The sequence below is a fragment of the Hypanus sabinus genome, chromosome 29, assembly GCF_030144855.1.
Source record: "Hypanus sabinus isolate sHypSab1 chromosome 29, sHypSab1.hap1, whole genome shotgun sequence".
Lineage (NCBI taxonomy): Eukaryota > Metazoa > Chordata > Chondrichthyes > Myliobatiformes > Dasyatidae > Hypanus > Hypanus sabinus.
In genome coordinates, this window is record NC_082734.1 from 3,657,161 (window position 1) to 3,728,786 (window position 71,626).

At 52.4% G+C, this 71,626-nt stretch overlaps 2 protein-coding genes and 1 pseudogene across 2 annotated transcripts in view; 1 reads left to right on the plus strand and 2 right to left on the minus strand.

Annotated features, from left to right (window-relative positions):
• Positions 1–2,506: 2,506 nt before the first annotated feature.
• Positions 2,507–23,773, minus strand: LOC132382729 (perforin-1-like). The gene is made up of 2 exons (XM_059953179.1): positions 23,749–23,773; positions 2,507–4,792 (listed from the first exon to the last, which is right to left on the minus strand). The coding sequence occupies exon 2, from the start codon at positions 4,745–4,747 to the stop codon at positions 3,404–3,406; it is 1,344 nt and encodes a 447-aa protein (XP_059809162.1). The 5' UTR covers positions 4,748–4,792; positions 23,749–23,773; the 3' UTR covers positions 2,507–3,403.
• Positions 23,774–25,381: 1,608 nt separating this feature from the next.
• Positions 25,382–35,997, plus strand: LOC132382730 (perforin-1-like; annotated as a pseudogene).
• A 13,172-nt stretch (positions 35,998–49,169) lies between these two features.
• LOC132382731 (guanine nucleotide-binding protein subunit alpha-12-like) overlaps positions 49,170–71,626 on the minus strand; it is a 26,887-nt gene continuing 4,430 nt past the window's right edge. Inside the window, exons 3-4 of the mRNA XM_059953181.1 lie at positions 54,994–55,044; positions 49,170–51,604 (exon numbers count right to left, since the gene is read on the minus strand). Of these exons, the coding sequence (XP_059809164.1) occupies positions 51,035–51,604; positions 54,994–55,044 (621 nt within the window). The 3' untranslated portion in view covers positions 49,170–51,034. The remainder of the gene's footprint in view (positions 51,605–54,993; positions 55,045–71,626) is intronic.

A 71,626-nucleotide genomic window follows, 5' to 3' on the forward strand; every position in this document is an offset into this window, starting at 1 on the left:
ACAAGAGCAAGGAAATCCTCTTGCATTTGTACAGGGCCCTGGTGAGACCACACCTGGAGTATTGTGTACAGTTTTGGTCTCCAGGGTTAAAGAAGGACATCTTGGCTGTAGAGGAAGTGCAGCATAGATTCACAAGGTTAATTCCTGGGATGTCAGGACTGTCTTACACAGAGAGGTTAGAGAGACTGGGCTTGTACACGCTGGAATTAAGGAGATTGAGAGGGGATCTGATTGCAACATATAAGATTATTAAGGGATTGTACAAGATATAGGCAGGAAATATGTTCCAGATGCTGGGAGAGCCCAGTACCAGAGGGCATGGTTTGAGAATAATGGGTAGGTCATTTAGGACAGAGTTAAGGAAAAAGTTCTTCTCCCAGAGAGTTGTGGGGGTCTGGAATGCACTGCCTCAGAAGGTAGTGGATGCCAATTCTCTGGATGCTTTCAAGAAGGAGCTAGATAGGTATCTTATGGATAGGGGAATCAAGGCAGGAACCGGGTATTGATAGTAGATGATCAGCCATGATCTCAGAATGGCGGTGCAGGCTTGAAGGGCCGAATGGTCTACTTCTGCACCTATTGTCTATTGTCTCAGTTCTATAAACTCTGTGTCCACCTGTTGAGTAAATACAGATGCAAAAATCCATTTAAAATCTCCCCTCAGTCTTTATTTTGTCCTTCCATGTTGCGGTTCCATCTGTTTCTCCCTCTGGCCTGAGGGCTTTTTCCCCAGCGGAAGGGAGTAGCTGAACTGGAGGCAACTCCATCTCACTCAGAGGGACCTGCCATTCAAGCACGTCACCACTGAGTGGCAGTGTTGCCTGCAAAATGAAACGGCCTGTCATTGTGGCAAAACCCCTCAGGGTGCAAGTGAAAAAGCTGGAAGAACTCAATGGGTCAGGCAGCATCTGTGGAAGGAATTGGACAGTAGACGTTTTAGGCAGAGAGCCTTCATCGGGACAGAAAGATAGGGAGAAGGTAGCTACAACAAATGGTGGAGGGAAGGAACGGAGCAAGAGTTTGTTGACCAATCATCAACTGGTCTAGGTTTGGCAATTCATGACACAACTCTCAATGAATTGAAGCTCACACTTTATCGTCCCTGCACAAACATTAACGGAACTATGTTGATCACAGGCCAACAACTTAAAACATGGATTCTACTGTTCCCTCGGGACCAAAAGTTACTCAGCCCACTTCTCCAATTTATAACACCAAAATAGGGGATCATAGGTTAATGTTGAAAGATGAAAAGTTTAAGGAAAACATGAGGGGAAACTTCTTCACTCAGAGGGTCGTGAGAGTGTGGAACGAGCTGACAGTGCAAGTGGTGCATGTGAGATTGATTTCAACGTTTAACGGAGGTTTGGATAGGTACGTGGATGGGAGGGGTTTGGAGGGCTCTGGTCCCGGTGTAGGTCAATGGGTGATGGCAGTTTAAATAATTTCGGAATGGACAAGATGGGCTGAAGGGCCTGATTCTGTGCTGCTCGTTTCTCTGACTCGATGCCTCTAATTTATTCTATAATCAGGACTTAGACACTTAGTCTTACTGTAGCCACCATTCTGTTATCAAAATGTAGTTTTTCAGGAGTGTAAAAGCCATACCAAATTCATGCTCAGTAGATGAGCTTTGTCTGGTCTCCTGGTGCACACCAGTTTTTGAATAAATCGCCCGTTATCTCAAACACCAACTCTGTGTGGCCTTTCAGTGTGGTTGTACAGGTGGTGACAGGAATGACAGGCCTGCATAGGAATTGTGACTTGTGTATCGTTATGGTCTGTTTGTGACCAGGGAGAGGGAGAGGGGGAGAGGGAGAGGGGGAGAGAGAGAGAGGGAGAAGAAAGGGGAGAGGGAGAGGAACAAGGGAGGGAGGAGGGAGAGGGGGAGAAGAAAGGGGAGAGTGAGAGGAACAAGGGAGGGGAAGAGGGAGAGGGAGATGGGGAGGGGGAGGGAGAGGGGAGAGGGAGATGGGGATAGGGAAATAGAGAGAGAGAAAAATGTGAACTTGTAAAGGTGGAGATCTGAAGTGAAGAGCAGGAATGGTTGGTGGAAAGTGACCGTCTCCCATCAGAGAGGGATTCTCTTTATCATCTCAGATCGCTTTTAAAGAGTAAATCTCTCCCACTCACAGACCCCTGGTAAAGATGGTGTCTCTCCTGGACGGTCTCTGTGGTGCGTGTTGTGATGCTGATCTCTGACCCTGCCGATTCCTGCTTCTCCAGTCTCCCGTGTTCCTGCCATCAACCCCACTGGGGACAATACCCTTCCTCACCTCCCCCTCCCTGTCCCACGTTCCTGTCCACACCACCCTGGAACTCCACATCCCATATCACCACGGTAACCATTCACACCCAAATGCTAAATGATGCTCAGTGATGTTTATTGCAAAATCACAAGTTGTACAAAGAAGGCAGGAGGCAATCAGACAATCTCTTCTGTCTCCCAAGCATCTCTTTGCAAAGCTTCTCGTGCACAGGGAGGTGTACGATGTTCCTGTGATGATGGTCCTGGTCCGATATGCCACCCGTCCTGGGACACAGGTCAGCCGGAGACTCTCCAGTTGGTCCCCTGTCAGCAACAGGATTATGGGAAATGGAGCCTGCTCTCAGTCACCTCCTGCACGGGTCTAGCGGATCTGTAAATGACGTTACGCTCAAGCCATTAAGCTGCCTGCGGTTTGACAAGCTGGTTGGGGCACCTTCCCTCCAGTACAGGTCTTTGTTGGGGTGAGGGGCTTCTACATTATTTCCTCATTCCTAACATGTCCACTCCCCTACTCCTCCCCTGCCAAAAAGCTCGGTGCATTCGGCAAGCCTGGATTGATGGCCGGTTGTCTGTCTGACTCCCACTGGGAACCCCTGGTGTCCATGTGATCCAAAGCACTGGCAAGGTTCTGAGGGCTGTGAGAGGTCTCTCTCTGAGGATGAGCCCAGGACATGGGTCGCAAAGATCAGGAGGACAGGCATGAGGGGCAAAGGGGCTTCCTGAGCTAGAGAGGCTGAGAGGGTAAAGACTAGGAGAATGAACATGAGGGAGCTGTCTGGGAGAAAGAGGTTCCTCTGGCCAGAGTGGGTGAAAGGGTAAAGTTCAGGGCCGTGGGTCTAACAAGTCAGAGGATAATGCGCACAGGATCAAGGGGATCAGAATCTTGATTGGGCAGGGCAGGAGGCCAGGAGACTGGGGCTGAGAGGAAAATTAGATCAGCTACAATCAAATGACGGAGGAGACTTGATGGGTTGAAAGGCCTAAACTGTCCCCTATATATTATGGTCTTTTGGTCTTAAAATCATTGGACAATGGGACTGATGATTAGAAGGAGACGGAAGTTATGGCACCAGGACCAGAGAGAATGGAAAGGCAAAGTTGGGCCTGGGAGTGAGGTTGGTGAGAGGACAACGCTCAGGGGTAGATAACTTTGAAGAGGGTATTCTCCGAAGGAGAGGAGGGGAAGGACTGATTGGTCCATTGAAGCTCATAGCCCCTCATAATGGGGTCCATCGGAGGTCCCATTCCCTCCTGCTTTCTGCAGCAGAGACGGTCCACCCAGTTGTTCTCCTGACAGAGACAGGAGCAGGGGTCAGAGCGGTTCTTGCGCTTGCCAACAGAGCAAGGAGTTTTGGAGCAATCCCGCTTCACGGCGTTGGCCATAATGTACTCTCTGAGGTAGCGCCTCAGATGTTTCCGGCGAATGTCGGTTCTGGGCAGCAGGAAATGGAGGGGGGCCAGCTGGTAGTGTATGATGCCTGGTGAGGCCGTCAGACTGTTCATCCAGCTGGAGAAGGCCCGAGGATTGGAGAAGAGGATGTCTGTGTGCCCAGTACTATGGCCTCCTGAGACTTCTGTCAGCCTCTCGCTGAAGGCCTGGTGGAAGCTGTGGGAATGGGTATGGGACGAGGCCCGCTTCTTGCAGTAGCCTGCTCGAGTTGATGCAACGTTATATCCGAACACGCTAACACTGGCCTCCACACTGAGGCAGTCCGTCACCTGAGTAGCAGTGAGGCCCTGAGAATAGGCCTTACAGGTGCGGATGGCCGTCACGTCCTTGTAGGAACCACCCAGCTCCACTGACCGGATGTAATGTGTCCCGAAAGTCTGCACTAGTTGGCGATACTGGTGTCGGGCTCCTGCATAGGAGCTGCTGGTGATTTGTTTGAGCTGGTTGGAGAACTCAGATGCCAGAGGGGGTGGGTTCCTCAGGCGGTAACGGTAAAGGCGACAATGGAACTTCTGGCTGGAAAAGCTGTAGTGGGCTGATCGGGCTTTACGGTCGGCAAAGTACATGGCCCGAGATTTGGAGCCAGCCACTGTGAAAGAAGCTGACAGGAAAAGGACAGATATCTTCAGACCAAAACTCCAGCTTTTATCCACCCTGGAGCTGACTGAACTGCTGAAATCAGAGGCTGAGTTGAAGAGCTGGCTGGACACAGACCGGCGGCATTTACGTTGGGGTCGCCAATCCACCACGGCCAGGGGGAGACGCTGCCATCTACCCCCCATCAGAGTATTCCTGCAGAGCTTGCAGGCCCCGTCTGGACGACTCCAGCTCTCCACGTCCACCACGTACGCCCCCTTGCGGTCCAACGTTACCACATCAAAACCCTTCCCAGCCAGACTGCTCCCTGGTACTGGGGATGCACGGTGGCATTCTCTGGCACTGCCCGTCTGGCAGATAGCCCCCACACCCCCCAGGAACAGGAGAGCCCAGAGCAATGTTCCCATTTTCCATCCCTTCCCAGCATCCATCGCAATGTTGACAGGTCTTCCCTCAATCAACGGAGGGCGGTCAATCTGTAATGAGAATGGGAGATGGGGGTCACCAATGGATGGCATCACACATTCACCCCTCCCCACCATCCGTGCCATCAGAAAGGGACCTTCCCATGAACAACCCCTTCATAGAGGGTCCCTCTGTTGGACCTGAAGGAATTAAAATAAGAAATGTATTTGAACTAGGATGAGTCAAGAACACTGCCTTTGCCCTTCCTATGTGATGGGAGGAATGGTGGCCACCATTTTGTGAATGTCCCACAATCGACATTTTGTGATCTGGTCTTGCTCAGGGATGGTGTTGGTCAAATCAGGTAAAAGAAGACACAATAAAGCCCCACGTGAGACCTTTCTATCGATGGGTCAACCTGTGTAGGATCTGCTTGTAGACTCCCTCAGCTCCTCCACTCTCTTCCTGTTGACTGGAGTGACTCAGGTACATCTCTCCTGGACCCTCTACAAAGCCCTCAAACCTCCGTCCTTGTCTGGTGGTCCAAGATTTCAGATCACTTTTCCACCATGTTGGGTGGAACTTTTGACCTGTACTCCCAGATCGCTCTGTCCTTGCTTCTCTTGTCCTTCTATTCTTTTGATTTCCTAATCTCATTCTTCCCACCATTCTTCACATTACTCAGCATTAAACAGTTTTATTTGCCTTGATATAGGTAAAATGTCATTAAAGTGGTAATAATACAGAGAAGAGCCTTAGGACTCACACCACCAGGTTCAAGAACAGTTGCTAACCCTCTTGAATAAAAGGGGATAACTTCATTCAACTTCACATGTCACAACTTTGAAATGTTCCCACAACGAACGATCTCACTTCCATGGGTTCTTCATCCAAAGGTTTGATTTAATATACAACCTGAAATTCTTACTCTGCACAGACACCCATGAAACAGAAGAAAAACCCCAAAGAATTAACGACAGGGAAATGTTAGAACCCCAAAGCCCCCGTTCCCCCTCCCATGAACAGCAGCAGCAAAAGGATCGACCCTCCAGCCTCCCACCTCCTCCCACTTGTTCCAGCAGAGAGGGCCTGCCCTCCATCGCCCACCATGCAAGCCCCCAAAGAGACCAAGATCGAGAGCTCATCAAAAACTACAGTCCATCCCATCAGTTCGACATCCCACAGGCTCGCTGTCTCTCGCTGCTCCTCTCAAATGTTCATTTATTATCAAAGCATGTACCCAAATACAACTCTGAAATTAGTATTCTCCAGATAGTCACGAAACAAAGAAAGGACATGTAGAAACAACAAGCGCCTCAGGACTCGCACCACCAGCTTTAAGAACAGTTACTACCCCTCAACCATCAGGCTCTTGAACAAAAGGGGATAGCTACACTCACTTGCCCATCCATTGAGATGTTCCCACAACCAATGATCTCACTTCACGGTCTCTTTAACTCATTATTTCATGTTCTCGTTATTTATTGCTATTTATTTATATTTGCATTTGCACAGTTTGTTGTCTTCTGCACTCTGGTTGATCTTTCATTGATCTTCTTAGAGTTACTATTCTATCGACCTGCTGAGTATGTCTACAAGAAAATGCGTCTCAGGGTTGTCTATGGTGACATAACTGTACTTTGATAATAAAATTTGGTTTGAACTTTGAGAAGATGAATGAGGAGGTTGCCTGGACTGGAGGGCCTGAGTTATAGGGACTGGTTCAGCCAGATAGGACTTTATTCCGGAGGGTTGTATGTATATGGCTGCCAGAGAACGTGGTTGAGGCAGGTACAATAATAGCACATAAAAGACATTTGGATAAGTATATGGATGTGGGTAGGAAAGGCAGAGAAAGATATGGATTAAATGTAGAATGGGACCATGGACAACTTTGGCCAAAGGACCCGTTTCTGTGCTGATTAGCAATGACTTTATTAACAAAGCACCGGACCAGATCCTGACCCAGGGAACTCCACTGCCCATCTGTTATCAAGTGATCTTAATGGACACTTCATAAATACTTGAGGTCTTATGTGAATTCTCTTGTCAGTGTTTACTGTGGGGATACTCCTGGAAGGCAGTGAGTTCAGGGAAGAGAACAGTGCTGGAACAATATTGATATTAGGAAGGGAGGGGGAGTTGTTGGGTGTCTTCAAACATATGAAAGTGAATCAATACCTGGGATCGGACCAAGTGCATCCTAAGACACTGTGGGAAGCAAGGGAGGAAATTGTATTTTCCTTTGTCCCAGTTGAGGGAAGGACAGACTGAAAGGGGCTAGTGTTGTGATTTTGTTTGAGAAGGTCTGCAGGTATAGGTGAGTGAGCCTGGCATCAGGGGTTGAGAGACAGGAGTCTACCTGCATTTGGAAAGGAAAGGACTGATTTGGGAAAGTCAGCATGGCTTTGCACAGGTCTCATCAATTAGTCTTAGTGTTTAAAAGAGATGCCCAAGAGAACTGATGACGACAGAGTGGTGGACGGGTCTACCAAGTCCTGCGCAATCCCAGTCAAGTCAAATTTATTGTCAGTTAACTATATACATGCATATAACATACGTAGCCATATAATGTATATAGAAATGAGATGTTTCCTTGAACCAGAAAGTGAAACACAGTAGTACACATAACACGGTAACTTATGAAGGTAAGAATAAAATCTACAGATGAATCACACATAATAACAAGCTGAAGTGCATTAATATCAAATATTGTAAGGTGTGAAACAGATTAACCAGTGACACTTCGAATACAATGCAACAGCTGTATTCTGTTCAGAATTCAGGAGTTCAGAAGCCTAATGGCCTGGGAGAAGAAACTGTTTCCCATCCCGACCGTTCTTGACTTTATGAATCAGAGTCTCCTGCCTGATGGTAGAAAGTCAAAGAGGATGCTGGATGGATGGGTGGGATTGTTGATAATACTAAGGGCCCTGCGTATACAGCTCTCCTGATAGATGTACCCGTTGAGTGTTAGGGAGACCTCTGTGATCCTCCTGGCCGTTGTCATAGCCCTTTGTAGGAACTTCCGGTCCGATGCTCTGCTGTTCCCATACCAGATGGAGAGGCAGCTTGTCAGGATGGTGCTCCTGTAAAATTCAGTTAAGATGGGGAGATGGGGGGGGGGGGGAGAGGGAGTCTTTCTTGCCTCAGTTTTCTTAGGAAGTGGAGGCGCTGGAGCCTTCTTGTTCAGGGAGGTGATATGAAGGAACCAGGTGAGGTCACCTGTGATGTGGACTCCCAGGAACTTAGTGCACTTAACTCTGTCTGCAGAGGAACCACATATTCGCAGAGGGCGATGGTTCATTGTCTGCTTGGGAAGGTGTGATCACATGGGAACTAGGGTGAGCGAGCGACTGGGATCTAAAATGGGAGATGGAAGGATCAGAGGCCTGTGGTCAGTGGTGTGCTCCGGGGGTCAGGGGTCAGGGGTCAGTATTGCTTGTCATTTGTACAATCAGCTTGGATGAGAATGGAGGTGCATGATTAATAAATTAGTGTGGTGGGCAGTAAAGAAGGTTGGTGTAAGGTTATAACAGGATGGAGCAAAGATGTAATGGCTCTACTGGTGTGTCTTTATTTCAGACGGTCTGACAAAGGAATGGCAGATGAAATTTAAGTCAGATAAGTTCGAGGTGAATTTGGAAAGTTAAATCACAGCAGGACAGAACAAGTGGTCGAGGCAGCAACAATTACGATGTTTAGGAGGGATTTAGACCGTGATGGGTAGATAGCGTTTACAGGGATACGGGAGCTAACGCAAGCAAACAGGATCAGCTCAACAAGGGAGATTGGTTGGTTTGGATGAGTTGTTTGGAAGGCCTTGTTTCAGTGTGGGACATCTCTGTGAATGCACAATTGCCTAATGGCAGTTTTCTCACTGACCCCATCACACAGAGGAAATGGTAAAGGCTGAAGGACGGATTGGAATGCAAATAATGAGGAAGGGAGAGAGAGGGGGGGGGAGGAGGATAGGGAGAGTGAGGGTGGGAGAGATAGAATGAGAGGGATGAGGAGAGGGAAGGAGAGGTTGGGAACTAGAGAGAAAGACATACAGAAATGAAGAGAGAGGGAGAAAATAAGATGGGGTGATAGTGCCAATGAGAGAGAATAGTTGAGAAGGGGGGAGAGTGAAAAGAAGAAAGATGAAAAACAGCACTGGAGAGATGGAGGGAGAGCACGAGATTGAGAAAGAAATGAATGGAAGGGTTGTGTCTGGGAGACAGAGAAAGCAAGTCAGAGAGTGTGAGCAATGGGGACAGAGAGAATAACAGAGAGAAAATGTATAATCAGATAGAGATGGACAAAGGGAGAATATGAGGGAAAGGTGCAGAGGGAGAGAGAAGGGAGGTATTGGTAGAGGGAGAGAGGGAGGGATACTTTGGTAGTGAGGGAAAGGGAGGCAGAGAGAGAAAGGGGAGGCAGAGAATGAGAGAAAGGGAGAGTGAGGGAGAGAATGAAAAACATGTTGATCACAAGAGAGGGAAATTTGGGTGAGAGTCAGTGAGGCAATAGAAATTTCTAGAACCTCACTCACCCGATGCCAGAATTTACAGCATGGACTCTGGGCAGAATTGAGGAAGATGTTGGAGGGAATTTATCAGAGAGTGGAGAGAGAGGTTGAGAGATGGAGAGAAGTGGAGAGAGAGGTTGGGAGATGGAGGAAAGGGAAGAGAGAGGGTGAGAGATGGAGGAAAGGGGAGAGAGGTTGGGAGATGGAGGAAAGGGGAGAGAGGTTGGGAGATGGAGGAAAGGGGAGAGAGGTTGGGAGATGGAGAGAAGGGGAGAGAGAGGTTGAGAGATGGAGAGAATGGGAGAGAGGTTGAGAGATGGAGAGAAGGGGAGAGATGTTGAGAGATGGAGAGGAGGGAAGAAAGAGGATTGGACCACACAAGGAGGGGTAGCATTGCTGAATGGACACCCTCCTACCCCTGAGACAGAGAAGTGAGCCTACCTGTCACTGTTCTTCCAGAAACTTTGAGCTTCTCCCAGATCTGCTCCAGCAGGGTCCTGTCTTCATGCCTCCCACTGCTCCTTTGTGGCTGAGCTCTGTCTCAGCCCTGACTCCAGGTTCTGAGCTACTGAGAGATTCACGGACCTTATTAAGGTTCAGAACATGTCGCCAGGAGGGGAGGGGCTGTCTCGAGGAACTCACACTCGTGGGCTGCCTCAGTCATGGAAACGAGAAGTAACAGTGGGAGGCTTAAAGATGAGGCCTGCCCCTATGGAGACTCTTCCCTCCCTCCTACTGTGGATAGGAAACGGTTTGGAGGGGAGGGAACCAGATAATGGGGGAGGTGAGATGAAGGAGTTTGTCGGATCAGAGTTGTTGGTTACAAACAGCCATTTTATCAAATGTATGGAATACGGGGTGGAAGAGATGGAAAGATAGATAGAGATAGTGAGAGAGAGGGAGGCTGAGTGATGAATAGACAAAGAAATGGAGTAGATTGAAAGAGCTAGAGAAAGAGGAGATAAGAGAGAACAGTCAGAGAGGAAGGAGTGAGAGAAATAGAGAGAGAGAGAGAGAGAGAGAGAGAGAGAGAGAGAGAGAGAGAGAGAGAGAGAGAGAGATCACATAATGAGGGAGGAGTGCCTAGATGTTGAGGGGCAGTCAGGGAGGGAGGAGGGAGAGAGAGACAGATCACATATGTGATGGGAGGGAGGAGTATCTGGATGTTGAGTAGGAAGGAGGGGGTGAAGATCAGGGGGTGACACAAGGAATGGATGGGGTTGGTGGTAAGTTGAGGAGTGTAGGGTGGTGGATGGAGAGGGAGGGGAGGGATAACAGACAGATTGCCTACACATCTGGGCCCAATACAGAGACCGATATTCCCCTGGATTCTGAGAGGGGAACGGTGCCTTAGTTTCTCACCAGACACCCATCACTCCATCACTCCAGGAACTGCACAAATCTTGAATGCTACGTCTCTACCTGGTGACAAACCTCTCTGACCCTCCCCTCCATCGTGTCACAAATCCAGAAACAGCTTGTATACGTGAGACACAAAAACCTGGGTTCAGAGAATTATCACCAACAAAAACCAACCTTGACACTCTCCCACTGAGAATCTCACACCCTGATTCACACCATCCTGGGGGACCGTGACCACTAAACCAGCTGAGCTTGGCCAGGAAACACTGTAGACATCCTGTTGAAAAGGCAAGAGTAGGCCGAGGCCTACCAAGGTAGGCTTGAGCTTCTCCAACCAGGACAGGAACTGCCTGATCTGCCCTGTTACCCAGGGGCCCCCAAGTCAATGTCAGTCACTCAGAGGGATACACAGTAAGTTCATCAACGTCTGGACAAATCACGGACAGATTCCACACTGGGGGTGAGATTGCTGGTGAGAGTCTGAACACAGTTCGATGAATCATGAGCCCCAGCATTTGCAAAGAGAGTTGAGCAGGAGAACATAAACAGAGTGTGCCGGCCACCAACACGTCAGTGCAAAGCAAGATCAAACGTCAACTGTACGGAAGTGAGGCGTGAGTGGAGTGAAAATCCCTGGATGTCAGTGATATCGAGGGCTGGACAGTAGGTTTGAAGAACTGAGAATCTGGAGATGCTCTAATGGAGCATGAAAATTGTCAAAGAGAAACTTACATGAATTTCTCTCTGTTCACTCAGAGAGTTTGTTGAAACAGTTTGTGAATGTTCGAGCTGGAGTTCAGACCAGACTCGATCTTAAGTTTTCAAAAAGTCACGAAAAAAGGAGAATTGACTGAGATTTTTGAGGTGGTTGCAATGATGATTGTTGAGTCTGGGACAGTGGATGTTGTTAAAATTGACCAGTATTTCTCAAGATCCCTCAAGACGGGCAGATCCATGAAATGAAGTTGTAAAGACTCCATAGTAAACTTGGTCATTTGGATTCAGCATTAGCTTGCCCCTAGAAGGTAAATGATACAATTGAAAAGTGTTTATTCTGGCTGTTGGTCTGTGATCGATGGTTTTCCACAGGGATATCTGCAGTTGTTTGAAATATATAGAGATGATTTCAAATAAAAGGGAGATGGGCTGGTGAGTTTACACTGTGTGAGGTTTTGCACTCTGATGAGTTAAACCAGAGCAGGACTCACACAGTAAACGGTAAGGCCCTACTGTGTTCTTGTGAATCTTTCCTTGCAGTAGTGTGGAGACTGGAACTACACTCAATTTTCCAAGAGCAACCGAATCAACGCCTTGTACAATTAGAACACCTTCTCAAATAGAGGCAGAATGTTTGCCCCCCGCCTGCCCTCCAGACCTCTCCCTAGTCATCCTCATGCTCTTGATGTTTGTATAGAATGCCTTCCGATTCACCTTAATCCTACTTGCCAAGAAATTTCCATGTTTCCTCCTGACTTTCCCAATTCCCTTCTCGAGTTCTTTTCTCAGAATTACATTTGTCACAGACAGGATTTATCTGGTAATAAAAATGAGCTAACTTATCCTTGGACATACGGACCCTATGAACCAAGTTCAATTGTATCAAAGTGTGTCTAGCACACATTGAAGTAGTGTTAAAGCTCATAATTCCCACACTCCGCACTGCTCGGTTTTCCCTCCTCCCGAAGATCCACAAGCCTGACTGTCCTGGACGACCTAAAGGTTCAGCCTGCTCCTGCCCCACCAAAGTTGTATCTGCCTACCTGGACTCCATTTTGTCACCCATAGTTCAGTCCCTCCTCACCTACATCCAGGATACATCCCATGCCCTCCACCTCTTCAATAACTTCCAGTTCCCTGGTCCTGACCACTTCATTTTCACCATGGATGTCCAATCCTTATACACTTCAACTCCCCATCAAGAAGGCCTCAACGCCCTCCGCCACCTTCCTGACTCGTGACCTCACCAGTTCCCCGACACCACCACACTCCTCCGGTTGGCGGAACTGGTACTCACACTTAATAACTACTCTTTTGGCTCTTCCCACTTTCTTCAGACCAAGGGTATAGCTACAGGCACTTGCATGGGCCCCAGCTATGCCTGCCTCTTCGTGGGTCTTGTGGAACAGTCTATGGTCCAAATCTATACTGGTTCTGCTTCCCAACTTTTCCTTCGATACATTGACGACTACATTGGTGCTGCTTCCTGCACCCATGCTGATCTCATCAATTTCATTGACTTTGCCTCTAACTTTCACCCAGCCCTCACATTCATTTGGTCCATCTCAGACACTTCTCTCCCCTTTCTCGATCACTCAGTCTCCATCTCTGGAGATAGACTGTCCACTGACATCTTCTATAAACCCACCGACTCCCATAACTAACTTGATTGTACCTCTTCCCACCCTGCCAAATGTAAAAATGCTATTCCTTATTCCCAGTTCCTCCGTCTCCCACATCTGCTCCCAGGATGAGACTTTCTGTTCCAGGACATCCCAAATGTCCTCTTTCTTTAAGAATCATGGTTTCCCTTTTGCCGTCATCAATGATGCCCTCACCCATATCTCCTCCATTTCCCGCACTTCGGCCCTCACCCCATCGTCCCATCACCAGATCAGGGACCATGTTCCTCTTGTCCTCACCTATCACCCCACCAGCCTCCGGATCCAGCATATTATCCTCTGCAACTTCTGCCACCTTCAACAGGACCCCACCACTAAGGCCATCTTTCCCTCCCTACCCCCCTCTGCTTTTCGCAAGGATCATCCCCTCCGCGACTGCCTGGTCCACACGTCCCTCCCCACGGATCTTCCACCTGGCACTTATCCCTGCAAGCGTAAGTGCTACACCTGTCCCTACACCTCATCTCTTACCACCATTCAGGGCCCCAAACAGTCCTTCCAGGTGAGGCAACACTTCACTTGTGAGTCTGTTGGGGTCATCTACTGCATCCGGTGCAGCCTACTCTACATCGGCGAGACCCGACGCAGATCGGGGGACCGCTTCGTCGAGCACCTCTGCTGCTAATGCCACAGCAGACCGGATCTCCCGGTTGCCACCCACTTCAACTCTGCTTCACATTCCCATTCGGCCATGTCCATACCTGGCCTCCTCTACTGCCATGATGAGGCCAAACTCAGGTTGGAGGAACAACACCTCATCTACCGTCTGGGTAGCCTCCAGCCCCTTGGCATGAACATCGAATTCTCCAACTTCCAGTATTTCCCTCCCTCTCTCTTCCCCCACCCCACTTTGCCTCCTTTTTGCCTATCACCTGATTTCTGAAGGCATGACTCTGCCTTCTACTGCCCATAGTGCTTTCCCCTTCCATTCCTCCTTCACCTCTCCAGCCTATCCCCTCCCTGCTTCCCCTCCCCCACCCCTTGATCTTTCCTCTGATTGGTTTCCCACCCTCCTCCCACCTTCTTTATAGGGCCCCTGCCCCCTCCTTCTTCAGTCCTGACAAAGGGTCTCAGCCCGAAACATTGACTGCACATTTCAACGGATGCTGCCCGACCTGCTGAGTTCATCCAGCTTGTTTGTACGTGTTGATCTAGCCCCAGCATCTGCTGTGTACTTTGTGTTTCAGAAGTGTTAACTAGTTGGAGAATTTTCTCCCATTTCTCTATAGGTAAAGATACCTGAAGTTCTCTTTCCCATTCATTCTTAATTTTATCAGACGGACCTAGACTTATTTTTGTAATCAGATCATAAATAATTGCTATTAAACTCTTCTGGTAGGGATTTAAACCTAAATTTTTTTCTGTAATTTCTGAAATTACGATGTGATATCAGAAAAATAGGTAAAATAACATTCAAAGTTTGTAATCTGTAAATATGTGAAAAATGTGATCTAGGCAAATTATGTTTATTAGACAACTGCTAAAAAAAGACATGATACAGTTATCCATGAATACGTCATGAAAACATGTTATTCCCTTCGTTTTCCATAAAAGAAAAGCTTGATCAAATCTGGGTGGTTGGAAAAAAAATTAGATATAATAGGACTTGATCAGATAAATTTATTCGATCCAAAAAATTTACAAAATTGAAACCATATTCCTTTTCTATGTTTAATTATTGGATTAGTCATTTGTTTATTCAGTTTAGTAAGTGCAAAGGGAAGCGAGGCCCCTAAGATAGGAGCCAATGAGAATCCCTGTACAGACTCGAGGTTCACCCATCGTGGATGTTGAATTTCATGCAGATCTTTTGTCCAGAACATTAAATAAAGCTTCCTTGACACATATGTTCTGGTCTTGTCCTTTTTCGGAAAAATATTGGAAAGACATTTTTGATATTATTTCAGTAGTTTTGTGTATTGATTTACAGCCTCATCCTATCACTGCAATTTCTGGATTACCAGTGATGGACTCTAGTCAATTCAGCTTGCCGTTTGGTTGCATTTGTTACATTAATAGCCAGAAGATCCATTTTATTTAAATGGAAAGATTCTAATCCCCCTACTACATTTCAAAAGTTTTCCCAAGCTATAACATGTTTGAACTTAGAAAAAATTAGGAGTGGCACTATCGACCCTTCCGTTAAATTTGAAGAAACTTGGAGGCCATTTATTCAGCATTTTCATGTGATGTAAGCTGACCTTTTCCGAATCCTTCTCAATAACTTTCTGTTCGTGTACAGAGGAGCGGAGTTAATGACAAATAATGAGTCTGGTCCAGTCTGGTTTTGGCATCTGTTCCTCACACCCATTCCCACCGGGAATTCTGTGAGTCCCCACATTACTCCAACAGGCAAGGGTGATGGAACTGAGAAGGTTCAAGGTCTGTGGGTTGTGGAGGGAGGGGAGGGGTGGAGAGAGAGAGAGAGAGAGAGAGAGAGAGAGAGAGAGAGAGAGAGAGAGAGAGAGAGAGAGAGAGAGAGAGAGAGAGAGAGAGAGAGAGAGAGAGAGAGAGAGAGAGAGAGAGAGAGAGAGAGAGAGAGAGTAGAGGGGGAGAGAGAGAGAGGGGGAAAGGGAGAGAGAGGCAAAATCAAGGTGGTGTGAGAAGTTCAAGATCCGGGAATTGTCTTGAGAGTGTGCGCAGGACAGAGAGAGAAATCGTCGGCCCACAGTGATATTAATTTAAAATGTACACCATTTCATCTAATTTGTATACAAGGCTGGTGGGGCATGAGGTTTCCTCCCAGAGACTGCCGTCTTTTAAAACATTTTATTTCTCACGAGGTATGAAAAACAGAATATTCTGAGTGCGACATCAAAATGATTTGACATTGCAGCAAGTGACCAGCAGGTGACAGGGTTGTCCACAAAATTAGAGGGACCTGTCATTGCAGACATACACCAGTGGGGGGGGGAGTATTTCCACAAAAAGAAACACTCAGACCCTTTTCTTGCAACACACACAAAATGCTGGTGGAACGCAGCAGGCCAGGAAGAAGCTCAGTCGACGTTTCGGGCCGAGACCCTTCGTCAGGACTGCGTTCCACCAGCATTTTGTGTGGGTTGCTTGCATTTCCAGCATCTGCAGATTTCCTCGTGTTTGCGAAGACCCTTTCCTTGTGGCAAGTGACCAGAGAGTGGGAGTGTTATCCTCAAAATGAAATATCTGGAAATAGCCAGGGGTGGTAACGGGGATAAGCTCCCACTACTTATTAAATGCTCCCAATTGCGTGCGCCTCAAATTGCCTCTGACAACCAAATCCAGTTCCTGGCCTTCATGTGTGGCTTAGCTACTAAGCCTGGAGGAACCATTTCTACTGACAGAAGGGGCAAAGGCGGGTTACTGGCACCCTAAAACCAGTCGCTTCGGGCAAATGCGGCTCGTCAGCTGTGGCTGGCAGCTCATCTAGCAGAAGGAAAACTCTGATCTTAAATCTCTGCTGCCTTCTGGCTGTACCCACTAATGGGGAAGGATCTGGGAGTAAACCCGGAGGGAAAAATCCGAAGTGGCAGTCCTACATTGAGTTGAACGCTGACTGGCAACTCCTGTGACTCTGCTGATTCCAAACTGCATCGGTCTCTGCCGTTCCTTTGGGTTCATCAGATGAGTGGAGAGGGGGAGCTTACTACATGGACAACAGCTTGCTCTGCACATCCTCCTGCACAGGCTTGCGAATCTAGACAGGTAGGACGCCATATCCATGATCGAATCTGACCGAGGGAGGCCTCAGATGCTCGAAATGTTGAGCAACACACACACACGCAGCCTGCTGGAGAAACTCAGCAAGCCAGGCAACATCTGCAGATAGGGGAAGAAATCGTCGACCCTGTCATTGCGGCAGGACACCACCGGGTGGGAGTATTGTCCACAAAACCCAGAGATGCTGCCACACCGGCTGTGTTTCCTTCCGCCCCCTGCTGTTGGCGGGCTGCCACTGCAGGAGCTGGACAAGGGAAGGAACACAAAGTACACTGCAGATGCTGGGGTCAAAGCAACACGTACAACATGCTGGAGGAACTCAGCAGGTCGGGCAGCATCCGTGGAAACGAGCAGTCAACCTTTCGGGCCGTGACCCTTCGTCAGAACTAGGGACAAGGGAAGGAACACAAAGTACACTGCAGATGCTGGGGTCAAAGCAACACGTACAACACGCTGGAGGAATTCAGCAGGTCGGGCAGCATCCGTAGATGTCCGCAGACAGGAGGTTATTACAGTAAAGACCGGCAGCTTTAGAGTAGAACACAGGCTGTGAGGCAGGACACAATGGTCTATCAACAGGTGAATAAGCATGCAGACTGTGAACAACGAAGGGGACGGAAGCCTATGTCTAGGCCCAGAACCAGCCATCACCCATTACCTAGGCCCAGAACCAGCCATTACCCGTTACCTAGGCCCAGAACCAGCCATCACCTATTACCTAGCCCCAGAAACAGCCATCACCTATTACCTAGGCCCAGAAACAGCCTGGCATTGGTGTTCAACTTAAAACGAAGCTCAAATTAGAACTGACTTGAGCAGCCTCAAATTAATCTCTACCAGTATCCGTGGCCACGGCGACAGGACTGAAGCCTCAGTGTGAGATTGTCTGGTGATAACTCAGAGGTGGTGGTCAGCAAGACTGGAGTCACAACAATGCAAAGTGACACCAGGAGGGTGATAAATACCACAGGCTGAGGAGGGAGCAGAAGGTGCGAGGCAAAGAATCCCTGACTACAACATTCCTTACTGAACAAAAGAGGTAAAAATGACCGACGGAAGAGAAACACAAACTCCAGTGAGTGTTCAGCTCTCCACCGAGTCAGAGAGACGGGGAGACACCGGTCAGTGTACAGATCTACCCTGAGAGACACTAATCAATGTACAGATCTCCCCCTGATAGAAACCAGTCAGTGTACAGATCTCCTCCGGAGAGAAACCGGTCAGTGTACAGATCTCCCCTGAGAGAGAGGGACTGAGAGACACCGGTCAGTGTACAGATCACCCACTGAGAGACACCAGTCAGTGTACAGATCTCCCCTGAGAGAGAGGGACTGAGAGACACCGGTCAGTGTACAGATTTCCCCTGAGAGAGAGGGACTGAGAGACACCGGTCAGTGTACAGATCTCCCCTGAGAGGGAGGGACTGAGAGACACCGGTCAGTGTACAGATCTGTCCCTGAGAGAGGAGGACTGAGAGACACCGGTCAGTGTACAGATCACCCAGAGAGAGAGGGACTGAGAGACACCAGTCAGTGTACAGATCTCCCCTGAGAGAGAGGGACTGAGAGACACCGGTCAGTGTACAGATCTCACCCTGAGAGAGAAGAACTGAGAGACACCGGTCAGTGTACAGATCTCCCCTGAGAGAGAGGGACTGAGAGACACCGGTCAGTGTACAGATCTCCCCTGAGACAGAGGGACTGAGAGACACCGGTCAGTGTACAGATCTCCCCTGAGAGTGGGGGACTGAGAGACACTGGTCAGTGTACAGATCACCCTGAGAGAGAGGAACTGAGAAACACCGGTCAGTGTACAGATCACCCAGAGAGAGAGGGACTGAGTACATTGTTGTGTGTTATGAGAAACCAGTCTGTACAGAGTCCAGGCAAGTTGATATCTCATCACAATCTCCATCGCTCACTCTCTGTGGTTTGACACTGTTGTTGGTACCGGAACACATCTCTTCTCAAAGATGTCTTTCGAATTGAACATTGAAATTTACTTCATTTTCTCACCACCTAACAAGGACCTAAACTATACACAGACCCTCACACTGACACCTTCACAGAGACCTGGACATACACATTCAAACACTGGCAGAGAAATCCGTGCAGATGTTCACACACACACACACACACACACACAGAGTCTGAAAGACACACATACAGACACACAGATATACAGAGACGTACACACACACACACACTCACACACACAGAGTTTTACAGAGTTTCAGTGTGAGAAGGAAGAGGCTTAAGAGAATCTGAAGGTTTAATGTTTCACACAGAGACAAAAGACTAGTTCGTTTCTGGAATGAGACAGACAGACAGACATATTTTATTGATCCCGAGGGAAATTGGGTTTCGTTACAGCTGCACCAACCAAGAAAAGTGAAGAAATATAGCTATATAAAACCATAAATAATTAAACAATAAGTCAGTCATGCCAAGTGGAAATTAGTCCAGGACCAGCCTATTGGCTCAGGGTGTCTGACACTCTGGTATATAAGGTGTTGTTCCTCCAACCTGAGTGTGGCTTCATCTTGACAGTAGAGGAGGGTCTCGGCCCGAAACATCGACAGCGCTTCTTCCTATAGATGCTGCCTGGCCTGCTGTGTTCCACCAGCATTTTGTGTGTGTTGTTTGAATTTCCAGCATCTGCAGATTTCCTCCTGTTTCCTTCTCATCACTGTTGTAAAGAGACGTCCATCAATTCTGCTGCTGTGCCCTCTGATCCTAGACTCTCCCACTGGAGAAAACATCTTCTGCACATCCACTCTGTCTAAGCCAGGGGTCAGCAACCTTTACCACTGAAAGAGCCACTTGGACCCGTTTCCCACAGAAAAGAGAACACTGGGAGCCGCAAAACCCGTTTGACATTTAAAATGAAATAACACTGCATACAACGTTTTTTTTGCCTTTATGCTATGTATAAACAAACTATAATGTGTTGCATTTATGAAATTGATGAACTCCTGCAGAGAAAACGAAATTACATTTCTGCATGCAACAAAAACATTTTGAACTCCGAAAAAAAGACGTTGGGTTGAAAGTTACTTTTAAGTAAAATATTCAACGTCTATTTGAGTCCTTCTTGTATTTATGAAAAACGCCGAACTTAAATTTTCCGCCAGCAGCAAACCAAAAGTAACATCAGCCAGCTGTCAGCCTGAAAAATAAAAGGACTATTTCACTGAACAATGAAAAAATATGAATATAAGTAAAATAATAGGCAATTAAAATATTTATCATACTTGGTTAATGGGATTTCTGCTCCTGGACCTCAGCGCACAGCGTCTGCACATCAGGGCTGTATGATGTCACCTTCATCTTTACACAGGATCGCAAGCTGTCATCTGTGAGGTTTTCAATATCACTCCATTTGTGTTTCTGAGCAAGAACGGCCTTCTGACGGGCAACATCTTCAAGGTCTGCTGTCAAGCGTCTAAACTTGGACACCCATATGTCTTTGTCGGCTATGTCGGCCAGTTCCATCTCAAGATCAGGTTGACTCACACCTGCCAATGCAGTCGTATTCAGTAGGGATGGATCGATGCTTAAGGGAGTGACCGGGAAGGATAATGTGTTTTTTTCCTCTCTGAACTCACAGAAGCGTTTCCCAAACGATGTTTGCATTGCGATGATTGCAGAATGTAAATACTCCGAAATTATCATGTCGTGACCTTGTTTGAACTCTCTCAAATTGGGGAAGTGAGACAAAGTGCCTTTCTGTAAATCTCTGGCAAGCACTGTCAACTTGCGCTCGAATGCCAAAACATCCTCCAACATGTGCAGGGCTGTACGTCCTTTCCCCTGAAGAGCTGTGTTCAGCGTGTTCAGGTGCGCTGTCATGTCTACCATGAAGTGTAGCTTTTCCAGCCACTCTGGCTGTTCCAGCTCAGGAAAGGTGAGCCCTTTGCTGCCCAGGAAAGTTTTCACTTCTTCCAGACACGCGACAAAGCGTTTCAGCACCTTCCGTCTGGACAGCCAGCGATAAAAACACGTTGTAGCGGTGTCAGTAAACTGCAGTCAAAGATAGCTTTATTCGAACTAAACAGCCTTGCTTTTAAGCCTCCCTCAACCCAGCCCCCATGGACGCAGATGCTGCAAAAGACGCGTACTCACAAACCCCCGTAGGCTATCTCCCTTAGCCGGAATGCTGGCTAATTGTGAGCCGTTTCGGATGTGGCAGGAAATGTGTCGCTACACTTAGGTTGTACAAGATCACCATAATTACATTTCAAAAGCTAACAAACTAACATAAAATACATTTTAATTAAATACTGACCAATTATTTCCCAAAGCCACAGGGAGCCGCAGCACAGAGGTGAAAGAGCCACAAATGGCTCGGGAGCCGCAGGTTGCCGACCCCCGGTCTAAGCCTTTCAATATTCGATAGGTTTCAATGAGATCTCCTCTCATTATTCTAAACTCCAGCAAGTACAGGCCCAGAGGCAACAAACATTCCTCATGCATTAACCCGTTCATTCCCAGAAACATTCTCAACAACCTCCTTTGGACTCTCTGCAATGAATCTTCTCAAATAAGGAGCCCAAAAAATGCTCACAGTACTCCAAGTATGATCTGACCAATGTTCTACAAAGGCTCAGCATTACATCCTGCTTTGACATGACAGACAGACAAACAGATAGACATACTTTATTGATCCCAAGGGAAATTGGGTTTCATTACAGCCGCACCAACCAAGAATAGTGAAGAAATATAGCAATATAAAACTACAAATAATTAAATAATAATAAGTTAATCATGCCAAGTGGAAATAAGTCCAGGACCAGCCTATTGGCTCAGGGTGTCTGACACTCCGAGGGAGGAATTGTAAAGTTTGATGGCCACAGGCAGGAATGTGTTCAGTGTTACATCTCGGTGGAATGAGTCTCTGGCTGAATGTACTCCTGTGCCTAACCAGTACATTATGGAATGGATGGGAGACATTGTCCAAGATGGCATGCAACTTGGACAGCATCCACTTTTCAGACACCACTGTCATTGAGTCCAGTTCCACCCCCACAACATCACTGGACTTACGAATGAGTTAGTTGATTCTATTGGTCTCAGCTACCCTCAGCCTGCTGCCCCAGCACACAACAGCAAACATGATTGCACTGGCCACTACAGACTCGTAGAACATCCTCAGTATCGTCCGGCAGATGTTAAAGGACCTCAGTCTCCTCAGGAAATAGAGACGGCTCTGACCCTTCTTGTAGACAGCCTCAGTGTTCTTTGATCAGTCCAGTTTATTGTCAATTCTTATCCCCAGGTATTTGTAATCCTCCATCATGTCCACACTAACCCCTTGGATGGAAACAGGGGTCACTGGTGCCTTAGCCCTCCTCAGGTCCACCACCAGCTCCTTAGTCTTTTTCACATTAAACTGCAGATGATTCTGCTCGCACCATGTGACAAAGTTTCCCACCGTAGCCCTGTACTCAGCCTCGTCTCCGTTGCTGATGCATCCAACTATGGCAGAGTCATCAGAAAACTTCTGAAGATGGTAAGACTCTGTGTTGTAGCTGTAGCAAGACTCTGGTGTAGATGGTGAAGAGAAAGGGAGAAAGGACAGTCCCCTATGGAGCCCCAGTGCTGCTGACCACTCTGTCTGACACAAGGAGCTTCCTAAGGAGGAACAGCAACACTGAAGGGCATCTAAATACCTGCTGGTATGAGCAGAGTGTAAAGCGAGATGGAATTGGTGCAGACATCTAGGACCAATGTACACAGGCACGATGGTCAGCACAGACACAGTGGGCCAAATGGTCTGATTCCATTATGGTCAACTTAGTTGCCAAGACTCAAGGAATTAAGTTTAGGGAGAGGCTGAAAAGGCCAGGAATTTATTCATTGGTACGGAGGACACTGAAAGACGATCTCATAGACAGAGCATAAAAACTCCAGGATTATCGATAGAGTGAATGCACACAGACTTTCCCCAGGGGTGGGAAATGAGAAAGAGAAATAAAAGGAGACATAGATAGAGAGAGAGAGAGGGAAACAGACGCACAGAGAGAGACAGAGTGATACTGCAAGAGAGAGGGAGACTGAGAAACAGAGGGTTAGAGAGAAAGAGAGAGAGGCAGAGAGAGACAGAAAGAGAGTGATGGAGAGGGAGAGAGAGATAGTGAGTGAAACAGAGAAACTGAAAGAGTGAGACAGAGAAAGAGTGAAAGAGACAGTGAGAGAGACAGACAGACAGAGCAAGAGAGAGAAGTACACACATCAGGGCCTTACCGTTTACTGTGCGAGTCCTGCTCTGGTTTAACTCATCAGAATGTAACACCTCACACAGTGTAAACTCACCAGCCCATCTCCCTTTTATTCAAAATCGTTTCTATATATTTCAAACAACTGCAGATATCCCTGAGGAAAACCATCGATCACAGACCAACAGCCAGAATAAACACTTTCCAATTGTATCATTTACCTTCTAGGGGCAAGCTAATGCTGAATCCAAACCACCAAGTTTAATATGGAGTCTTTACAACTTCATTTCATGGATCTGCCCGTCTTGAGGGATCTTGAGAAATACTGAAGTCAGTTTTAACAACATCCACTGTTCCAGCCTCAACAATCATCGTTGCAACCACCTCAAAAATCTCAGTCAATTGACCTTTTTTCGTGACTTTTTGAAAACTTAAGATCGAGTCTGGTCTGAACTCCAGCTCGAACATTCACAAACTGTTTCAACAAACTCTCTGAGTGAACAGAGAGAAATTCATGTAAGTTCCTCTTTGATAGTTTTCATTCTCCATTAGAGCATCTCCTGTTTCTCAGTTCTTCAAACCTACTGTCCAGCCCTCGATATCACTGACATCCAGGGATTTTCACACCACTCACGCCTCACTTCTGTGCAGTTGACGTTTGATATTGCTGTGCACTGACGTGTTGGTGGCCGGCACACTCTGTTTATGTTCTCCTGCTCAACTCTCTTTGCAAATGCTGGGGCTCATGATTCATCGAACTGTGATCAGACTCTCACCAGCAATCTCACCCCCAGTGTGGAATCTGTCCGTGATTTGTCCAGACGTTGATGAACTTACTGTGTATCCCTCTGAGTGACTGACATTGACTTGGGGGCCCCAGGGTAACAAGGCAGATCAGGCAGGTCCTGTCCTCGTTGGAGAAGCTCAAGCCTACCTTGGTAGGCCTCAGCCTGCTCTTGCCTTTTCAACAGGATGTCTGAACTGTTTCCTGGCCAAGCTCAGCTGCTTTAGTGGTCACGGTCCCCCAGGATGGTGTGAATCAGGGTGTGAGATTCTCAGTGGGAGAGTGTCAAGGTTGGTTTTTGTTGGTGATAATTCTCTGAACCCAGGTTTTTGTGTCTCACGTATACAAGCTGTTTCTGGATTTGTGACACGATGGAGGGGAGGGTCAGAGAAGTTTGTCACCAGGTAGAGATGTAGCATTCAAGATTTGTGCAGTTCCTGGAGTGATGGAGTGATGGGTGTCTGGTTAGAAACTAAGGCACCGTTCCCCCTCAGAATCCAGGGGAATATCGGTCTCTGTATTGGGCCCAGATGTGTAGGCAATCTGTCTGTTATCCCTCCCCTCCCTCTCCATCCACCACCCTCCACTCCTCAACTTACCACCAACCCCATCCATTCCTTGTGCCACCCTCCGATCTTCACCCCCTCCCTCCTACTCAACATCCAGATACTCCTCCCTCCCATCACATATGTGATCTCTGTCTCTCTCTCCCTCCTCCCTCTCTGACTGTTTTGTTCTCCCTTGTCTCTTCTCCTCTTTCTCTAGCTCTTTCAATCTACTCCATTTCTTTGTCTATCCATCACTCTCCCTCCCTCTCTCTCACTATCTCTATCTATCTTTCCATCTCTTCCACCCCGTATTCCATACATTTGATAAAATGGCTGTTTGTAACCAACAACTCTGATCCGACAAACTCCCTCATCTCACCTCCCCCATTATCTGTTTCCCTCCGCTCCAAACCGTTTCCTATCCACAGTAGGAGGGAGGGAAGAGTCTCCATAGGGGCAGGCCTCATCTTTAAGCCTCCCACTGTTACTTCTCATTTCCATGACTGAGGCAGCCCACGAGTGTGAGTTCCTCGAGACAGCCCCTCCCCTCCTGGTGACATGTTCTGAACCTTAATAAGGTCCGTGAATCTCTCAGTAGCTCAGAACCTGGAATCAGGGCTGAGACAGACCTCAGCCACAAAGGGGCAGTGGGAGGCGCGAAGACAGGTCCCAGCTGGAGCAGATCTGGGAGAAGCTCAAAGTTCCTGGAAGAACAGTGACAGGTAGGCTCACTTCTCTGTCTCAGGGGTAGGAGGGTGTCCATTCAGCAATGCTACCCCTCCTTGTGTGGTCCAATCCTCTTTCTTCCTTTCTCTCCATCTCTCAACATCTCTCTCCCCTTCTCTCCCTCTCAACCTCTCTCCCATTCTCTCCATCTCTCAACCTCTCTCCCTTTCTCTCCATCTCTCAACCTCTCTCTCCTTCTCTCCATCTCTCAACACCTCTCTCCCATTCTCTCCATCTCTCAACCTCTCTCTCCTGCTCTCCATCTCTCAACCTCTCTCCCCTTCTCTCTGATAATTTCCCTCCAAAATCTTCCTCAACTCAGCCCAGAGTCCATGCTGTAAATTCTGGCATCAGGTGAGTGAGGTTCTAGAAATTTCTATTGCCTCACTGACTCCCACCCAAATTTCCCTCTCTTGTGATCAATATCTTTTTCATTCTCTCCCTCACTCTCCCTTTCTCTCATTCTCTGCCTCCCCCTTTCTCTCTCTGCCTCCCTTTCCCTCAGTACCAAAGTATCCCTCCCTCTCTCCCTCTGCACCTTTCTCTCATATTCTCCCTTTGTCCATCTCTATCTGATTATACATTCTCTCTCTCTGTTATTCTCTCTCTCTCCCCATTGCTTGCACTCTCTGACTTGCTTTCTCTGTCTCCCAGACACAACCCTTCCATTCATTTCTTTCTCAATCTCGTACTCTCTCTCCATCTCTCCAGTGCTGTTTTTCATCTTTCTTCTTTTCACTCTCCCCCCTTCTCAACTATTCTGTCTCATTGGCACTATCACCCCATCTTATTTTCTCCCTCTCTCTTCATTTCTGTATGTCTTGCTCGCTAGTTCCCAACCTCTGCTTCCCTCTCCTCATCCCTCTCATTCTACCTCTCCCACCCTCACTCTCCCTCTCCTCCTCCCTCTCTCTCCCTCTCCCTGCTTCATAAATGTGAAGTTATCCACTTTGGAAGCTGGAACAAGAGGGCAGAGTATTGTCTGAACGGTGTCGAGTTAGGTAAGGGAGAAATGCAAAGAGACCTAGGAGTCCTAGTTCACCAGTCAATGAAGGTGAATGAGCAAGTGCAACAGGCAGTGAAGAGGGCAAATGGAATGTTGGCCTTTGTTACAAGGGGAATTGAATACAAGAGCAAGGATGTTCTTTTGCATTTGTACAGGGCCCTGGTGAGACCACACCTGGAATATTGTGTACAGTTTTGGTCTCCAGGTTTAAGGAAGGACATTCTGGCAATTGAGGAAGTGCAGCGTAGATTCACTAGGTTGATTCCTGGGATGGCACGGCTGCCTTACGCAGAGAGATTGGAGAGATTGGGCTTGTACACGCTGGAATTGAGGAGATTGAGAGGGGATCTGATTGAAACGTTTAAGATAATTAAAGGATTTGATAGGATTGAGGCAGGAAATATGTTCCAGATGTTGGGAGAGTCCAGTACCAGGGGGCGTGGATTGAGAATAAGAGGTCAGTTATTTAAAACAGAGTTGAGGAAGAGCTTCTTCTCCCAGAGAGTGGTGGAGGTGTGGAATGCACTGCCTCGGAAGACGGTGGAGGCCAATTCTCTGGATGCTTTCAAGAAGGAGCTGGATAGATATCCAATGGATAGGGGAATCAAGGGATATGGGGACAAGGCAGGGACTGGGTATTGATAGTGAATGATCAGCCATGATCTCAGAATGGCGGTGCAGACTCGAGGGGCCGAATGGTCTACTTCTGCACCTATTGTCTATTATTTGCATTCCAATCCGTCCTTCAGCCTTTACCATTTCCTCTGTGTGATGGGGTCAGTGAGAAAACTGCCACTAGGCAATTGTGCATTCACAGAGATGTCCCACACTGAAACAAGGCCTTCCAAACAACTCATCCAAACCAACCAATCTCCCTTGTTGAGCTGATCCTGTTTGCTTGCGTTAGCTCCCGTATCCCTGTAAACGCTATCTACCCATCACGGTCTAAATGCCTCCTAAACGTCGTAATTGTTGCTGCCTCGACCACTTGTTCTGTCCTGCTGTGATTTAACTTTCCAAATTCACCTCGAACTTATCTGACTTAAATTTCATCTGCCATTCCTTTGTCAGACCGTCTGAAATAAAGACACACCAGTAGAGCCATTACATCTTTGCTCCATCCTGTTATAACCTTACACCAACCTTCTTTACTGCCCACCACACTAATTTATTAATCATGCACCTCCATTCTCATCCAAGCTGATTGTACAAATGACAAGCAACACTGACCCCTGACCCCTGACCCCCGGAGCACACCACTGACCACAGGCCTCTGATCCTTCCATCTCCCATTTTAGATCCCAGTCGCTCGCTCACCCTAGTTCCCATGTGATCACACCTTCCCAAGCAGACAATGAACCATCGCCCTCTGCGAATATGTGGTTCCTCTGCAGACAGAGTTAAGTGCACTAATTTCCTGGGAGTCCACATCACAGGTGACCTCACCTGGTTCCTTCATATCACCTCCCTGAACAAGAAAGCTCTCCAGCGCCTCCACTTCCTAAGAAAACTGAGGCAAGAAAGGCTCCCTCTCCCCCCTCATCTCCCCATCTTAACTGAATTTTACAGGAGCACCATCCTGACAAGCTGCCTCTCCATCTGGTATGGGAACAGCAGAGCATCGGACCGGAAGTTCCTACAAAGGGCTACGAGAATGGCTGAGAGGATCATAGAGGTCTCCCTAACACTCAACGGGGACATCTATCAGGAGAGCTGCACATGCAGGGCCCTTAGTATTATCAACGATCCCACACATCCATCCAGCATCCTCTTTGACTTTCTACCATCAGGCAGGAGACTCTGATCCATAAAGTCAAGAACGGTCGGGATGGGAAACAGTTTCTTTCCCCAGGCAATTAGGCTTCTGATCTCCCTACCACATCATATTCAATGTGTCGCTGGTTTATTTGTTTCACACCTTACAATATTTCCTATTAACGCAACTTAGTTTGTTATTATGTGTGATTCATCTGTTGATTTTATCCTTACCTTCGTAAGTTATCATGTGTTATGTGTTTTACACCCTGGTTCAAAGAGACGTCGCATTTCTATATACATTATATGGTTATACACATTATATACATGTATATAGTTAACTGACAATAAATTTGACTTGGACTATGCAGACCTTTGCCAAAAGTTAAACTAAAATCCACGCAGACAATGTCCACCATCCTGCTCTCATCAGTCCTCCCGGGCATCATTTAGACAATAGACAATAGGTGCAGAAGTAGACCATTCAGCCCTTCGAGCCTGCACCACCATTCTGAGATCATGGCTGATCATCTACTATCAATACCTGGTTCCTGCCTTGTCCCCATATCCCTTGATTCCCCTTTCCATAAGATACCTATCTAGTTCCTTCTTGAAAGCATCCAGAGAATTGGCCTCCACTGCCTTCTGAGGCAGTGCATTCCAGACCCCCACAACTCTCTGGGAGAAGAAGTTTTTCCTTAACTCTGTCCTAAATGACCTACCCCTTATTCTCAAACCATGCCCTCTGGTACTGGACTCTCCCAGCATCTGGAACATATTTCCTGCCTCTATCTTGTCCAATCCCTTAATAATCTTATATGTTGCAATCAGATCCCCTCTCAATCTCCATAATTCCGGCGTGTACAAGACTTCAGACAGTTTGGTGAGATACAACTTCTTGTGTTCAAAGCTATGCCAAATTTCCTAAATCATTCCATGTCTTTCCAAACGCAGGTAGAATCCTGTGTGTCTGAATACCCTCCGGTAACTTCTAATCCCTGATGTCAGGCTTATTGGCTTATCCCTGCAGACCTTCTGAATCAAAAACACAACCTTTTCCACTGCCAGTCTGTCCTTTCTTCAACGGGGACAAAGGAATATACATAAACTCTGTGCCAAAGCTCCTGATCGTTGAGGGGTAATAACTGTTCCTGAACCTGGTGTTGTGGGTCCTGAGACTCCTGATGGCAACAGTGAGAAGAGAGCATGGCCTGTGTGCGGGAGGTCCCTGCTTTCCTGCGACAATGGTCTGTGTAAATGTGCTGAATGGCTGGGAGGACTTTACCAGTGCTGATCTGGGCCATATCCACTACTTTTTGTAGGATTTTACATTCAAGGGCACTGGTGTTTCCACACCAGGCTGCGATGCAGCCAGTCGGTATACTCTCCACCACTTATCTATAAAAGTTTGTCAAAGTTATAGAAGACACGCTGAATCTTAGCAAACGGTGCTGTTGTGCTTTCTTTGCAATAACACTCATGTCTGGTTCAGGAGAGATCCTCTGAAATAGTAACATAGAGGAATGGACAGTTTCTGACCCTCTCTACCTCTCATGCCCCAAAGAAGACTGGTTCATAGACCTTGGGTTTCCTCCTCAATAATCATCTTTTTGGTCTTGCTGACATTGAGTGAGAGGCTTTTGTTGTTGTGGCACCGCTCAGCCAGATTTTCAGTCTCCCACCTAAACTTAAATAGAGCTTTGAAGCCTCACAATCATAGGTGTAAAGTGAGTGGAGTAGGGACTAAGCATGCAGACTGTGGTGATGGAGATGTTGTTGCCAATCTGAGCTGACTGGAGTCTGCAAGAGAGGAAATCGCGGATGCAATTGCACACGGAGGCCTTGAGGCCGAGGTCCTGAAGCTTATTGATTAGCTTGGAGGAAGTGATGGTATTGAATGCTGAGCTGGGGCCAATGAAGAGCATCCTGATGAATGCATCTTCGCTGTTCAGATGTCCCAGGATGAAGCGAAGAGCCAATGAAATGGCATCTGTTGTTTACCTGATGTGATGCTGGGCAAATGGATCCTAGTCACTTTTCAGGGAGGAGTTGATGGGTTTCATCACCGTGGATGTAGGTGCTATTGGATGAGAGTCATCGAGGCAGGTTTAGGCACCGGTATGATTGAAGAATGTGGGTACCCACCCAACTCTCAGAGGGCAATGAGAGGGTGAAATGAGGTGCCAGTAGAAGTGGTGGATGCAGGTTTAATGTCAGTATTCAAGAGAGGTTTGGATAGGTCCTTGGATGGGGGGTATGGAGGAGCAGGGAAGAGTGGTATGGAGGGGTGTGGAGAGGTGTGGAGGAGTATGGACGGGTGTGGAAGGGTGTGGAGAGTTATGGATGGCTATGATTCAAGTGCAGGACGATGGAACTAGCCAGAATTCAGTATGGACCGGATGGCCAAAGAGCCTGTAACTGTGTAGAAGTGTTCTATGACTGTATGCACTTAGTCACTTAGTCCCTCTGTTCCACAATACTCGCCAGGGCATTATAAACTCACTGTACAAATCCTACCCTGATCTAACTTCACAAAATATAACATTTGGCCCTGATTTGAATTGAAGGCCATTTACCAATCCTTGGACCATTTGCCTAGCCAGTCAAGATCTCCTTCAAAATGTTGAGAACCTTCTTTGCTGTGTTCGCAGGCTGTCAAATTGTTCAGGGCATATTGGCTGGAAGGTGAGAGACTGCAGAGGGACAGGGGGAGAGGTAGACTGATAGAGAGAGAGAGTGGGGGAGAGGTATATTGATAGAGAGAGAGAGGGGGGAGAGAGGGAGAGAGATTCATAGATAGAGAGAGAGTGGGGAGAAGTAGATTGATAGAGAGAGAGAGGGGGGAGAGGTACATTGATAGATAGAGAGAGGGGGGAGAGGTAGACTGAGAGAGGGAGAGAGTGGGGTAGAGAGGGAGAGAGATTGATAGAGAGAGGGGGGAAGGGATGATAGATAGAGAGAGGGGGAGAGGTTGATCGAGAGAGAGGGGGGGAGAGGTATATTGATAGCGAGAGAGAGGGGGGAGAGAGGGAGAGAGATTGATAGAGGGAGAGGGAGAGGTAGATTGATAGAGAGAGAGGGGACTCCCATCTCCGTCTCCAAACCCTAACCTGACCTTTAACTCCCATCTCCGTCCCCAAACCCTAACCTGACCTTTAACTCCCATCTCTGTCCCCAACCCCTAACCTGACCTTTAACTCCCATCTCCGTCCTCAAACCCTAACCTGACCTTTAACTCCCATCTCCATCCCCAAACCCTAACTTGACCTTTAACTCTCATCTCCGTCCCCAAACCCTAACCTGACCTTTAACTCCCATCTCCGTCCCCAAACCCTAACCTGACCTTTAACTCCCATCTCCGTCCCCAACCCCTAACCTGACCTTTAACTCCCATCTCCGTCCCCAAACCCTAACCTGACCTTTAACTCCCATCTCCGTCCCCAAACCCTAACCTGACCTTTAACTCCCATCTCCGTCCCCAAACCCTAACCTGACCTTTAACTCCCATCTCCGTCCCCAAACCCTAACCTGACCTTTAACTCCCATCTCCGTCCCCAAACCTTCCCCATGAGGCACAATATTGAGGAGACGGTAGTTCAGCTTCACCTTGAAAATATCAGGTTCCTTCGGGTCACAGACACAGACTGCCCTTTCATAAGCTACTGATGAAGAGTCTTGGGCCAAAACAACAACTGTTTATTTCCCTCCATAGCAGCTGCCTGACCTGCTGGGTTCCTCCTGCTGATTTTCCACCAGCTCTGGTACAAGGCAGCAATGCATTAGTCCTCTTCTCCCAAAAGTGGATGAGTACCTCATCTCCTTTCCTTTGTTCCCCCTGAATCGGAGCAAGCCAGACTAGTTCTGTCACTTCCGGGCTCAGGTTTCTTCAGGTCAAGGTGAAGGGTTGTCGTACTAAATGTCGACCCATTGTAGCTGCTGATCTGCTGAGCTCCTCCAACATTTTGCATGTGTTGCTCAGCCTTTTTCATAAGCTTCTATCTTCCATATCACCAAAGAACATCTCACAAATAGCTTTCTCCTTGGAAATTATCTCTAATATAGCATCTTATAACAGTGTCCCATTGTGTCTACTTTTACCTGCGTTGACCTATCAACCCTGAGCAAGAACGTATCACCAGTTGGAGGTTGCAGCATATTCACAAAATGGTGGCCCTGGGCCAGCCAACGTCCTTGACTCATTCAAGTTTAATGTCATTTCATGTTTTAGTTCCTTCAGGTCCAACAGAGGGACCCTCTATGAAGGGGTAGGTCATGGGAGGGTCCCTTTCTGATGGCACGGATGGTGGGGAGGGGTGAATGTGTGATGCCATCCATTGGTGACCCCCATCTCCCATTCTCATTACAGATTGACCGCTCTCCGTTGATCGAGGGAAGACCTGTCAACATTGCAATGGATGCTGGGAAGGGATGGAAAATGGGAATGTTGCTCTGGGCTCTCCTGTTCCTGGGGGGTGTGGGGGCTATCTGCCAGACGGGCAGTGCCAGAGAATGCCACCGTGCGTCCCCAGTACCAGGGAGCAGTCTGGCCGGCGAGGGTTTTGATGTGGTAACTTTGGACCGCAAGGGGGCGTACGTGGTGGACGTGGAGAGCTGGAGTCATCCAGACGGGGCCTGCAAGCTCTGCAGGAATACTCTGATGGGGGGTAGACGGCAGCGTCTTCCCCTGGCCGTGGTGGATTGGCGAGCCCAACGTAGATGCCGCCGGTCTGTGTCCAGCCAGTTCTTCCACTCAGTCTCTGACTTCAGCAATTCGGTCAGCTCCAGGGTAGGCAATGGCTGGGGTGCTGGTCTGGGGTTATCCGTAAAGGCAGTGTCAGTAGGTGCAACAGTGGCTGGCTCCAAATCTCGGGCCATGTCATTTGCCTACCGTAAAGCCCGATCAGCCCACTACAGCTTTTCCAGCCAAAAGTTCCATTGCCGCCTTTACCATTTCCGTTTGATGAACCCACCCCCTCTGGCATCTGAGTTCTCCAACCAGCTCAAAGAAATCGCCAGCAGCTCCTATGTGGAAGCCCGAGACCAGTATCGCCAAATAGTGGAGACTTTTGGGACACATTACTTCCGGTCAGTGGAGCTGGGTGGTTCCTACAAGGACGTGACGGCCATCCGCACCTGTAAGGCCTATTCTCAGGGCCTCACTGCTAGAGCGGTAGGGGACTGCCTTGGTGTGGAGGCCAGTATTGGGGTGAACTACAAAATCGGTATCTCACTCTCAGGCTCATACAGAAACTGCGAGAAGCGGGCCTCGTCCCGTACCCATTCCAACAGCTTCCACCAGGCCTTCAGTGAGAGGCTGACAGAAGTCTCAGGAGGCCATAGTACTGGGAACAAAGACATCCTCTTCTCCTCAGACCGTCGGGCCTTCTCCAGCTGGATGAACAGTCTGATGGCCTCACCAGGCATCATACACTACCGGCTGGCCCCCCTCCATTTCCTGCTGCCCAGAACCGACATTCGCCGGAAACATCTGAGGCGCTACCTCAGAGAGTACATCATGGCCAACGCCGTGAAGCGGGACTGCTCCAAAACTCCTTGCTCTGTTGGCAAGCGGCAAGAACCGCTCTGACCCCTGCTCCTGTCTCTGTCAGGAGAACAACTGGGTGGACCGTCTCTGCTGCAGAAAGCAGGAGGGAATGGGACCTCCGATGGACCTCATTATGAGGGGCTATGAGCTTCCATGGACCAATCAGTCCCTTCCCCTCCTCTCCTTCGGAGAATACTCTCTTCAAAGTTATCTACCCCTGAGCGTTGTCCTCTCACCAACCTCACTCCCAGGCCCAACTTTGCCTTTCCATTCTCTCTGGTCCTGGTGCCATAACTTCCGTCTCCCTCTAATCATCAGTCCCATTGTCCAAACGTTTGTAACCTCTATTCCCCTTGACCATGTGTCTTTTGTCCTCTGCCTCTCTGAGGCAGTCAACTCGTCAGTTCCATTGCCCTGAACTCCCCCTCTCACCCACACTGGACCAGGGAACCTCTTTTCTAGAATTTCTCTAGGCCTGAATTTTACCCTCTATCACTCAGTTCTCACCTTTGTCTTCAGGAGCCTTTCCTTCAGTTCATTCTCTTGACCTTTGCACTATAACCCTTGCTGGCCCAGGCCACCACATCCTGCACTCCCACCATTCTGGCTCTTGACCTGAGAGAGAGCCTACACAACCCTCATAGCTTCCCCATTTCCTCAAATTCTCTGGGCACTAGGAATTCCCAGTCGGAGTCCCGGCTTGCCTGACTGCACCAAGCTTTCAGGCACTGGTGTTTGAGGGTATAGGGTGGGAAGGCCATTGAAGACACAACCTCTCTGTATCTGTCATATTGCCACTGTATCACCCCAGCAGAAACACCTCACCCCAACAAAGACCTGTATTGGAGGGAAGGTGCCCAAACCAGCTTGCCAAACAGCAAGCAGCTTAATGGCTTGAGCGTAACGTAATTTACAGATCCGCTAGACCCGTGCAGGAGGTGACTGAGAGCAGGCTCCATTTCCCATAATCCTGTTGCTGACAGGGGACCAACTGGAGAGTCTCCGGCTGACCTGTGTCCCAGAACGGGTGGCATGTCGGACCAGGACCATCATCACAGGAACATCGTACACCTCCCTGTGCACGAGAAGCTTTGCAAAGAGATGCTTTGGAGACAGAAGAGATTGTCTGATTGCCTCCTGCCTTCTTTGTACAACTTTGTTTTTGCAATAAACATCATTGAGCATCATTTAGCATTTGGGTGTGAATGGTTACCGTGGTGATATGGGACGTGGAGTTCCGGGGTGGTGAGGACAGGAACGTGGGACAGGGAGGGGGAGGTGAGGAAGGGTATTGTCCCCAGTGGGGTTGATGGCAGGAACACGGGAGATTGGAGAAGCCGGAATCGGCAGGGACAGAGATCAGCATCACAACACGCACCACAGGCACCGTCCAGGAGAGACACCGTCTTTATCAGGGGTCTGTGAGTGGGAGAGATTTACTCTTTAAAAGCGATCTGAGATGATAAAGAGAATCCCTCTCTGATGCGAGACGGTCACTTTCCACCAACCATTCCTGCTCTTCACCTTTTCATTCCTCCTTTTCTCTCTCTCTCCCTCCCTCCCCTCTCCCCTCCTCCCCTCTTCATCTCCCTCCCCCTCTCTCCTCCCTCTCTGCCTCTCCCTATCTCCCTCTCCCCTCTCCCCTTCTCCCCCTCTCCCTCTCTCTCTCTCCCCCTCTCCCTCTCCCCCTCCCTGGTCACAAACAGACCATAACGATACACAAGTCACAATTCCTATGCAGGCCTGTCATTCCTGTCACCACCTGTAAAACCACACTGAAGGCCACACAGTTGGTGTTTGAGATAACGGGCGATTTATTCAAAAGTTGGTGTGCACCAGGAGACCAGACAAAGCTCATCTACTGAGCATGAATTTGGTATGGCTTTTACACTCCAGTAAAACTACATTTCGATAACAGAATGGTGGCTACAGAGAGAATTAATTAACTATCAGAGTAGCACAGACAGGAGGAAATCGGCAGGAAATCCGAGGAACACACACACACAAAGCTGTTGGAACTCAGCAGGCCATGGGGCATCTACGGACGTTCGGGCCGAGACCTTCTTCGGGACCGAAAAGGAGCGTCAGAGTAAGAGGCGGGGGAGTGGTGAGAGGTGAAATTGGGAGGGGTGAATTAAAGAACTGGAAAGTCAACTAGTGAAAGAGATAAAGGGCTGGAGAAAAGGGAGTCTGCTAGGAGAGGACAGAAGGCCAGGGAGGAAGGGAAGGGGGAGGAGCACCAGATGGGCAGGTAAGGAGATAAAGGGGAGAGGGAAACGGGAATGGGGAATGGTGGAATGGGGGACATCACCGAGGGTGAGGACAGGTTCCATTAGATGGAGGAGGATGTTGGTGGAAGGGATCTGCTCAGGTCTGCTTTAGAAAGAAGGCATTTTTGATGGGAATAGAACCAGAAGGTGAGTGGATGTGTGGTGTGCGGGTTGCACAGAGGGACAGCTCCTCGTGTTCTGCTCACACCTCAGCCCCAACATTCCTGTATTTACGGACAGACGAGGACAAGTCAGTGGGAGTTATTCATCCGCTGCTGAGGCTGCCCAAGGTGCCTGTTACCAATTGCCTGCACCTCTCGCAAGGCGATGCTTACACCCAGGGGGTAGTGATACCTGTACCCGGAGGGGCAGTTATACCTGTAACGGGGGTGGGCATCAGTGATACCTGTACCGGGGGCATCAGTGATACCTGTACCCGGGGGCATCAGTGAAACCTGTTCACTGGGGGGGTCAGTGATACCTGTTCACTGGGGGGGGGGGGGTCAGTGATACCTGCACACTGGGGGAGGGGGTCAGTGATACCTGTTCACTGGGGGGGGGTCAGTGATACCTGTTCACTGGGGGGGGGTCAGAGATACCTGTTCACTGGGGGGTCAGTGATACCTGCACACTGGGGGGGGGGGTCAGTGATACCTGTTCACTGGGGGGGGGTCAGTGATACCTGTTCACTGGGGGGGGGGGGTCAGTGATACCTGCACACTGGGGGGGGGGGTCAGTGATACCTGTTCACTGGGGGGGGGGTCAGTGATACCTGTTCACTGGGGAGGGGGTCAGTGATACCTGCACACTGGGGGGGGGTCAGTGATACGTTCACTAGGGGGGGGGGTCAGTGATAACGTTCACTGGGGGGGGGGTCAGTGATACCTGTTCACTGGGGGGGGGTCAGTGATACCTGTTCACTGGGGGGGTCAGTGATACCTGCACACTAGGGGGGGGGTCAGTGATACGTTCACTGGGGGGGGGTCAGTGATACCTGTTCACTTCGGGGGGGTCAGTGATACCTGTTCACTGGGGGGGTCAGTGATACCTGTTCACTGGGGGGGGTCAGTGATACCTGCACACTAGGGGGGGGTCAGTGATACCTGTTCACTGGGGGGGTCAGTGATACCTGCACACTAGGGGGGGGGTCAGTGATACCTGTTCACTTGGGGGGGGTCAGAGATACCTGTTCACTGGGGGGGGGGTCAGTGATACCTGTTCACTGGGGGGGGTCAGTGATACCTGCACACTGGGGGGGGGGTCAGTGATACCTGTTCACTGGGGGGGGTCAGTGATACCTGTTCACTGGGGGGGTCAGTGATACCTGCACACTGGGGGGGGGGGTCAGTGATACCTGTTCACTGGGGGGGTCAGTGATACCTGTCCCTGGGGGGGGGGTCAGAGATACCTGTCCCTGGGGGGGGTCAGTGATACCTGTACCCAGTGGTCAGTGATACCTGTCCCTGGGGGGGGGGGTCAGAGATACCTGTACCCAGTGGTCAGTGATACCTGTCCCTGGGGGGGGGTCAGAGATACCTGTCCCTGGGGGGGGTCAGTGATACCTGTCCCTGGGGGGGGGGGGGGTCAGAGATACCTGTACCCAGTGGTCAGTGATACCTGTCCCTGGGGGGGGGTCAGAGATACCTGTCCCTGGGGGGGGGGTCAGAGATACCTGTACCCAGTGGTCAGTGATACCTGTCACTGGGGGGGGGGTCAGTGATACCTGTACCTGGGGGGGGTCAGAGATACCTGTCCCTGGGGGGGGGGGTCAGTGATACCTGTACCCAGTGGTCAGTGATACCTGTCCCTGGGGGGGGTCAGAGATACCTGTACCCAGTGGTCAGTGATACCTGTCACTGGGGGGGGGGGGTCAGTGATACCTGTACCTGGGGGGGGGTCAGAGATACCTGTCCCTGGGGGGGGGGTCAGTGATACTGTACCCAGTGGTCAGTGATACCTGTCCCTGGGGGGGGTCAGAGATACCTGTACCCAGTGGTCAGTGATACCTGTCACTGGGGGGGGGGGGGGTCAGAGATACGTGTACCTGGGGGGGGGTCAGAGATACCTGTCCCTGGGGGGGGGTCAGAGATACCTGAACCCAGTGGTCAGTGATACCTGTCCCTGGGGGGGGGGGGTCAGTGATACCTGTACCTGGGGGGGGGGGGTCAGTGATACCTGTCCCTGGGGGGGGGTCAGAGATACCTGTACCCAGTGGTCAGTGATACCTGTCCCTGTGGGGGGGGGGTCAGTGATACCTGTACCCAGCGGTCAGTGCAGGGGCTGGAGCTGTGTTAATTATCACAGTGAGGAGCAGGGACGATGAAGACACAGGCACCTGGGTATAGACAGCACACAGAATGCCAATCATCCACAAATTTCACCAGATGGTGAAGGAAACAGAGATACTGTAAAGCAGAAAACCACAATCAGGAAGAGGTCCGTGGTCGTACGAGGGGACCCATCTGAGGGAGAGTGAGGGCTGTGTACAGTTCAACAACGTGGTAGTTGTAGGAAAGTTGCTGTTCCTGAACCTGGATTCCTCTGACTCTGTTCCTCTGCCTGACATAGTGGGTATGAGGAATAGCATGGTGGCATAGTGGTTTACACAACGCTTTACAGTACTGGCGGCGGGTTCAATTCCCACCGCTACCCATGACCGTGTGGGGTTTGGTTTCCTCCCACAGTCCAAAGTAGGTTAGTAGGTTAGTTGGTCATTGTAAATTGTCCCGTGATTAAACTGGGGTTAGATTGGGGGGGGTGGAGATTGTTGGGCTGTGCAGCTCGAAGGGCTGGGATGCCTATTCTGTGCTGTGACTCAATAAATAAAATCCACACAATAGATGATAGGTTGTTTTTTGAGGCAGTGCCTCCTGTAGATGCCCAGTGGTGGGGAAGGAAATGTCTGTGATGGACCAGGCTATGTCCCTGACTCTTGTGTTCCTGGGATTTGAAATGGTCGTCCCAGGCCACGACACAATGCGTCAGGGAACTTTCACCAGCACATCTGCAGAGGTTTGTGAGAGGACCATCAACTCCCATTGGGCAGGAGGTCCGGAAGCCTGACTCCCAAATAACCGAGTTCAGGAACAGCGACTGCCCTTCAACCGTCCGGTCTTGAACCAACCGGCACTGCCTCGGTACAGCAACACTGTGATCACGTTGCTCACTGACGGAGTTTGTTGCTAATTGTGTCCCATCAAATGGTTCCATTTAATATCAGAGAACGTATACACTATGCTACCTGAAATTCTTAGACATCCACAAAACAAGAAACCCTATAGAATGAATGATGGAAACATCATAACCCTGCAGCCCCCTCTCCCCCTCCCATTGCGATCTTCCTCTCCCCCAACCCCCTCCACTTACCCCAGCGCAAGCACCTTACTATAAAGATGTGTATAATTAATGTTAAGTTATGCTTTCCTTATGAATATTGCTTCTACGATACTACGTGCTTGTGATCCTTTTGCAAGTAAGTTTTTCGTTGCAACCTTGTAGACATTTATCTGTGTTTGTGCAGGAAACTCAACTTTGAGTATTAGTGAGAAATTAAAGCTTGGATTTGTCTGAAAGTAAAGAGGTGGGCATGCCTTCCTCGAGGAGAGCTAGGACAGGCCATCTGTTAACACCCAGGAGTCTGAAGCTGCAGGCTCTCTCCATCTCTGGCCCACCATTGTGGTCTCTCACCTCCCTCCTTATGAAACCAACGACCAGCTCCTTGGTTTCGTTGAGGGTCGGCGTGAGTTTGTTTCTGCGGCACCTCGCTCCCACCCGCAGGGGTGTCGTCGGTGATTGCTTTGGAGCTATGCTTGGTCACACACTCGCGGTTGTGTCGAGAGCGGAGCCACGCGCTCAGCAGGCAGCGCTGACGGTCGGTGAGGAGGAGAGGTTGTTCCCAATCGCCCTTGTTCTGGGGACGGCCGACGGAATCTGTTTGCGGAGAGGTTGGTAATGTTAAACACTGAGCTGAGCTTGATGAACAACGGTCTGACAGATTTGTCTGTCGTTCAGACGGCTCAGAGCAGAGTGGAGAGCCAATGATATCAGATCTGCTCTGGCCACAGGAAAACTGAAGCAGATCTGACTGTCCCCGAGGGGCCATGACCACTCTCCCAAAGCACTCGACGGTGTTTGTCAGCACCAGCGGACGGAGCTCATCCAGACAGGTCAGGGTGATGGACAGCCTGGTGTCCACTGATTTAAAGAAGGGGAGACTCTTACCACCCTCATTCCGTAAAGTCAGGCAGCGTACATCTCACTCCTACCTAGCGCTCTCTACATTTGGCATTAGAAACCCATCCTGGGTATGTGGGTTCCTTCCGGAGGCTCCAGATTCCGAAGGATGAGGCAGTTAACTGCTGGTGTAGCAGTTAGTGAACGCCAGTGACCCCTGGGGGCGGGGGGGGGGGGGGGTAGAGAGAGAGTGAAAAATGAATAAATTAAAACAATGTATGGAGAGCCTTTGATGTCTCTGGGCTTGTACTTGCTGAGTTTAGAAGAACGAGGGGGATCTCATTGAAACCTATCGAATATTGAAAGGCCTAGATAGAGTGGATGTGGGGAGGATTTTTCCTATGCTGAGGGAGTGAGAGGGTACAGAATAGAAGGAAGTCCCTTTAGAATAGAGATGATGAACTTTTTAGCCAGAGGGTGGTGAATCTGTGGAATTCATTGCCACAGGCGGCAGTGGAGGCCAAGTCCTTCGGTACATTAAAGTGCAGGTTAATAAACTCTTGATTAGTAAGGTTGTCAAAGGTTTTGGGGAGAAGGCAGGAGAATGGGGTTGAGAGGGATAATAAATCAGCCATAATGGAATGGTATAGCAGCCTTGATGGGCTAAATGGCCTAATTTTGCTCCTATATTTTACAGACGTTTCACAGAAGGTGAACATTCAGCCCATAATCTCTGTGCCAGCTCCCTGTAAAGTAATCCTAACATCCCTTTCCCCTCTCCCGTTATTCTCCACTACCCCGACTGTGCATTCCCTCTCACACGTTCCCTCATCTCCTCTTCCTTTGCCACCCCCACCGGCATTGACTTACACCCCCCCCCCCCCCCCCCGATCCTTTCAGCTGTGGGAGGCAACTGGAACAGCCCAGAGGCACCCACGGGGGTCCCAGGAAGAGCGTGCAAACTCCGTGCAGACAGCACCGACCCTGGTGGGTCTCCGGAGTGTGAGGCAACAGCTTGTCGAGACTCTCCAGAGTAAAACACACATAATTATGGATCTCGGCCCAAAGCTTTGAGATAGGTGCTGCCTGGCCTGCTGAGGTCATGACCCCTTCTTACAGCCAACCAGACCAGACCCACAGCATCAGATTCAGCAACAGATCAGAACATCAGGCTCCTGCACCAGGGAGGGTAGCTTCACTCACTTTCAAAGACCCTTCATCTCATGTTCTCATATTTATTTATTTCTTTCATTCTCTCTTTTTGCATTTGCACAGTTTGTTGGACTTTTTTTTGGAGAGTTGGTTGTTTGTCCTGAGGGTTGGGGGTCTTTCACTGATTTTGTTTTTCTGTATTTGCCGTGAATTCCTGCACGAAAATGAATCTCAGGGTTGTATATGGTGATATATTTGTACTTTGATAATAAAGTTACTTTGAACTTTGACCATCCCTCCAGCATTTTGAGTGGGTTACACCGCCTGTACTCTTCAGCGGCCTGGGCTGGCGTTTGCCGGTGACGTTCCCCGGGTCCCGGGGATGCAGGACCCTGAAGATCAGACTGGGAAGAACTCTCAGCCCCAGCCCACTAAATCCAGTCGGCATGCAGTTCCTTATCACAGATCACTTGTTGTAGAGCGTCACCCCACCGTCTCGCTGACCCCTCACACTGTGCCGTCTCAGTCACCGATGGACAATAGAATTTCCGGGGCCGCTCGACAGGAAAAGCAAATCTCCTCACTGAGGGCTGACGGCCTTCCAGCTCGGTGTCTGTCTTACCACCCTGAGAGAAAGAAAGCATCAGAGAGAGAGTGATGATGTGGGGAGGGGATAGAGGGAGGGGGAGAGGGTGAGGGTAAGGAGGACAGATAGAGAGGGGAAGGAGGAGAGGAAAGAGGAGGGAGAAAGGAGGGATGGCGATGGAAAGGGAGAAGAGAGGGAGAGGGGGAGGAAGGAGGCGGGAGAGGGGAGGAAAGGGTTAGGGAGAGGGGAAGGGAGTGTAGGGAGAGAGGGGGGAAAGGGCAGGGACAGAGGGGGAAGGAGAAGTGAGGGAGAGGGGACGGAGTGGGGAGGAGAGGGAGAGGAGTGGGAAAGGCAGAGGAAGGGAAGGGGAGAGAGAAGTGGGAGAGAAGGGGTAAAGGGAAGGGGAAAAGAGAGGGGACTGCGAGGGAGAAAGGGCAGGAGGGGAGGGAGAGAGGGGGAGGGGAAGGAGAAGGGGAGTGAGAGGGAAAGGGGAGGGAAGTGGGATGGAGGAGAAGAGGAAGGAGAGGGGAGGGGTAGGGAGAGGGAGGGGGAGGGAGAGGAGGGACGATGGAGAGTGGAGGGGGGATGGGAGAGGGATAGGGAGTAAGAGGGAGTGGGAGGGAAGGCTGCTGGTTGTTCCTAACTGAGCCACATGGTGGCAGTGCTGCCCACGGACTGCTTGCCTCATCTGGTCAGGAAGATGGGCTTCTTCGGGCTGAAAGGGGAGAGGAATCTGTTCACTCAGAGCATAGGAACCTTGCAAATCTCACTCCCACTTTTGACATTCAGGTGTGAGGTTAAAAGACCTTTTGGGTTAAAATTGGATGAGAAGGGGTGGGGAAGGAGAGCTTAGAGACCGAGATGTCAGCCATGAAACCTCCCGTACATAATCAACTGGCCGCTGGGTGTGTGTTCATGGTTTTCTGCTGCTGCAGCCCATCCATTTCAAAGTTTGACATGTTATGGATTCTTTCGCACACCACTGTTGTGACGTGCGGTTATTTGAGTTACTGTCGCCTTCCTGTCAGCCTGAACCAGTCTGGCCATTCTCCCCTGACCTCCCTCATTTAAAAAGGCATTTTCACCCACAGAACTGACACTCACTGAATGTTTTCTGTTCTTCACACTATTCTCTGTAGACTAGAGTCTGTTGTGCATGAAAATCCCAGGAGATCAGCAGTTTCTGAGATGCTCAAACCGCCCTGTCTGGCACCAACAATCATTCCATGGTCAAAGTCACTTTAATTTCTTCCCCATTCTGATGTTTGGCCTGAACGACAACTGAGCCTCTTGACCACGTCTGCATGCTCTTACACATTGAGTTGCAGCCACATGATTGGCTGATTAGATATTTGTATTAACGAGCAGGTTTAGTCATGTGGTCACTGAGTGTATATGTTGTATAATGTATAGTATTGTACGTGTAGATGGAAAAGGTGTGTATAGATGGCAAACAGAAGCTTTTCACTGCATTTTGGTCCATATGACAATGACGGACCAATTATCAGTGACCTGAGAGTGAGTTATCTAACGGAGGAGGTAAGCCCGAGGATTCCTCACCCTCAATACCCTCTGCTCCTGGAGACATTTTCCTTCAAGCAGTGAATGACACAGTGTCAGCCTCAGCTGCTCCCAACATCAGCGATAAATCTCTCGATTAAAAACATTCAAAGCTACTCAAAGACTCGAACCCAGCGTCGGTGACTCCACACCACAGCCGGGATGTGGAAGGTGCAGAGGTTCGAGAAAGTAGCTCCAGCCACAGCGGCCATTGCTGGAGTGGACTTGGGGCTGAGCTGAAATTTTGAGCCAGACTGAAGCAGCGGGGCCTGGGCCCGAGAGCGGATAACGAACAGATGTTTGGCTGATTTAAGAGCCAGGCCAGTTTAAAAAGTTTAAGGCGTCAATGGTGAGGGGGACAAACTGGGCGTCAGCTCACTGCTCCCGAGGTCTTACTCACTCTGTGTCGAACTGGCTCTGCGACTGTGGCCTCCCTCCCGTCCACCTCACACTGAACTGGCTCTGCGACTGTGGCCTCCCTCCCGTCCACCTCACACTGAACTGGCTCTGCGACTGTGGCCTGCAGCCATCGCGGTCCTGGACCACCTCTCACTGAACTGGCTCTGCAACTGTGGCCTGCAGCCATTGGTGTCCTGGAGCACCTCACACTGAACTGGCTCTGCGACTGTGGCCTGCAGCCATCGGGGTCCCCGTCCAACTGACACTGAACTGGCTCTGCGACTGTGACCTGCAGCCATCGGGGTCCCCGTCCAACTGACACTGAACTGGCTCTGCGACTGTGGCCTGCAGCCATTGGGGTCCTGGACCACCTCACACTGAACTGGCTCTGCGACTGTGGCCTGCAGCCATCGGGGCCCCCGTCCACCTCACACTGAACTGGCTCTGCGACTGTGACCTGCAGCCATCGGGGTCCCCGTCCACCTCACACCGAACTGGCTCTGCGACTGTGGCCTACAGCCATCGGGCTCCCCATCCACCTCACTCTGAACTGGCTCTGCGACTGTGGTCTGCAGCCATCGGGCTCCCCGTCCACCTCACACCGAACTGGCTCTGCGACTGTGGCCTGCAGCCATCGGGCTCCCCGTCCACCTCACTCTGAACTGGCTCTGCGACTGTGGCCTGCAGCCATCGGGCTCCCCATCCACCTCACTCTGAACTGGCTCTGCGACTGTGGCCTGCAGCCATCGGACTCCCCGTCCACCTCACACTGAACTGGCTCTGCGACTGTGGTCTGCAGCCATCGGACTCCCCGTCCACCTCACACTGAACTGGCTCTGCGACTGTGGCCTGCAGCCATTGGTGTCCTGGACCACCTCACACTGAACTGGCTCTGCGACTGTGGCCTGCAGCCATCGGGCTCCCCGTCCACCTCACACTGAACTGGCTCTGCGACTGTGACCTGCAGCCATGGGGGTCCCCGTCCACCTCACACCGAACTGGCTCTGCGACTGTGGCCTACAGCCATCGGGCTCCCCATCCACCTCACTCTGAACTGGCTCTGCGACTGTGGCCTGCAGCCATCGGACTCCCCGTCCACCTCACACTGAACTGGCTCTGCGACTGTGGTCTGCAGCCATCGGACTCCCCGTCCACCTCACACTGAACTGGCTCTGCGACTGTGGCCTACAGCCATCGGGCTCCCCATCCACCTCACTCTGAACTGGCTCTGCGACTGTGGCCTGCAGCCATCGGGCTCCTCGTCCACCTCACACTGAACTGGCTCTGCAACTGTGGCCTGCAGCCATCGGGCTCCCCGTCCACCTCACACTGAACTGGCTCTGCGACTGTGGCCTGCAGCCATCGGGGTCCCCGTCCACCTCACATCGGGGTCCCCGTCCACCTCACACTGAACTGGCTCTGCGACTGTGGCCTGCAGCCATCGGGGTCCCCGTCCACCTCACACTGAACTGGCTCTGCGACTGTGGCCTGCAGCCATCGGGCTCCTGGACCACCTCACACTGAACTGGCTCTGCGACTGTGGCCTGCAGCCATCGGGGTCCTGGACCACCTCACACTGAACTGGCTCTGAGGCTGTGGCCTGCAGCCATCGGGGTCCCCGTCCACCTCTCACTGAACTGGCTCTGCGACTGTGGCCTGCAGCCATCAGACTCCCCGTCCACCTCACACTGAACTGGCTCTGCGACTGTGGCCTGCAGCCATCGGGCTCATGGACCACCTCACATTGAACTGGCTCTGCGACTGTGGCCTGCAGCCATTCGGCTCCCCGTCCACCTCACACCGAACTGGCTCTGCGACTGTGGCCTGCAGCCATCGGGCTCTTGGACCACCTCACACTGAACTGGCTCTGCGACTGTGGCCTGCAGCCATCGGGCTCCCCGTCCACCTCACACTGAACTGGCTCTGCGACTGTGGCCTGCAGCCATCGGGGTCCCCGTCCACCTCACACTGAACTGGCTCTGCGACTGTGGCCTGCAGCCATCGGGGTCCCCGTCCACCTCACACTGAACTGGCTCTGCGACTGTGGCCTGCAGCCATCGGGCTCCTGGACCACCTCACACTGAACTGGCTCTGCGACTGTGGCCTGCAGCCATCGGGCTCATGGACCACCTCACACTGAACTGGCTCTGCGACCGTGGCCTGCAGCCATCGGTGTCCCCATCCACCTCACACTGAACTGGCTCTGCGACTGTGGCCTGCAGCCATCGCGGTCCTGGACCACCTCACACTGAACTGGCTCTGCGACTGTGGCCTGCAGCCATCGGGATCCCCGTCCACCTCACACTGAACTGGCTCTGCGACTGTGGCCTGCAGCCATCGGGCTCCTGGACCACCTCACACTGAACTGGCTCTGCGACTGTGGCCTGCAGCCATCGGGATCCCCGTCCACCTCACACTGAACTGGCTCTGCGACTGTGGCCTGCAGCCATCGGGCTCCCCGTCCACCTCACACCGAACTGGCTCTGCGACTGTGGCCTACAGCCATCGGGCTCCCCATCCACCTCACTCTGAACTGGCTCTGCGACTGTGGTCTGCAGCCATTGGTGTCCTGGAGCACCTCACACTGAACTGGCTCTGCGACTGTGGCCTGCAGCCATTGGTGTCCTGGAGCACCTCACACTGAACTGGCTCTGCGACTGTGGCCTGCAGCCATCGGGGTCCCCGTCCACCTCACACCGAACTGGCTCTGCGACTGTGGCCTACAGCCATCGGGCTCCCCATCCACCTCACTCTGAACTGGCTCTGCGACTGTGGTCTGCAGCCATCGGGCTCCCCGTCCACCTCACACCGAACTGGCTCTGCGACTGTGGCCTGCAGCCATCGGGCTCCCCGTCCACCTCACTCTGAACTGGCTCTGCGACTGTGGCCTGCAGTCATCGGGCTCCCCATCCACCTCACTCTGAACTGGCTCTGCGACTGTGGCCTGCAGCCATCGGACTCCCCGTCCACCTCACACTGAACTGGCTCTGCGACTGTGGTCTGCAGCCATCGGACTCCCCGTCCACCTCACACTGAACTGGCTCTGCGACTGTGGCCTACAGCCATCGGGCTCCCCATCCACCTCACTCTGAACTGGCTCTGCGACTGTGGCCTACAGCCATCGGGCTCCCCATCCACCTCACTCTGAACTGGCTCTGCGACTGTGGCCTGCAGCCATCGGGCTCCCCGTCCACCTTTCACTGAACTGGCTCTGCGACTGTGGTCTGCAGCCATCGGACTCCCCGTCCACCTCACACTGAACTGGCTCTGCGACTGTGGCCTGCATCCATCGGGCTCCCCGTCCACCTCACACTGAACTGGCTCTGCGACTGTGGCCTGCAGCCATCGGGCTCCCCGTCCACCTCACACTGAACTGGCTCTGCGACTGTGGCCTGCAGCCATCGGGGTCCCCGTCCACCTCACACTGAACTGGCTCTGCGACTGTGGCCTGCAGCCATTGGGGTCCCCGTCCACCTCACACTGAACTGGCTCTGCGACTGTGGCCTGCAGCCATCGGGCTCCTGGACCACCTCACACTGAACTGGCTCTGCGACTGTGGCCTGCAGCCATCGGGCTCCCCGTCCACCTCACACTGAACTGGCTCTGCGACTGTGGCCTGCAGCCATCAGACTCCCCGTCCACCTCACACTGAACTGGCTCTGCGACTGTGGTCTGCAGCCATCGGACTCCCCGTCCACCTCACACTGAACTGGCTCTGCGACTGTGGTCTGCAGCCATCGGGCTCCCGTCCATCTCACACTGAACTGGCTCTGCGACTGTGGCCTGCAGCCATCAGACTCCCCGTCCACCTCACACTGAACTGGCTCTGCGACTGTGGTCTGCAGCCATCAGACTCCCCGTCCACCTCACACTGAACTGGCTCTGCGACTGTGGTCTGCAGCCATCAGACTCCCCGTCCACCTCACACTGAACTGGCTCTGCGACTGTGGTCTGCAGCCATCAGACTCCCCGTCCACCTCACACTGAACTGGCTCTGCGACTGTGGTCTGCAGCCATCAGACTCCCCGTCCACCTCACACTGAACTGGCTCTGCGACTGTGGTCTGCAGCCATCAGACTCCCCGTCCACCTCACACTGAACTGGCTCTGCGACTGTGGTCTGCAGCCATCAGACTCCCCGTCCACCTCACACCGAACTGGCTCTGCGACTGTGGCCTGCAGCCATCGGGGCCCCCGTCCACCTCACACTGAACTGGCTCTGAGACTGTGGCCTGCAGCCATCGGGGTCCCCGTACACCTCACACTGAACTGGCTCTGCGACTGTGGCCTGCAGCCATCGGACTCCCCGTACACCTCACACTGAACTGGCTCTGAGACTGTGGCCTGCAGCCATCGGGGTCCCCGTACACCTCACACTGAACTGGCTCTGCGACTGTGGCCTGCAGCCATCGGGGTCCTGGACCACCTCACACTGAACTGGCTCTGAGGCTGTGGCCTGCAGCCATCGGGGCCCCCGTCCACCTCACACTGAACTGGCTCTGCGACTGTGGCCTGCAGCCATCGGGGCCCCCGTCCACCTCACACTGAACTGGCACTGCGACTGTGGCCTGCAGCCATCGGGCTCCTGGACCACCTCACTCTGAACTGGCTCTGAGCCTTCGGGTCTGAGGTTCATGTTCTGTTTATTTGCTTTTTATTATTTGCACGATTTGTTCTCGTTTTTTCACATATTGGTTGGTTGACTCTTTGTGGTGTTCGGACTATTGTGTTCCCTCGCTCTGTGGCTGCCTGCAAGAAGCTGTATCTCAAGGTTGCATGTGGTTTACAGAGGTAATAGTGAATGATGAGTCTGAATGTGGAGACCAAGGGAATGGCTGTGGCTTTAGGAGGGTGCAGTTGAACACCCCCCTCTGCTCAGTCAAGGCTCCTCCGCAGAGAGGTAAGTGCTCACATCACGGAGAACCTCCTCTGGTCCCTCAATAGCAACCTCCCTGAACAAGAGGTACAATGTCGCCTCCACTCGCTATGGAGATTGAGGTAAGTGAGCCTCCTCCTTCCCATCTTAACTGAATTTTACAGGAGCACCATTGGGAGTGTCCTGACAAGCTGGATCTCCCTCTGGTCTGGGAGCAGCCGAGCATCGGACCGGAGGTTCCTACAAAGGACTGTGAGAACATCAGAGAGGATTGTAGGGGTCTCCTTACCATCCATCGGGGACGTTTATCCGGTGCGCTGCAAACACAGGGCCCTTAGTATTATCAACGATCCCACCCATCCTTCCAGCATCCTCTTTGACTTTCTACCACCAGGCAGGAGACTCCGATGCATAAAGACAAAAGCCGTCAGTTTCTTCCCTCAGGCCATTAGGCTTCTGAACTCCCTGCATTCAGAGTGTCACCAGATAATTTGTTCTGTACCTTACAATATTTAATTTATAAACTTCACTTTGTTTATCTAGGCATAATTAATTTGTAGTTTTAATTCTTACTTTCCTAAGTTATTGTGTGTTATGTGTTCAACTATGCTTCACTCCCTGGTTGTCTCATTTGACAGTATACATGAATACAGTTAAATGACAATGAACTTGACTTGATTTGAACTTTGAACACAATGTCCAGGCAAGGATTATTTGCAGATAGGGTGCAGACAGCCCTGATGAGAAATAGCTTCCTTTCACATCACAGATTCTTGGAGCCGTTTCAGAGGTGAGATAAGAGTAACAGAATGTTGTGAAACACAGCAACCAAGGGACAACTGCTTTACTAACTTCTAAGTATTATTGGTTGTCACCTTGTAGTTTTTATTGACTTTTAACACCCCTATTGTGAATGGTAATTGATCTTGCAAGTCAGGAATTCAAACATACATGGTTTATTAAATGGCCAATATCAATAACTGCTCTGTATAAAGAAGGAATTTCTCTGTTCAGACTTCAGAACAGTGGTGGGTGACAGGGGCCACGCTGTTCTCCTTGCGCACAAGTAAAATAAAGTATGCTTGAGGAATGAGTGTGAGTTTTCAGAGTCCAGTTAACCGGCAATGACAGGGAAGGTCTCTGCTGACTCTGCTGCCCCGCACCATGGGCAATCGGTCAAGGGATCAATTCCCACTGCTCTCTTCTCACCCTCCCTTCTCTCCGAGGGGTCTGAGCTCATCAGGTTTAGGAAGGACAGAGATTTGTTTTGGGTGTCCACCTATTCCGCCTTTTCCCCTCGTTCAATGGGCCATTGTCACTCCCTGTCCAGGTCCGTACACCTGTGTCCCGGGAAGGATAGAGATTTGTTTGGGCCCTCCCCCTTGTTCACTCCCTGTCCAGGTCCGTACACCTGTGTCCCGGGAAGGATACAGATTTGTTTGGGCCCTCCCCCTCATTCACTCCCTGTCCAGGTCCGTACACCTGTGTCCCGGGAAGGATAGAGATTTGTTTGGGCCCTTCCCCTTGTTCACTCCCTGTCCAGGTCCGTACACCTGTGTCCCGGGAAGGATAGAGATTTGTTTGGGCCCTCCCCCTCGTTCACTCCCTGTCCAGGTCCGTACACCTGTGTCCCGGGAAGGATAGAGATTTGTTTGGGCCCTCCCCCTCGTTCACTCCCTGTCCAGGTCCGTACACCTGTGTCCCGGGAAGGATAGAGATTTGTTTGGGCCCTTCCCCTCGTTCACTCCCTGTCCAGGTCCGTACACCTGTGTCCCGGGAAGGATACAGATTTGTTTGGGCCCTCCCCCTCGTTCACTCCCTGTCCAGGTCCGTACACCTGTGTCCCGGGAAGGATAGAGATTTGTTTGGGCCCTCCCCCTCGTTCACTCCCTGTCCAGGTCCGTACACCTGTGTCCCGGGAAGGATAGAGATTTGTTTGGGCCCTCCCCCTCGTTCACTCCCTGTCCAGGTCCGTACACCTGTGTCCCGGGAAGGATAGAGATTTGTTTGGGCCCTCCCCCTCGTTCACTCCATGTCCAGGTCCGTACACCTGTGTCCCGGGAAGGATAGAGATTTGTTTGGGCCCTTCCCCTCGTTCACTCCCTGTCCAGGTCCGTACACCTGTGTCCCGGGAAGGATAGAGATTTGTTTGGGCCCTCCCCCTCGTTCACTCCCTGTCCAGGTCCGTACACCTGTGTCCCAGGAAGACTCAACATCATCGGGAATGAAAGGCGAGGTCAAAATAATCTCTTGGGATCAGTGAGGTCTGAACAAACACTCAGTGATTATCTAACTGGGCTGAGGGAATCCCTTAAATATAAAACTCTCTCTCTCTCTGCCTTCCATAATCACAAGACCCTACAAGTTGATACGGACAGTATTGGCTTTGACTTTGGTGTACATGGGGTAAAATAGGATTTGCACCGTGTGTGCATGGAGATGGGGAATATGTGCAGATGCAACAGGCTGACATTGGGATATATACCGAGAGCATATGGGATATGTTCAATTGCAATATGGATACGGGTACACACAGGGATAAACGGGTGTTACATATGGGGAGGCTGCTGGATATGGAAGGTGTAACCAGGATCCACTTGGGGTCACACACAGGATTAGTCCATATGGTTACCAGGAATGGACAAGGGGTCATCAGGCTTCTTTGGTTATTGCACAGGGACGAACAAATGGGGCTCACTGGGCTGAGAAGGGGCACGCATGGAATGCCCGTGGGTCGCACCGCCTCACTGCAGCATGATATCGTTGAGGTTCTCCTGCAGCACCGTGTCCCTGACCGCCTGGAAGACAAAGCGGATGTTCTCAGTGTCCACCGCGGTGGTGAAATGGTGGAAGAGCGGCCGGCTGCGGTCCCTACGCTTGCTGCTGAAGCAGTTGAGGAGGTAGCGCTGGACGTCCCCGAGGTGGTGGGGCCGCCCCTGGAAGTCTGGGAAGTAGTCACCGATGTTCACCGTCTTTACCTTGGCCTCCAGCAGGTCCGTCTTGTTCAGGAAGAGGATGACGGAGACGCGGGTGAAGAGCTTGTTGTTGACAATGGTCTCGAAGATGTTCATGGACTCAACCAGACGGTTAGTGCACCCGTCCTCCAGCAACACCTGGTCGAACTCACTGGAGGACACCATGAAGAGGATGGAGGTGATGCCCTCAAAACAGAGGAACCACTTCTGCCTCTGGGAACGCTGGCCGCCCACATCCATCATCCGGAAGGTGATCCCCTTGATGAGGAAGTCATACTCCACGATGCCTTTAGTGGCCCTGCGAGCGAACAGGACATCCTGCTTGCTGGGGAGGTAGTTCTACAAGACAATGAGACATGCTTTTGGTTAATGTCAGCTCTGGACATGCTGGCCTTCCTGAAGGGGAACACACTGGAGGAACTCAACGGGTCAGGTAGCTTCTATGGAGGGGAGCAAACAGTGGACATTACCAGGAACGGAAAGGACAGGGACAGAACCTAGAATAAGAAGCTGGGGTTGAGGAGATGGAGTACAAACTGGGAGGTGTTAGGTGAGGGGGGAAGGTGTATGTGTGAGGTAAGGGGGGTGAAGTAAGAAGCTGGGAGGTGACAGGTGAGGGGGGAAGGTGTATGTGTGAGGTAAGGGGGGTGAAGTAAGAAGCTGGGAGGTGATAGGTGAGGGGGGAAGGTGTATGTGTGAGGTAAGGGGGGTGAAGTAAGAAGCTGGGAGGTGACAGGTGAGGGGGGAAGGTGTATGTGTGAGGTAAGGGGGGTGAAGTAAGAAGCTGGGAGGTGATAGGTGAGGGGGGAAGGTGTATGTGTGAGGTAAGGGGGGTGAAGTAAGAAGCTGGGAGGTGATAGGTGAGGGGGGAAGGTGTATGTGTGAGGTAAGGGGGGTGAAGTAAGAAGCTGGGAGTTGATAGGTGAGGGGGGGAAGGTGTATGTGTGAGGTAAGGGGGGGGTGAAGTAAGAAGCTGGGAGGTGATAGGTGAGGGGGGAAGGTGTATGTGTGAGGTAAGGGGGGTGAAGTAAGAAGCTGGGAGGTGATAGGTGAGGGGGGAAGGTGTATGTGTGAGGTAAGGGGGGGGTGGAGTAAGAAGCTGGGAGGTGATAGGTGAGGGGGGAAGGTGTATGTGTGAGGTAAGGGGGGGTGAAGTAAGAAGCTGGGAGGTGATAGGTGAGGGGGGAAGGTGTATGTGTGAGGTAAGGGGGGGTGAAGTAAGAAGCTGGGAGGTGATAGGTGAGGGGGAAGGTGTATGTGTGAGGTAAGGGGGGTGAAGTAAGAAGCTGGGAGGTGATAGGTGAGGGGGGAAGGTTATGTGTGAGGTAAGGGGGGTGAAGTAAGAAGCTGGGAGGTGATAGGTGAGGGGGGAAGGTGTATGTGTGAGGTAAGGGGGGTGAAGTAAGAAGCTGGGAGGTGATAGGTGAGGGGGGAAGGTGTATGTGTGAGGTAAGGGGGGGTGAAGTAAGAAGCTGGGAGGTGATAGGTGAGGGGGGGAAGGTGTATGTGAGGTAAGGGGGGGTGAAGTAAGAAGCTGGGAGGTGATAGGTGAGGGGGGAAGGTGTATGTGTGAGGTAAGGGGGGGTGAAGTAAGAAGCTGGGAGGTGATAGGTGAGGGGGGAAGGTGTATGTGTGAGGTAAGGGGGGGTGAAATAAGAAGCTGGGAGGTGATAGGTGAGGGGGGAAGGTGTATGTGTGAGGTAAGGGGGCTGAAGTAAGAAGCTGGGAGGTGATAGGTGAGGGGGGAAGGTGTATGTGAGGTAAGGAGGGGTGAAGTAAGAAGCTGGGAGGTGATAGGTGAGGGGGGGAAGGTGTATGTGAGGTAAGGGGGGGTGAAGTAAGAAGCTGGGAGGTGATAGGTGAGGGGGGGAAGGTGTATGTGAGGTAAGGGGGGGTGAAGAAGCTGGGAGGTGATAGGTGAGGGGGGGAAGGTGTATGTGAGGTAAGGGGGGGTGAAGTAAGAAGCTGGGAGGTGATAGGTGAGGGGGGGAAGGTGTATGTGAGGTAAGGGGGGGTGAAGTAAGAAGCTGGGAGGTGATAGGTGAGGGGGGGAAGGTGTATGTGTGAGGTAAGGGGGGGTGAAGTAAGAAGCTGGGAGGTGATAGGTGAGGGGGGGAAGGTGTATGTGTGAGGTAAGGGGGGGTGAAGTAAGAAGCTGGGAGGTGATAGGTGAGGGGGGAAGGTGTATGTGTGAGGTAAGGGGGGGTGAAGTAATAAGCTGGGAGGTGATAGGTGAGGGGGGGAAGGTGTATGTGTGAGGTAAGGGGGGGTGAAGTAATAAGCTGGGAGGTGATAGGTGGAAAAGGTAAAGGACTGAAGAAGAAGGAATCTGACAGGAGACACACAAGATTCTGCAGATGCTGGATATCTTGAGCAATGCGCAGAAAATGGTGGAGGAACACAGAGAGTCGGGCAGCACCCATGAAGGGGAATAGGCATTTCTGGTCGAGACCTTCATAACGATGAATGTTTATTCTCTCCATAGATACTGACCGACCAGCTGAGTCTCTCCAGCATTTGAGGCCTCTTTACGCAGAATTCCCCCTTTACATCAGGGAAGAGGGGTCGAGAGCGATGCATAGATAAGTACTGAGCTAAGAGATAAGTACTTTTATTTCTTCTTCCAAAGTGATTGACCACACAATTCCTGACACTGTATTCCATCTGCCACTTCTTTGCCCATTCTCCTGATCTGTCTAAATCCCTCTGTAGCCTCTCTACTTCCTCAAAACTACCTGCCCCTCGCCCTACCTTCCATTCACCGGCAAATGATACGTTTTGAAATCTTCGCAGACCTGGTCTATACATGTAGTATCTGGATGGTAAATGTTTGTAATAACCATACTATTTAGAAATGATGCTATTTTTAAATTGTCTTTTAAAAAATCTACGGTATTAAAATGCTTTATTTACTTCAATTGGCTGTACTTCTGTTAAGAAAAAAATAATGAATGCACGTAAATAAGCAACAGGATTCATCCTTTTTCCATGCAGAATGCCTGTAATTATTATTACTAATTCATTAATCAGTGATAATCTTGGCTCAAAATGATTATGACGCAAGAGAATTTTTTTTTAGAAGATTATCGCTAATTTGGGAGCACACTCTGAAAAAGGCCCATCACCCCTGTAAATGCGATAGCCAGAATTCTTCAGGAGATATAAGTGCCTAATGTTAGAGGTCGGCAGTTGAGAGAGGGCTGTGGAGAGAGCAGCAGTCAGATTGGTCTTAAATAGTCAGAATGAGATTGCGGGCCAAAGGGCCTACACTCTGCGCCGGGTGCGAAAGTGAGAGGAGATGCGCAGGGCATGTATTTTTACACAGAGGTGCCTGGGATGGGCTTCTGGTGAGAGGGGTGGAAGGAGATACGATAATGGTGTTTAAAAGGCTTTGAGATAGACACATGAATATGCGGCGAATGAAGGAATACAGATTCTGTACAGGCAGAAGAGAGCTAATTTAACATGTGTCATGCTCAGCGCTTACACAGTGGGCTGAAAGGCCTCGTTCTACGTGCTATGTACGTACCACGTTCCAAGTCTCTGCCTTCATGGGGATGCACCGGAAGTTTGCCCGCTGAGGGCAACTGTTGCAGTCCTGACTCTCTGGGTCACCCAGGGTGAACAGCAACCCCCCCACATGTTGCCTGGCTGAGCTGTGGGTTAATGCAACCGACACATTCACACAGCACCAGTGCGGAGACTCGAAAAAGAGTGGCAGCACTCACCAGCTGGCCGATTCGATCCAAGTTATCCAGGAAGTACTGTACCGATTCCGCCTGCCAGGGGAGAAAGGGAGACACAATGAAGGAGGGGGTGGGAATGGTTTATCAATGTCAAATTACCAGAGGAAAGCCTGTCTTGCACACACAAAATGCTGGAGGAACTCAGCAGGTCAGGCAGCATCTATGGAAATGGATAAACAGTCGATGTTTCGGGCCGAGGCCCTTCATTAGGACCGAGAAGGAAGGGGGAAGATGCCAGAATGCAAAGGTGGGGGGAGGGGAAGGAGGGTGGCTGGAAGGTGATAGGTGAGTGGGAAAGGTCAATTGGACTAGAATATAAGAACAAGGATGTAATGTTGAGGCTTTATAAAGCACTGGTGAAGCCTCACTTGGAGTACTGTAAGCGGTTTTGGGTTCCTTATCTAAGAAAGAATGTGCTGACTGGTGAACTACATATACCTGTCTGGACACGTCCCCCCCCGCTGACTGCTCCTTTGGCTCCTCCCACGGACCCCGGTATAAAGGCGATTGGAGGCACTGCTCCCCCCTCAGTCTCCAGGATGTTGTTTGGTGGTCTCTTGCAGCTAATAAAAGCCTATCGTTCGCCTCCCGTCTCCGAGAGTTGTTGATGGTGCATCACTGACACTGGAGAGGGTTCAGGGGAGGTTCACAAAAATGATCGCAGGATTGAAAGTCTCGTCATATGAGGAACGCTTGATTCCAGTATTCACTGGAATTCCGAAGAAAGGTGGGGGAGGATCTCATAGAAACCTACCGAGTGTTGAAAGGCCTCGATGGAGTGGATGTGTTTCCTACGGTGTGAGAGTCTAGGACCAGAGGACGCAGCTTCAGAATAGAGGGGTGTCCTTTTAGAACGGAGATGAGGAGGAACTTGTTTAGCCAGAGAGTGGTGAATCTGTGGAACCTCCGGCCGCTGTGGAGGCCAAGTCACTGGGTGACTCACAGAAACATAGAAAACCTACAGCACAATACAGGCCCTTTGGCCCAACCTATCTAGACCTTAGAAATTACTAGACTTACCCATAGCCCTCTATTTTTCTGAGCTCCATGTACCCATCCAAAAGCCTCTTAACAGACCCTATCGTATCCGCCTCCACCACCGTTACCGGCAGCCCATTCCACGCACTCACCACTCTCTGAGTAAAAAACTTACCCCTGACATCTCCTCTGTACCTACTCCCCAGCACCTTAAACCTGTGTCCTCTTGTAGCAACCATTCCAGCCCTGGGGAAAAAGCCTCTGACTATCCACACGATCAATGCCTCTCATCATCTTATACACCTCCGTCAGGTCACCTCTCATCCTCCGTCGCTCCAGGGAGAAAAGGCCGAGTTCACTCAACCTATTCTCATAAGGCAGGATATATAGCTGGATGTTCCATCTGGTTAGATATTCTACCTGTTTAGATAGTCCACCTATTAGATAGTCCACCCAGTTCGATAGTCCACCTATTAGATATTCCACCTTGAGCTTACACAAGACTTCCTTGTAGGGGAACTAGGAATTAAGATAGAGGTAAACCATTGGATAGGTGTTCCACAAATCAAAAGCGTTCCAGTGAAGAAGCCGTGCCAAAGGCAAAGTTTGAGGAGACTTGGTATGTCACTGATGTACCGTGGAGAGGATTCTGACTGGCTGCATCACCGTGTGGTCTGGGGGCTCCAGTGCACAGGACTGAAAGAGGTTGTCGAGGGTGATTGACTCAGCCGGTTCCATCACCGGCACAAGCCTTGCCACAGACTTGTTTCAGGTCAGAGGGTGTAATGTTTAAATGAAACATCAACTGCCCATTCCCATCAAGAACATCTTCAAGAGGTGGTGCGTCAAGGAGGCAGATTCCATCGTTAAGGACCCTCACCGCCCGGGCCATGATCTCTTCTCATTTCTGTGGGGAGGAGGTACAGGAGTCTGAAGATCCACACTGAACGTTTCAAGAACAGCTTCTTCCCCTCCACCATCAGATTTCTGAACGGTCCATGAAACTATGAGGGGTCTCAGCCGGAATCGTTGACTGTTTGTTCCTTTCCTCTGATGCTTCCTGACCTCTGCTGTTTTGCTTGCGTCACACTAACTCACTTTTGCACTATTTATTTAGAGATTCGGTGCAGAATGGGCCCTCCCTCCAAGTCATGCGGCCTTGTCTGACCACAGCCTAACCATTTACCGTTCACAGTGACCAATCAGTGACCGGGAGGAAACTAGCGCACTCGGAGGCACCCCACCCACACACTCATCAGAAGGAATATACAAACTTGCCTTCAGAGGCTGATGAAATTGAACTCTGAACTCCGACGCCCCGAGCTTTCACAGCGCTGCACTAACTGCCAGGCTACCGTGGTGCCCCACGAATCCCTTCGTAAATTAATTTTTTATGTCTTGCAGGTGTACTGGTGCAAATTTCACGGCACACGTCAGTGACAATAAACGTGATTCTCATTCAAAGCAGCTGCCCAGTGGCCGTTTGGTCGCTCAGGTGTCCCACACTGCACGCAGTGAGTGTAGGCCTCCTGCTCCAGAGTTGCATCTCCTGAGTGGCAGGCTGCTGTGGGAGGATGGAGCAAAGACTCTCGAGGGAAATATCGCTTTGAAGGGGAGCGGAGGGGAGAAGAATATGGCTGGTGGTGGAGTTGTTTTCTAGATCATTTTCTAGGGGAGAGATGAAGCCACCGGGTATAATTAAAGTGGAAATTGATAGGCTCTTGTTTAGAAAAGGCATGAAAGGATACAGGGAGGAGAATGAGGTTGAGGGATAATAAATCAGCCATAATTGAAGGGCAGAGCAGACTTGATGGGCCAAATGGCCCAATTCTGCTCCTATGTCTTATGGTCGCCAACCTTGCTATGCACTCTGGGAGTTGTAGTCTGACCACAAAGGATTCACTGCCAGTAACGGCCGCCTCCATTGCAGCAGAAATGTCTGGCTAATTTTATTTTGTTTTTGTTTGGACGAGAAATAAATTGAGTCTGACTGGAATAACAAGGCATTCTTTGCAGCATTCTTTAGAAGAAAGTCACTGGTTTGGCAAACGTGGAGTCAGCAGCTGATTTTATCGTGAGCCAATTAGCTGGGCTCCTTCCTGTTTTCCCCTCATCAGCGAGGCGGCCCTCTCGGACTCACTGCTGGGAATGGCTCGTTACTCACTGGTCCAGAGGGTTGGATTTATTGGTTTAATCCCACCCACCAAAGCACTGAACTGGCAGAACAGATCTCTGCATGTGTTACCTTCAAGGCTGGATGCTCACTCAGCGGCCACTTTATTAGGCACACCTCATTATGCAAATATCTCATCAGCCAATCACGTGGCAGCACCTCAACGTATGAAAGCATGCAGACAAGGTCAAGAGGTTCAGTTGTTGTTCAGACTGAACATCAAACCGAGGAAGAAATGTCTACCTCTGCTTCTCATAATCTTGGAACCCTCTCTCAGATCTCCCCTCAGCCTCAGCCACTCCAGAGTCAACAACACAAGTTTGTCCAACCGCTTCTTTGGCACTTGCTCTCGAATCCAGGTAACCTTTATCTGAAATTCAAACTTTGGAGAAGAGACTGAGAACCAGAGCCTTAGGCTTCGCTCCAAGTACTACAAGTACAATGAATCACAGTGGCAGCTGTTAACCAGAGAAACTTTGCCACATATTTTGTCTGGGTGGAGCAACACTTCATATTCCATCTGGATAACCTCCAAACTGATGTCAACATTGATTTTTCTAGCTTCTGGTAATTTTTCTCTCCCCCCCCTTTTCTTTTTTAATATTCCCCCTTCTGGTTCCTTTCTCACCCTTTCTCTTCTCCTCATCTTCCTCTCACCTCCCTCTGGTGCCCCTCCTCTTTCCCTTTCTCCTGTGGTCCACTGTCATCTCCTATCAGAGTCCTTCTTCAAAGTTCAAAGTGGACTTATTGTCAAAGTAAACATTCAGTGCATCACCATACACAACCCTGAGATTCATTTTCTAGCAGGCGTTCGAAGCAGACCAGCGAAGTACAACAGAATTGATGGAAAATTACACACAATTACACACAAAATCACCCAATGCAAATACAGGACTCTGCAAAGTCTCCGTACGTATATACAGCAAGGGTGTCCAAAACTTTTGCACAGTACTGTACTAATTTTATGTATTGCATTGTACTGCTGTGGCAAAAAACACAATTTCATAACGTGAGTGATGATAAACCTGATATGGATTTCTAGTGTGGACTAAGAGTGGGAAGGGGGGGCAGGGAGAGAGGAATCGTGGTTGGGAAAAAAGGAAGGGAGAGGAGAAGGAGTGGGAAGCACCAGAGAGACATCCTATGATGATCAATAAACCGATTGTTTGGAATCAATTGACTTTGCCTGGTGTCTCAGGGCTGCCCCCACCCCGGCACTCCGTCTCTGCCACCCCTCCCACAGCGCTCCACCCTCGCCACTCCCCCCCACCCCTCCCACAGCGCTCCACCCACTCCACTCCCCCCCCCCACCCCGGCACTCCGTCTCTGCCACCCCTCCCACAGTGCTCCACCCACTCCACTCCCCCCCCACCCCGGCACTCCGTCTCTGCCACCCCTCCCACAGTGCTCCACCCTCGCCACTCCCCCCCACCCCTCCCACAGTGCTCCACCCACTCCACTCCCCCCCCACCCCTCCCACAGTGCTCCACCCACTCCACTCCCCCCCCCCACCCCGGCACTCCGTCTCTGCCACCCCTCCCACAGTGCTCCACCCACTCCACTCCCCCCCCCACCCCTCCCACAGTGCTCCACCCACTCCACTCCCCCCCCCCACCCCGGCACTCCGTCACTGCCACCCCTCCCACAGTGCTCCACCCACTCCACTCCCCCCCCCACCCCGGCACTCCGTCTCTGCCACCCCTCCCACAGTGCTCCACCCTCGCCACTCCCCCCCACCCCTCCCACAGTGCTCCACCCACTCCACTCCCCCCCCCCACCCTGGCACTCCTTCTCTGCCACCCCTTCCACAGCACTCCACCCACTCCACTCCCCACCCCACCCTGGCACTCCTTCTCTGCCACCCCTCCCACAGCGCTCCACCCTCGCCACTACCCCCCCCACCCCTCCCACAGCGCTCCACCCACTCTACTCCCCCCCACCCCTCCCACAGCGCTCCACCCTCACCACTCCCCCCCACCCCTCCCACAGCGCTCCACCCTCGCCAGTCCCCCCCACCCCTCCCACAGCGCTCCACCCTCGCCACTACCCCCTACCCCTCCCACAGCGCTCCACCCTCGCCACTCCCCCCCACCCCTCCCACAGCGCTCCACCCTCGCCAGTCCCCCCCACCCCTCCCACAGCGCTCCACCCTTGCCAGTCCCCCCCCACCCCTCCCACAGCGCTCCACCCTTGCCAGTCCCCCCCCACCCCTCCCACAGCGCTCCACCCTTGCCACTCCCCCCCACCCCTCCCACAGCGCTCCACCCTCGTCAGTCCCCCCCCACCCCTCCCACAGCACTCCACCCTCGCCACTCCCCCCCACCCCTCCCACAGCGCTCCACCCACTCCACTCCCCCCCCACCCCGGCACTCCGTCTCTGCCACCCCTTCCACAGCACTCCACCCACTCCACTCCCCCACCACCCTGGCACTCCTTCTCTGCCACCCCTCCCACAGCGCTCCACCCTCGCCTCTAACCCCCCCACCCCTCCCACAGCGCTCCACCCACTCCACTCCCCCCCACCCCTCCCACAGCGCTCCACCCACTCCACTCCCCCCCCACCCTGGCACTCCTTCTCTGCCACCCCTCCCACAGCGCTCCACCCTCGCCACTCCCCCCCCACCCCTCCCACAGCGCTCCACCCTCGCCACTACCCCCCCCACAGCGCTCCACCCACTCTACTCCCCCCACCCCTCCCACAGCGCTCCACTCTCGCCAGTCCCCCCCACCCCTCCCACAGCGCTCCACCCTCGCCAGCCCCCCCCACCCCCTCCCACAGCGCTCCACCCTCGCCAGCCCCCCACCCCTCCCACAGCGCTCCACCCTCGCCACTACCCCCCCACCCCTCCCACAGCGCTCCACCCTCGCCACTCCCCCCCCACCCCTCCCACAGCGCTCCACCCTCGCCAGTCCCCCCACCCCTCCCACAGCGCTCCACCCACTCCACTACCCCCCCACCCCAGCACTCCTTCTCTGCCACCCCTCCCACAGCGCTCCACCCTCGCCACTCCCCCCCCACCCCTCCCACAGCGCTCCACCCTCGCCACTACCCCCCCCACAGCGCTCCACCCACTCTACTCCCCCCACCCCTCCCACAGCGCTCCACTCTCGCCAGTCCCCCCCACCCCTCCCACAGCGCTCCACCCTCGCCAGCCCCCCCACCCCCTCCCACAGCGCTCCACCCTCGCCAGCCCCCCACCCCTCCCACAGCGCTCCACCCTCGCCACTACCCCCCCACCCCTCCCACAGCGCTCCACCCTCGCCACTCCCCCCCCACCCCTCCCACAGCGCTCCACCCTCGCCAGTCCCCCCACCCCTCCCACAGCGCTCCACCCACTCCACTACCCCCCCACCCCAGCACTCCTTCTCTGCCACCCCTCCCACAGCGCCCCACCCTCGCCACTCCCCCCCACCCCTCCCACAACGCTCCACCCTCGCCAGTCCCCCCCCACCCCTCCCACAGCGCTCCACCCACTCCACTCCCCCCCCCCACCCCGGCACTCCGTCTCTGCCACCCCTCCCACAGTGCTCCACCCACCCCACTCCCCCCCCACCCCGGCACTCCGTCTCTGCCACCCCTCCCACAGTGCTCCACCCTCGCCACTCCCCCCCACCCCTCCCACAGCGCTCCACCCTCGCCAGTCCCCCCCACCCCTCCCACAGCGCTCCACCCTTGCCAGTCCCCCCCCACCCCTCCCACAGCGCTCCACCCTTGCCAGTCCCCCCCCACCCCTCCCACAGCGCTCCACCCTTGCCACTCCCCCCCACCCCTCCCACAGCGCTCCACCCTCGTCAGTCCCCCCCCCACCCCTCCCACAGCACTCCACCCTCGCCACTCCCCCCACCCCTCCCACAGCGCTCCACCCACTCCACTCCCCCCCACCCCTCCCACAGCGCTCCACCCTCGCCAGTCCCCCCCACCCCTCCCACAGCGCTCCACCATTGCCAGTCCCCGCCCACCCCTCCCACAGCGCTCCACCCTTGCCAGTCCCCCCCCACCCCTCCCACAGCGCTCCACCCTTGCCACTCCCCCCCCACCCCTCCCACAGCGCTCCACCCTTGCCACTCCCCCCCACCCCTCCCACAGCGCTCCTCCCTCGTCAGTCCCCCCCCACCCCTCCCACAGCACTCCACCCTCGCCACTCCCCCACCACCCTGGCACTCCGTCTCTGCCACCCCTTCCACTGCACTCCACCCACTCCACTCCCCCACCACCCTGGCACTCCTTCTCTGCCACCCCTCCCACAGCGCTCCACCCTCGCCTCTAACCCCCCCACCCCTCCCACAGCGCTCCACCCACTCCACTCCCCCCCACCCCTCCCACAGCGCTCCACCCACTCCACTCCCCCCCCACCCTGGCACTCCTTCTCTGCCACCCCTCCCACAGCGCTCCACCCTCGCCACTCCCCCCCCACCCCTCCCACAGCGCTCCACCCTCGCCACTACCCCCCCCACAGTGCTCCACCCTCGCCACTCCCCCCCACCCCTCCCACAGCGCTCCACCCACTCCACTCCCCCCCCACCCCGGCACTCCGTCTCTGCCACCCCTTCCACAGCACTCCACCCACTCCACTCCCCCACCACCCTGGCACTCCTTCTCTGCCACCCCTCCCACAGCGCTCCACCCTCGCCACTCCCCCCCCACCCCTCCCACAGCGCTCCACCCTCGTCAGTCCCCCCCCACCCCTCCCACAGCACTCCACCCTCGCCACTCCCCCCCACCCCTCCCACAGCGCTCCACCCTCGCCAGTCCCCCCCACCCCTCCCACAGCACTCCACCCTCGCCACTCCCCCCCCACCCCTCCCACAGCGCTCCACCCTCGCCAGTCCCCCCCCACCCCTCCCACAGCGCTCCACCCACTCCACTCCCCCCCACCCCTCCCACAGCGCTCCACCCACTCCACTCCCCCCCCACCCTGGCACTCCTTCTCTGCCACCCCTCCCACAGCGCTCCACCCTCGCCACTCCCCCCCCACCCCTCCCACAGCGCTCCACCCTCGCCACTACCCCCCTCACAGTGCTCCACCCTCGCCACTCCCCCCCACCCCTCCCACAGCGCTCCACCCACTCCACTCCCCCCCACCCCTCCCACAGCGCTCCACCCTCGCCAGTCCCCCCCACCCCTCCCACAGCGCTCCACCATTGCCAGTCCCCCCCACCCCTCCCACAGCGCTCCACCCTTGCCAGTCCCCCCCCACCCCTCCCACAGCGCTCCACCCTTGCCACTCCCCCCCACCCCTCCCACAGCGCTCCACCCTCGTCAGTCCCCCCCCACCCCTCCCACAGCACTCCACCCTCGCCACTCCCCCCCACCCCTCCCACAGCGCTCCACCCACTCCACTCCCCCCCCACCCCGGCACTCCGTCTCTGCCACCCCTTCCACAGCACTCCACCCACTCCACTCCCCCACCACCCTGGCACTCCTTCTCTGCCACCCCTCCCACAGCGCTCCACCCTCGCCTCTAACCCCCCCACCCCTCCCACAGCGCTCCACCCACTCCACTCCCCCCCACCCCTCCCACAGCGCTCCACCCACTCCACTCCCCCCCACCCCTCCCACAGCGCTCCACCCACTCCACTCCCCCCCCACCCTGGCACTCCTTCTCTGCCACCCCTCCCACAGCGCTCCACCCTCGCCACTCCCCCCCCACCCCTCCCACAGCGCTCCACCCTCGACACTACCCCCCCCACAGTGCTCCACCCACTCTACTCCCCCCACCCCTCCCACAGCGCTCCACTCTCGCCAGTCCCCCCCACCCCTCCCACAGCGCTCCACCCTCGCCAGTCCCCCCCACCCCTCCCACAGCGCTCCACCCTCGCCAGTCCCCCCCACCCCTCCCACAGCGCTCCACCCTCGCCAGCCCCCCCCACCCCTCCCACAGCGCTCCACCCTCGCCAGCCCCCCCACCCCTCCCACAGCGCTCCACCCTCGCCACTACCCCCCCACCCCTCCCACAGCGCTCCACCCTCGCCACTCCCCCCCCACCCCTCCCACAGCGCTCCACCCTCGCCAGTCCCCCCCACCCCTCCCACAGCGCTCCACCCACTCCACTACCCCCCCACCCCAGCACTCCTTCTCTGCCACCCCTCCCACAGCGCTCCACCCTCGCCAGTCCCCCCCACCCCTCCCACAGCGCTCCACCCACTCCACTACCCCCCCACCCCAGCACTCCTTCTCTGCCACCCCTCCCACAGCGCTCCACCCACTCCACTCCCCCCCCCCACCCCGGCACTCCGTCTCTGCCACCCCTCCCACAGTGCTCCACCCACTCCACTCCCCCCCCACCCCGGCACTCCGTCTCTGCCGCCCCTCCCACAGTGCTCCACCCTCGCCACTCCCCCCACCCCTCCCACAGTGCTCCACCCACTCCACTCCCCCCCCACCCTGGCACTCCTTCTCTGCCACCCCTCCCACAGCGCTCCACCCACTCTACTCCCCCCACCCCTCCCACAGCGCTCCACCCTCGCCACTCCCCCCACCCCTCCCACAGCGCTCCACCCTCGCCACTACCCCCCCACCCCTCCCACAGTGCTCCACCCACTCTACTCCCCCCCACCCCTCCCACAGCGCTCCACCCACTCTACTCCCCCCACCCCTCCCACAGCGCTCCACCCTCGCCACTCCCCCCCCACCCCTCCCACAGCGCTCCACCCTCGCCAGTCCCCCCCACCCCTCCCACAGCGCTCCACCCTCGCCAGTCCCCCCCACCCCTCCCACAGCGCTCCACCCTCGCCAGCCCCCCCCACCCCTCCCACAGCGCTCCACCCTCGCCAGTCCGCCCCCACCCCTCCCACAGCGCTCCACCCTCGCCAGTCCGCCCCCACCCCCCCACAGCGCTCCACCCTCACCACTACCCCCCCCACCCCTCCCACAGCGCTCCACCCACTCTACTCCCCCCCACCCCTCCCACAGCGCTCCACCCACTCCACTCCCCCCCACCCCTCCCACAGCGCTCCACCCTCGCCAGTCCCCCCCACCCCTCCCACAGCGCTCCTCCCTCGCCAGTCCCCCCCACCCCTCCCACAGCGCTCCTCCCTCGCCAGTCCCCCCCCACCTCTCCCACAGCGCTCCACCCTCGCCAGTCCCCCCCCACCCCTCCCACAGCGCTCCACCCTCGCCAGTCCCCCCCCACCCCTCCCACAGCGCTCCACCCTCGCCACTACCCCCCCCACTCCACTCCCACAGCGCTCCACCCTCGCCACTACCCCCCACCCCTCCCACAGCGCTCCACCCTCGCCACTACTCCCCCCACCCCTCCCACAGCGCTCCACCCTCGCCACTACCCCCCCCACTCCACTCCCACAGCGCTCCACCCTCGCCACTACCCCCCACCCCTCCCACAGCGCTCCACCCTCGCCACTACCCCCCACCCCTCCCACAGCGCTCCACCCTCACCAGTCCCCCCCACCCCTCCCACAGCGCTCCACCCACTCCACTCCCCCCCCCCCACCCCGGCACTCCTTCTCTGCCACCCCTCCCACAGTGCTCCACCCTCGCCAGCCCCCCCCACCCCTCCCACAGCGCTCCACCCTCGCCACTACCCCCCCCACCCCTCCCACAGCGCTCCACCCTCGCCACTACCCCCCCCACCCCTCCCACAGTGCTCCACCCTCGCCAGCCCCCCCCACCCCTCCCACAGCGCTCCACCCTCGCCACTACCCCCCCCACCCCTCCCACAGTGCTCCACCCTCGCCAGCCCCCCCACCCCTCCCACAGCGCTCCACCCTCGCCACTACCCCCCCCACCCCTCCCACAGCGCTCCACCCTCGCCACTCCCCCCCACCCCTCCCACAGCGCTCCACCCTCGCCAGTCCCCCCCACCCCTCCCACAACGCTCCACCCTCGCCAGTCCCCCCCACCCCTCCCACAGCGCTCCACCCTCGCCACTACCCCCCCCACCCCTCCCACAGCGCTCCACCCTCGCCACTACCCCCCCCACCCCTCCCACAGCGCTCCACCCTCGCCAGCCCCCCCACCCCTCCCACAGCGCTCCACCCTCGCCAGCCCCCCCCACCCCTCCCACAGCGCTCCACCCTCGCCAGTCCCCCCCCACCCCTCCCACAGCGCTCCACCCTCGCCAGCCCCCCCCACCCCTCCCACAGCGCTCAACCCTCGCCAGCCCCCCCCACCCCTCCCACAGCGCTCCACCCTCGCCAGCCCCCCCCACCCCTCCCACAGCGCTCCACCCTCGCCAGCCCCCCCCACCCCTCCCACAGCGCTCCACCCTCGCCAGTCCCCCCCACCCCTCCCACAGCGCTCCTCCCTCGCCAGTCCCCCCCACCCCTCCCACAGCGCTCCACCCTCGCCAGCCCCAGCCTCCTTTGCTCTCGCCAGGTTTGCAAACCCGCTCTCGGCTCCACATCGTAAACCAGAGTGCAAAATGAAAGAAGAAACCATAATGTGAAAAAAATGAGTAATGCCGAGAACACGAGTTTAAAGTCTCTGAAAGCGAGTCCATTGGTTGTGGAATCAATTCAGTGTTGAGGCGAATGACACTATCCACGCTGTTCAGGGTGGTGTGGTGGAACCTGGTGCAGCATGATCTGCATGGAGGAGGGGTCCTTGAGGACGGAGGCTGCTTTCTTATGGCAGTGCTCCTTGTAGATGTGCTCAGCGGTGGGACAGTCTTTCCTCTGGTGGACTGGGCTGTCTTCACTGCTTCTTGCAGGTCTTTCCATAGAAGAGTACAGCACAGGAACAGGCCCTTCGGCCCACAATATTGTACTGAACCAGCTAAAAAGCAAATCAAAAACAACCAAACACTAATCTCTCCTCCCTATACCATGTCCATACCCCTCCATCTTCCTCACATCCACGTGCCTCTCTAAACGTCTCCTAAAAGCCTCTAATGTGTTTGCCTCTACCACCATCCCAGGGAGTACAGTCCTGGCATCCACCCCTCTGAGTAAAAAACTTACCCCTCACATCCCCCTTTGAACCTACCCCCCCCCACCTTCAATGCAAGGCCACTGGTAACCCCAGGAAACAGATACTCCCTATCTACTCTATCTATGCCTCTCAAAATGTTATAAACCTCGATCAGATCTCCCCTCAGTCTCCATTGCTCCAGAGAAAACAACTCAAGTTTGTCCAGCCTCTTGTAATAGCACATGCCCTCTTAACCAGACAACATCCTGGTAAACCTCTTCTGCGCCCTCTCTAAAGCCTCAACAGCCTTCCTACAGTGGAGCAACTAGAACTGTCTGCAATACTCCAGATGACTCCTAACCAGAGTGTTATAAGAAGAAGAAGAAGAAAGCCCTTAACTCTGAGTGGAGTCATCGGGACAACGACATGGCGTTTCTTTAGCAGGCTTTCGTGTTTCCGAGGCCATGTTTCTAGCTCGACGCTCGACCCAGCACAGACGGAAAGCGTGTAAGGGAGCCGGCTGGATTCAAACTCTCATCCTTCGCTCCGAGGCCCAGCACAGACGGAAAGCGTGCAAGGGAGCCGGCTGGATTCGAACTCTCATCCTTCGCTCCTAGGCCCAGCACAGACGGAAAGCGTGCAAGGGAGCCGGCTGGATTCGAACTCAGGAGCCTTCGCTCTGAAGTCCAGTGCTGATGCCAATACGCCACCTGCTGGCCAGTTTTATAAAGTTGCAACATAACCCCTTGACTTTTGAACCCCATGCCTCGACTAATAAAAGGATGCATTCCATAAGGGATCTTAACCACCCTATTGACCTGTGTAGCCATTTTCTAGGAGCTATGAGCTTGGATCCCAAGATCTTGCCCTTCACAGTGCACTGTCTCCTTGCATTCGCCTAACCAGACTTGAGTACAACACCAACCCAGAGGCTGTGTACAAGAGGGCCTCTACTTCCTGAGGAGTCCGAAGTCCTTTGGAGTACGCAGGCCTCTCTTTCACCTGTTCTACCAGTCTGCTGTCACCAGTACAATCTTCTATGTGGTGGTGTGCTGGGGTAATGGCATCAACACGGGTGATGTCAATAGGCTCAATAAACTGGTTAGAAAGGCTGGCTCTGTTATAGGAGTCAAACCGGACGCACTGGAGGCTGTGGTAGAACAAAGGGCCCTCCAGAAAACCCTGGCACTTCTAGACAATGTTTCTCACCCTCTGCATGATACCTTGGCTGAACAGAGGAACACTTTTGGTAATAGACTAAGACAACTGTGCTGCTGCAAAGAGCGTTATATGAGGTCATTCTTACCCCTGGCATTAGGCTCTATAATGAGTCAACCTATAACCGGGGAAGTGATGACTACCCTCCTGTTAGACTGTTTGTGGTATCTTATTTTTTATTTTTTCTTACTTATCTTCTAATATTTGTATATTTGTCTATCTGTGCACTTGTAATGCCACCATGATACTGTAATTTCCTTTGGGATCAGTAAAGTATCTGTCTATCTATTTATCTATACGCAAGCCAGTTCTGAATCCAAGCATCCATTTCACCGTGGATCCCGGGCCTCTTAGTCTTCTGGTTTAGCCACACGTGAGGAACTTTGGCACTGTCCTACCCTCATCAATCTCTCTAGATACCATGTCAAAAAACTCAATCGAGTTGGTAAGACATGACCTGCCTTACATAAAATCATGCTGGCTCTCCCTGATTAGGTCAGGGGTTTCCAAATACTCGTATATCCTGTCCCTATGAATTTCCCTACAATTGACGTGAGACTCACCGGTCTATAGTTCCCAGGATTTTTCTTTATTCCCTTCTTAAATAGAGGTACAACATAAGCCACTCGTCAGTCCTCACCTAGAGGGGACATGAAGATACTAGTCAATGCCCCAGTAATCTCATCTCGTGCCTCCCTCAATAACCTGGCGTAAATCCCATCAGGCCCTGGGGTTTTATCTACCTTCTACCTTTAGAAGGCCCAACACTTCCTCCTCCTTGACTTCTAAATGCCTCAACATACTTATAGACTCTGCTGATCTCCTGGTCCTCCGTATCCTTTTCCTTGTAAAATACTGGAGCAAAGAACTCACGAAGTATCTCACTCACATTGTCCACATCCAAGCAAATGTTCCTGCCGTTATCTTTGACTGGTCCCACCCTCTCCCTAGTTATCTTTTTGCCCTTGATGTTTGTATGGAATGCCTCCCGATTCACCTTAATCCTCCTGGCCAAGGACTTTTCATGACTCCTCCTGGCTTTCCTTTCTCGAGTCCTTTTCTGGCTTCTTTATGTGCCTCATTTGCTTTGTTTGTTACAGACTTCTCCTTTCTCTTCTTGACTAAATTCATCACCTCTTTGGTCATCCAAGGTTCTCTAATCTTTCCATCCTTGTCCTTCCTTCTAACAGGAACATACCTTTCCTGTACTCTGTGCAATTGATCCTCCACCCTCCACACGTCTGATGTGGACTTCCCAGAAAAAAATGTGTTCCCAGTTAACTCCTTTTAGTTTCTGTCTAATATGCTCATAATTTATCCTACTCCAATTTAAAACTCTGCAGCAAGGACCATACCTATGCTTATCTGTTGCTATCCTGAAAGTTAAGGAGTTGTGGTCACTGTTCCCTAACTGACCACCCACTGAAAGGTCAGTCGTCCGGCCAGGCTGATTACCCAACACCAGGCCCAGGTCCAGTAGACATTGATGTTTCCATACCAGGCCATGACGCAACCAGTCAGTATCCTCTCCACAATGCATCTATAGGAGTTGGTCAAACTTTTAGAAGACATGCTGAATCTGTGCAAACTTTTTAAGAAAAGAGAGGTGCTGCTGTGCCTTCTCTGATAAAATAACACCAAAGGGCAGATCCTCTGACATGGTAACACCTTCTTCAGCCCCTTTCTTCTTCCATCTATCAACTATCAGCTTCTTTCTTCATCCCCACCTTCCCCCTCATCAGGTCTCACCTAACACCTTCTTCTTCTGGCTACTGCCCTCTTCCAGTCCAGTCCTGACGAAGGGTCTCCACCTGAAACATTGACGGTTCATTCCCCTCCACAGACGCTGCCTGACCTGCCGAGTTCCTCCAGCATTTTGTGTGTGTATTACTCAAGATTTCCAGCATCTGCAGAATCTCTTGTTTACCAATCCCACCAAGGCTTCCCCTCTGCCGTCAGATTTCCTAACGGTCAGTGTAGCCCGTGATTGCTACTGTGCTATTTATTGTTGTAACTTATAGTACTTCTGATGCCTTGCATTGTCCTGCTGCCACAAAACAACATTTCCTCGCACATTCCAAAGCAATATAGGTTAAGGTTAGTAAATCGTGGGCATGCTCGGAAACCGGCACAGTTGTCACCGACTTGATTTGTTGCAAATGGTGCATTTCACTGCGTTTCGATGTACAAGTGACAAATAAAGCCAACCTTTATCTGTGTTTTTTTTGGAGGATCAATCTTTGATTGCATTCATACCTGAGACTGAGAGGCTCCTGGACATTAGGAGTGTTCCAGGATGCAGGGATTGGTTAGGAGGTAAAAGACCACCCATTGTCTTGCAGGCAGGCTCTTGAGGTACCCAACCCTCATGGTCTTATAAAGAACAACTCACATTTCATTGGCTTTTGAAGGGGAGGCTCTGTGAAGATGGACATGTCTAGCGACCAATGCATGAATGTGGGAGGGTGGAGCAATCAGAACAGGAAGCAATGCGATGGAACATCTGGGCACCTGCCCATGTGGAGTTGGCAACTCTACCGGGTCTCGAAGAGGAAGATCTTCGACGGTGCATGTAGGGAGTAATGTGAATGAGAGAAGAAGGACAGCTATGTGATGACACGGGCTGGCTTGATAGATATAGGCTGAGAGCAGGGAAATGAGATGAGCTTAGTTGGGAATCCTGCTGAACGTCGACCAGAAGCAGACGGGCCAAGGGGCTTGTTTCCATACTACATAACTCTACGAATGATAGAAGATCAGAGGACCTCCAACATGAGTTCACATTCCTTGTCACCAGCCCCTTACTGGTGTCCACTTTATCCCAGAGATGGTCAGCGACGATCATGGCGAAAGGTTTCACCAGGACACGGAGAAACAGTATCAGAATCCATCAATACTGGCTGATTATTGTTGGACACTTAAGCAAGAAGCCTCAGACGCTGAGTACAAATGAAAATCATCAACAAAACATTTTTAGCTTTGCAGAACTATTGCAAAGCATTAGCTCCGTTGTGCGATTAAACACAATAGATTCAATAAAAGTTAACTTCTTGTTTCTCTAAATTCTGCCAGGATACCAGTCTAAAATTACATTTGTGTTCAGTTTCTACTGGTCTATTATAAACAAAAAAAAAACATTCTGAGGCAGCAACGGTTTTGAAAAAAATTGTTGTCGAGTGCAATCTTGTGCCATATAAAATTTACCACAGTTTTCAAGAGTTTGCATCCTGTCTGGTCTGTATACAACTTCAGATTCACACAAATAGGATCAACTCGATTCATTTTGTGGACAATTAATAGCAGAGAAAATGTTGACTTTGTCTCTGCATACTTTCCTTGAGAGTATATTTGTGGTTCAATTTTCTAAGGGCAATGGC

Bases quoted from the DNA above. Each gene is read 5' to 3' on its own strand.
- LOC132382729 (XM_059953179.1), bottom strand. From the start codon at position 4,747: ATGGATGCTGGGAAGGGATGGAAAATGGGAACATTGCTCTGGGCTCTC.